General features: G+C 46.2%; 4 protein-coding genes across 19 annotated transcripts; 3 read left to right on the top strand and 1 right to left on the bottom strand.

Moving 5' to 3' along the window:
- Positions 1–30,184: 30,184 nt before the first annotated feature.
- IER3 (immediate early response 3) lies at positions 30,185–31,517 on the top strand. The gene is made up of 2 exons (XM_003422450.4): positions 30,185–30,435; positions 30,548–31,517. Exons 1-2 carry the CDS (start codon positions 30,226–30,228, stop codon positions 30,806–30,808), a joined length of 471 nt encoding a protein of 156 aa, XP_003422498.1. The 5' UTR covers positions 30,185–30,225; the 3' UTR covers positions 30,809–31,517.
- A 510-nt stretch (positions 31,518–32,027) lies between these two features.
- FLOT1 (flotillin 1) lies at positions 32,028–48,699 on the top strand. Of its 7 annotated transcripts, none has more exons than XM_064283177.1 (13): positions 32,035–32,167; positions 32,479–32,579; positions 32,893–32,968; positions 33,058–33,148; positions 33,419–33,562; positions 33,718–33,837; positions 33,927–34,022; positions 34,789–34,941; positions 42,697–42,878; positions 43,089–43,134; positions 43,262–43,399; positions 43,853–44,017; positions 44,940–48,699. In XM_064283177.1, the coding sequence occupies exons 2-13, from the start codon at positions 32,537–32,539 to the stop codon at positions 44,970–44,972; spliced, it is 1,287 nt and encodes a 428-aa protein (XP_064139247.1). In that variant the 5' UTR covers positions 32,035–32,167; positions 32,479–32,536; the 3' UTR covers positions 44,973–48,699. The 7 variants fall into 7 exon arrangements, with proteins under 7 accessions (XP_023397421.1, XP_023397422.1, XP_064139240.1 ...); XM_003422451.4 differs by having other exon boundaries at positions 32,036–32,167; positions 32,498–32,579; XM_064283170.1 differs by having other exon boundaries at positions 32,030–32,579.
- Positions 47,465–51,143, bottom strand: TUBB (tubulin beta class I). The gene is made up of 4 exons (XM_064283180.1): positions 50,905–51,143; positions 49,384–49,492; positions 48,986–49,096; positions 47,465–48,698 (listed from the first exon to the last, which is right to left on the bottom strand). Exons 1-4 carry the CDS (start codon positions 50,959–50,961, stop codon positions 47,641–47,643), a joined length of 1,335 nt encoding a protein of 444 aa, XP_064139250.1. The 5' UTR covers positions 50,962–51,143; the 3' UTR covers positions 47,465–47,640.
- A 99-nt stretch (positions 51,144–51,242) lies between these two features.
- On the top strand, positions 51,243–69,188 carry MDC1 (mediator of DNA damage checkpoint 1). 10 transcript variants are annotated; one of them, XM_064283148.1, is made up of 17 exons: positions 51,243–51,388; positions 52,842–53,500; positions 53,653–55,276; positions 55,372–55,510; positions 56,128–56,511; positions 56,598–56,673; positions 56,953–58,421; positions 58,564–58,629; positions 58,772–58,867; positions 59,261–60,073; positions 60,185–60,228; positions 60,932–63,025; positions 63,109–63,228; positions 63,398–63,580; positions 63,819–63,944; positions 64,059–64,169; positions 66,278–69,188. In XM_064283148.1, the coding sequence occupies exons 4-17, from the start codon at positions 55,375–55,377 to the stop codon at positions 66,443–66,445; spliced, it is 5,886 nt and encodes a 1,961-aa protein (XP_064139218.1). In that variant the 5' UTR covers positions 51,243–51,388; positions 52,842–53,500; positions 53,653–55,276; positions 55,372–55,374; the 3' UTR covers positions 66,446–69,188. The 10 variants fall into 10 exon arrangements, 9 of the variants coding, with proteins under 9 accessions (XP_064139218.1, XP_064139222.1, XP_064139219.1 ...); XM_064283152.1 differs by having other exon boundaries at positions 51,243–53,500; positions 55,182–55,276; XM_064283149.1 differs by having other exon boundaries at positions 51,243–53,500; positions 53,658–55,276.
- Positions 69,189–69,874: the final 686 nt, after the last annotated feature.

Here is a 69,874-nt window from a genome sequence, read left to right as displayed (position 1 = left end):
CACAGCAAAAGCAATGCTCAGAGGTCATTTTATAGCAATAAATGCACACATCCAAAAAGAAGAAAAGGTCAAAATCAAAACATTAACCCTACAACTCAAACAAATAGAGAAGCAAAGGAAGCCCTCGGTCACCAGAAGAAAGGAAATAATAAAAATTACAGCAGAAATAAATGGCTAAACTGACAAAAGAAAAACAGGAGAGGAAACAAATAACCCAAATAAGAAATGAGATGGGTAACATCACAACAGACCCAACTGAAATTAAAATAATCATAACAGAATTCTATGAAAAAATTATACTCTAACAAATTTGAAAACCTAGAGGAAATGGAAATTTCTGGAAACATACTACCTACCTAAACTAACACAAACCAAGGTAGAAAAACTAAATAAACCTATAACAAAAGAAGAGATCGAAGAGTTAATAAAAAACCTCCCAACAACAACAACAAAAAAGCCCTGGCGCTGACAGCTTCACTGGAGAATTCTACCAAACTTTCAGAGAAGAGTTAACACCACTACCACTAAAGGTATTTCAGAGCATAGAAAAGGATGAAATACTCGGACTCATTCTATGAAGCCAGCATAACCTTGATACCAAAGCCAGGTAAAGACACCACAAAAAAAAGAAAATTACAGACCAATATCCCTCATGAACATAGACGCAAAAATCCTCAACTAAACTCTAGCCAATAGAATTCAACAACATATAAAAAAAAATTCACCATGACCAGGTGGGATTCATACCAGGTTCAGAGGGATGGTTCAACATTAGAAAAACAATCAGTGTAATCCATCACATTAATAAAACAAAAAAGAACCACACCATCTTATCAACTGATGCAGAAAAGGAATTTGAAAAATTTCAACACCCATTCATGATAAAAACTCTCAGCAAAATAGAAAGGAAATTCCTCAACATAATGTAGGGCATTTATGCAAAGCCAACAGCCAACATCATCCTAAATGGAGAGAATCTGAAAACATTCCCCTTGAGAACAGAAACCAGACAAGGATGTCCTTTATCACCACTCTTATTCAATATTGAGCTGGAGGCCTTAGCCAGAGCATTAAGGCAAGAAAAAGAAATAAAGTGCATCCAAATCGGTAAAGAAGAAGTAAAAGTATCCCTATTTGCAGATGATATGATCTTACGCACAGAAAACCCCAAAGAATCCACAAGAAAACTACTGGAACTAACAGAAGAGCTCAGCAAAGTATCAGGATATAAGATAAACATACAAAAATCAGTTGGATTCCTCCACACCAACAAAGAGAACTTCAAAGAAGAAATTATCAAATCAATACCATTTACAATAGCTTCCAAGAAGATAACATACTTAGGAATAAATCTAACCAGAGACCTAAAAGACCTATACAAAGAAAACTACAAGACACTACTGCAAGAAACCAAAAGAGACCTGCATAAGTGGAAGAACATACCTTGCTCATGGATAGGAAGACTCAACATTGTGAAAATGTCACTTCTACCCAAAGTAATCTACAGATACAATGCAATCCCAATCCAAATTCCAACTCCATTTTTTAATGAGATGGAGAAACAAATCCCCAACTTCATACGGAAAAGGCCCCAGATAAGTAAAGCATTACTGAAGAAGAAGAACAAAGTGGGATGCTTCACACTACCTGATTTTAGAAACTGTCATACCACCGTGGTAGTCAAAACAGCCAGGTACTGGTACAACAACAGATACATAGACCAAAGGAACAGAACTGAGAATCCAGACATAAATTAATCCACCTATGAGCAGCTGATATTTGGCAAAGACCCAAAACCTATTAATTGGGGAAAAGACAGTCTCTTTAACAAATGGTGCTGGCATAACTGAATATCCATCTGCAAAAAATGAATCAAGACCCATAGCTCACACCATGTACAAAAACTAGCTTTAAATGGATCAAAGACCTAAATAAAAAATCTAAAACAATAAAGATCATGGAAGAAAAAAATAGGGATAATGCTCGGAGCCCTAAAATATGGCATAAACAGAATACAAAACATTACTAACAATGCACAAACTCCAGAAGAGAAACTAGATAACTGGGAGCTCCTAAAAATCAAACACTTAGGCTCATCAAAAGACTTCACCAAAAGAGTAAAAAGACAACCTACAGACTGGGAAAAAAAATTTGGCTACAACATATTCGATCAGGGTCTAATCTCTAAAATCTACAAGATACTGCAAAACCTCAAAAACAAAAAGACAACCCAATTAAAAAATGGGCACAGCAAAGCCAACTCTTCAGACAGGGATTGGACTGGACTATGGGATAGAAAATGATACTGGTGAAGAATGAGCTTCTTGGATCAAGCAGACACATGAGACTATGTTCGCATCTCCTGTCTAGAGTGGAAATGAGAGAGCAGAGGGGGTCAGAAGCTGGCCGAATGGACACAAAAATAGAGAGTGGCGGGAAGGAGTGTGCTGTCTCATTAGGGGGAAAGCAATTAGGAGTATATAGTAAGGTGTATATAAGTTTTTGTATGAGAGACTGACTTGATTTCTAAACTTTCACTTAAAGCAGAATAAAAAATTTTTTTAAAAAAAGGAAAAAAATGGGCAAAGGATATGAACAGACAGTTCACCGAAGAAGACATTCAGGAGGCTAACAGATACATGAAGAAACGCTCATGATCATTAGCCATTAAAGAAATGCAAATCAAAACTACAATGAGATACCATCTCACCCCAACAAGGCTAGCACTAATCCAAAAAACACAAAATAATAAATGTTGGAGAGTTTGTGGAGAGACAGGAACACTTATACACTGCTGGTGGGCAGGTAAAATGGTACAACCACTTTAGAAGTTGATCTGGCGCTTCCTTAAAAAGTTAGAAATAGAACTACCATACAATCCAGCAATCCCACTCCTTAGAATATATCCTAGAGAAATAACAGCCATCACACAAGTAGATATATCCACATCCATGTTCATTTCAGCACTGTTCACTATAGTAAAAAGGTAGATACAACCTAGGTGTCCATCAGCAGATGAATGGGTACACACAATGGAATACTATGAAATGATAAATAACTATGATGACTCCAAGAAACATCTCACGACATAGATGAATCTGGAAGGCATTGCGCTGAGTGAAATTAGTCAGTCAAAAAAGGACAAGTTATTGTATGAGACCACTATAATAAGAACTCAAGAAAAGGTTTAAACACAGAGGAAAACATTCTTTGATGGTTACCAGGGAGGGGAGGGAGAGAGAGGTGAATTCACTAACTAGAGAGCAGACAAGAATTATCTTAGGTGAAGGGAAGGACAACGCGCAAAACAGGGGAAGTCAGAGCAACTTGTCTAAAACAAAAGCTAAGAAGCTTCCTGAACACAACCAAACACTTGAGGGACAGAGTACCAGGGGCTGGGGTCTGGGGACCATGGTTTCAAGGGACGTCTAGGCTAATTTGCATAACAAAGTTTATTAAGAAAATGTTCTACATCCCTCTTTGGTGTGTGGTGTCAGGGGTCTTAAAGGCTTGCAAGCAGCCATCTAAGATGCATCAATTGGTCCCAACCACCTGGAGCAAAGGAGAATGAAGAATACCACAGACACAAGAAAAATATTAGCCCAAGAGACAAAAGGTCCACATAAACCAGAGACTCTGTCAGCCTGAGACCGAAAGAACTAGATGGTGCCTGGCTACCACCAATGACCACCTGACAAAGAACAAAACAGAGAGTCCATGATGGAGCAGGAGGAGAAAAGACCTCAAATTCTAGTAAAAAGACGACACTTAATGGTCTGACTGAGACTAGAGGAACCCTTGAAAACACAGCCCCCAGACTCTATTAATCCAGAACTGAAACCATTCCCAAAGTCAACTCTTCAGACAAAGATTAGACTGTACTATAAAACATAAAATAATACCCATGAAGAGTATGCTTCTTAGTTCAAGCATATAAGCGAGACTAAAGGGGTGGCTCCTGTCAGGAGGCAGAATGAGAAGACAGAAAGGGACAGAAGCTGGTTGGATGGACACGGGAAACCCGAGTGAAAAGGGGGAGTGTGCTGTCACATTATAGGGATTGCAAGTAGTGTCACACAACAATATGTGTGTAAATTTTTGTATGAGAAATTAACTTGAGATGTAAATTTTCACCTAAAGCACAATTAAGAAAAAGTTGAGGTTCTAATCTCAGGCCTGCCACCAATACGTTTCCCAATGGCTTTAGTCAAGTCACTTTAAAGCCCTTCACTGCTTCAGTTTCCTTATCCTTACAGGAAGAGATGGGACCTGTTGATGTCATGGTCCCATCCAATTCGATTATCCTATGATTTTACGATGTAAATGCACTAACCGAGACAAAATGAAACAATGAAGTCACCTCCCCCCGGCTAGTTTAGGGACTTTCCTGTATGCTGTACTTAGCACTATTGATCATTGTTTCCTTCTGATGCATCAGAATGACCTATTTACTGGTCTGTCTCCCTCAAACTACTGAGGGCTCCTGAAGGAGGGCTAGAACTAGGTCTTCTAGCTCTGTATTCTACACCTGGAGCCACATCAGGCATATGGTGGTTGGTTAATTGTATTTGTTCAATTGATTGTTTTAAAGTGCTGAGAGGACAGACACGTGGTAGTTGCAGAAGGGCGTCTTAGTGCGATATGTTATGTGTATACAGGGCACTGTGGTGGATGCTAGGGTCATCAGAGTACACAAGAAAGCCAGTCATTGCTCTTATGGGCAGACCTGACATCAGTCAGGTAGGCAGGGTAACAAACAGGTGATACTGTTCACTACAGATGAGTAGGTAAGCACAAGTAAGCCCATGCTTACCTTGCTGACTGGTTCATCCCTCCCTGTCAGGTATTGTGAATTTGCAAAGAGGCTTTGATTCTGTTGGAAAGTGCTGTGGGTTTGGAAGAGAGACAGATGTTAGCCACACCTAGAAGCAGAATCTTTGAGGTGGTGAAAAAATGTGAAATTGTTCACTACAGATGATTTGGTAAGCAAGGTAAGCACGGTGCTTACTTTGCCTATTGGACAATCTGCCCTGCATAAGGTAGATATTAAAGACACAAGTACAAAAATGGTGATTTCTTTCTAGTTGTGGTAAGTGCTACTTGGAAAAATAGCGAGTACTGTGAGTGTGTGATAGGGAGACTTAGCCCTGGGGTAGGGGAAAGTTTTCTGAGAACATGGCCTTTACCATGATAAGAATATGTAAATTTATTCACGGAATGAGGGGGAGGAGAGAGAGATAAAATGAGAGAGAGGCTGGGTTTTAGGTGGAAGGAATAATAAGCATGTATGAATGCCCGAAGCAGGAAAGAGTTTAGGTGAGGGGCTTACTAGAAGAAAACCCACCAGAATGGCAACGGTGTCTATATGCAAATGGTGGAATGATGAAGACTTTTTCTTTTCCTCTGTGTACATCTTGCATTTTACAGGTTTTCTGCAACAAACAAGTATTATTTTAATCATCAGAGGAAAAAAATACCAATGTTTTAAACAAAATAATAAAGGATGTGGGAGCCTGGGTGTCATGGGGGGCACATTCCAGAGGGATGGGTGACATCAGCAGTGAGTAATTGCTATGTGGGGGAGAGCAACGAGCACATTGGTGGGGCTACACCAAAACAACACTCATGACTCACGAATGAGAAAGGTTTTTGAAGGTGAGGCTGAGGAGTTAGGAGGTGACAGGAGAAGTCACAGTGACCTACGTTCAGAAGACCTGAACTGGGAGAAGTGTACATGATTTTGGTAGAGGGGAACAGAGTGAAGAGGCTAGAGACAAAAAAAGACCCTTTAAGAGGTCCCTGCATGGCTGAAGGAGTCCCTGGGTGGTGCAAACAGTTAACGCACTGGGCTGCTGACTAAAAGCTTGGCCACCCAGAGGTGCCTCGGAAGAAAGGCCTAGTGATCTACTTCCAAAAAATTAGCCATTAAAAACCCTATGGAGCATAGCTCTCCTCTGATGCATGTGGGGTCACCATGAGTCAGAGTTAACTTGAAAGCAGCTGGTAGGAGTGGTACGTGGCTGGTGTGGGAGAGCAGGGGCCTGATAAGAGCAGTGGTACGGAGCTCATCTGGGTCCTCCTTGTTACTTTCCCAGCATCATGGGGTTGGGCTGCCCAGTGTTTCTGCCTCTGCAGTGAAAGTAGAAGCTGTGGTTTCCAAAGGCCCTTCCTGATCTGTAATCTCTGACAGAGAAACTGCTAGTTTGTGGACTTTTCTGAACAGATAAAGTCAAAGATTGGTTTGGGGTGGGGGCGGGGCAGAGGCAGGACTCGGAAAGTTGAGGCCTGATGCAAATTCTAAGATCTGCTGCCATACTCACTGCTGATCTTGATAAGCGCAGCTGCTACCCACATGAGACTGCTAGGATTTCCGCCACTGAGGCTGCAAAGCATTTTTAGGGGTGGGATATGAGTTGGGAAGAGAAACTGGCTCCACTTTCCTCTCTGAGCTGGACCTACAGAAAGTGCCCTCACCCTCTAGGCTTCCCACCCTTCTCCCTAAGCAGGTACCTCAGATCACCAACCAATTGTTCCACCTGCACTCTCCTTGGCAGCTCTCACTCACCCCATATTCCCGGCCTGGGGACCACCTGCCCATTGCCAGGACAGACAAATGAGGAGCAACTTCATCCTGGCCTTCTATCCAGCCTAGAAGTTGAACTCAGCAAGAGGGTCCTCCATGCCCTTCTCAGCCATAAAGAGAAAAGAAGTCCTGATACGTGCCACAACATGAATGAACCTCAAAAATAGGCTGAGTGAAATAAGTCAGTCACAAAAGGACAAATATTGCATGATCCCACTTATAGGAAACATCTAGAATAGGCAAATGTATAAAGACCAAAGTTTAGTAGTGTTTACCAGGGGTGGGGAGGGGGACTGAGGGGGAAAGGAGCCACCATTTGGGAGACAGTGAATTTCTGTTTATGGTGACGGGAAGTTTGGTAACAATTATGGGTGATGGCTGCACAACACGATTAATGTAATTGATAGCACAATTGTACACCTAAAAAATGTTGAACTGGAAAATGTTGTGTTATATATATTTTTACAACAACTTAAAAAAGAGAGATTTCATAAAAAAACAAACAAAAAAACATAGTCTCTGCCATAACCCTGCCTGGTCCCATGGAAAAGGGACATAGAATCACACTAAGTCATCAGTGTGTCAGATGCTGGACTGAGCCCTCCTGATAAAATGTCCATGGTATGTGAGACATAGTCTCGCCATCCTTGTTTCTAAGGAGTATTCTGGTCTCTTTATAGCTGTGTAATATTCCATTGTATATGTACCATTTTTTTTAATCCATTCATCTGTTGATGGACATTTAAACTGTTTCCACCTTTTGGCTATGGTGAATAGTGCTGCAATGAACATTGGTATACCAGCATCTGTTTGCATTCCTGCTTTCAATTCTCTTGAGTATATACCTAGGAGTGGAATTGCTAGATCATATAATAGTTCTATGTTTAACTTTTTGAGAAACTCTCCAACTGTTTTCCATAGCAGTTGTACCATTTTATAGACCGGCCAGCAATGGATGAGATTTCCAGTCTCTACATCCTTGTCAACACCTATTGTTTCCATTTCTTAAATCATAGCCATCTTACAAAAAAAGCCAAACCCACTGCCATTAAGTCTGACTCATAGCAACCCTACACGACGGGGTAAAACTGCCCCATAGGGTTTCCAAGGAGTGCCTGGTGGATCTGAACTGCCGATCCTTTGGTTAGCAGCAGCAGCTCTTAACCACTACCCCGCCGGGGTTTCCATAGCCTTCTTAGTGGATGTGAAATGATAGCTTGTTGTGATTTTGATTTGCATTTCCTTAATGAACCATGTGGAGATCGTGTGATAAAATTGTGCAAGACCAACCACTTCTTCTTTGCAAATATCTTTTTTCACTGATATAAACGGTGACTATACACCTCACCAGATGGAATACACAAGAATCAAATCAACTACATCTGTGGAAAGAGATGATGGAAAAGTTCAATATCCTCAGTCAGAATAAGGCCTGACTGGGGAACAGGCCATCAATTGATCATATGCAAGTTCAAGTTGAAACTGAAGAAAATTAGAACAAATACAGGAGAGCCAAAGTACGACCTTGAGTATATCTCACCTGAATTTAGAGACCATCTCAAGAATAGATTTAAAGTGTTGAACACTAATGACCAAAGACCAGATGAGTTGTGGAATGACATCAAGCACATCATACATGAAGAAAACAAGAGGTCATTAAAAAGACAGGAGAGAAAGAAAAGACCTAAATGCATGTCAGAACAGACTCTGAAACTTGCTCTCAAATGTCGAGCAGCTAAAGCAAAAGGAAGAAATGATGACATAAAAGAGCTGAACTATGGACATGTTATCAGGAGGGCTCATTCCTGCACCTGATACACTGATGACTTAACGTGATTTTGTGTCCTTTGTTCCATGGGACCAGGCAGGGCTATGGCACAGACCCTGTTTTTTTTTTGTTTGTTTGCTTTTAATATGAAATCTCTTTTTTTAAATTGTTACGAAGATTTCAAAGGATGGCTTGAGAAGACAAAGTATTATGAGGATGTGTGCAAAGAGCTGGAAATAGAAAGCCAAAAAGGAAGAACACACTCAGTATTTCTCAAGCTGAAAGAACTGAAGAAAAAATTCAAGCCTTGAGTTGCAATACTGAAGGATTCCACAGGGAAAATATTAAACGAGGCAAGAAGCATCAAAAGAAGATGGAAGGAATACACAGAGTCACTATACCAAAAAGAATTGGTCAATGTTCAACTATTTCAGAAGGTAACATATGATGAGGAACCGATAGTACAGAAGGAAGAAGTCCAAGCTGCACTGAAGGCACTGGCAAAAAACAAGGTTCTGGGAATTGACAGAATACCAACTGGGATGTTTCAACAAACGGATGCAGTGCTGAAAATCCTTGCTTGTCTATGCCAAAAAAATTGGAAGACAGCTACCTGGCCAACCGATGGAAAGAGGTTCATATTTATGCCTATTCCCAAGAAAGGTGATCCAACTGAATGCAGAAATTATCGAACAATATCATTAATACCACATGCAAGTAAAATTTTGCTGAAGATCATTCAAAAGTGGCTGCAGCAGTTTATCGACAGGCAACTGTCAGAAATTCAAACCGGATTTAGAAGAGGACATGGAACCAGGGGTTTCGTTGCTGATGTCAGATGGATCCTGGCTGAAAGCAGAGAATACCAGAAAGATGTTTACCTGTGTTTTATTGACTATGCTAAGGCATTTGACTATGTGGATCATAACAAATTATGGGTAACATTGCAGAGAATGGGAATTCCGGAACACTTAATTGTGCTCATGACAAATCTGTACATGGATCAACAGGCAGTTGTTTGGACAGAACAAGGGGATACTGACTGGTTTAAAGTCAGGAAAGGTGTGCGTCAGGGTTGTATTCTTTCACCACGCCGATTCAATCTGTACGCTGAGCAAATAATTCGAGAAACTGAACTATATGAAGAAGAACGGGGCATCAGAATTGGAGGAAGACATTAACAACCTGCATTATGCAGATGACACAACCTTGCTTACTGAGAGTGAAGAGGACTTGAAGCACTTACTGATGAAGACCGAAGACCACAGCCTTCAGTATGGACTATGCCTCAACATAAAGAGAATAAAAATCCTCACAACTGGACCAATAAGCAACATCACGATAAATGGAGAAAACACTGAGGTTGTCAAGGATTTCATTTTACTTGGATCCACAATCAACACCAACAGAAGCAGTAGTCAAGAAATCAAAAGACGTGTTGCATTGGGAAAATCTGCTGCAAAAGACCTCTTTAAGGTGTTGAAAAGCAAAGATGTCACCTTAAGGACTAAGGTGCAGCTGACCCAAGCCATTGTGTTTTCAATTGCCTCATATGCATGCGAAAGCTGGACAATTAATAAGGAAGACAGAAGAGGAATAGATGCCTTTGAATTGTGGTGTTGGCTAAAAATGGTGAATATACCATGGACTGCCGAAAGAACGAACAAATCCGCCTTGGAAGAAGTACAACCAGAATGCTCCTTAGAAGCAAGAATGGCAAGACTACGTCTCACATACTTTGGACATGTTATCAGGAGGGATCAGTCCCTGGAGAAAGACATCATGCTTGGTAGAGGGTCCGTGGAAAAGAGGAAGACCCTCAACGAGATGGATTGACACAGTGGCTGCAACAATGGGCTCAGGCATAGCAACAATTATGAAGATGCCACAGGACTGAGCAGTGTTTCCTTCTGTTGGGCACAGGGTCACTAAGAGTCGGAACCAACTGGACGGCACCTAACAACAACAGCAACAATGACTGATGGCACTGAGCATCTTTTCATGTGTTTGTTGGCCGTTCGTATTTCCTCTTTGGATAAATGTCTTTTCAAGTCCTTTGCCCATTTTTTGATCCATCTCTTCTTTGTCTTATTCATTGGTTCCTCTTCTTTCACCCACCTTCCCACTAGAGTGTATACTTCCTTTCTAAAGGGCTGCTCCCCTGTCTTTATCCATGATCTTCAAAGAATTTATTCCTTCTGATTTAAATCATCACCTATGTGCCAAAGGCCCATATCTACATATCTAGTGTTATTTTTTCACATGAATTCCTGCTTTATAGCTCCAGTTTCCCTCTAGACATGGGCTGATTCCTTATTTCTTTGCTACCTCAAATCCAACACACCCATAATGGAACTCATGGTCTTCTCTTGCCCAAATCCTTTTTACTGGCTGGCACACTCATGCCCTAGCTGCCAGGTATGTTGACTGTTAAGCACACACAGTTGCCCTTTTCATAAAAATTTCCCTGGGCCACATAGGAGCCAAGCTACACACACACACACACACCACACATTTATGTTTTGGACATACCTCAGCCAACAATTGCTTGACACAGCAGTACAAAAGACCAATCCCCTTGCCTCAAAGTAGAATGGACTGTGTGCTGCAGTTGTGCACCCAGAACATCACGATGGGCTCAGAGTGAAGTTCCCACATCCTTGCTTCACTTCTTCCCCTTTGCTTCCTCACCTTTTTGATTCAGCCACATGTCAGTGGAAGCTTGAGTGTTGCCATGATGCTGAACAGGTTTCAGCAGAGCTTCCAGACTAAGACAGACTGGGGAGAAAGGCCTTGTGATCTACTTCTGAAAATCATCCAGTGAAAACCCTATGGATCATGATAGTCTGATCCACAGCCAATCATTCAGATGGCACAGGACCGGGCAGTGTTTTGCACCACCAGGGTTCCTAGTACCAAATTAAAGTTCCTTAAATGCCTCTGATCATGTACCTCCCCTATTAAAAAGTTCAATAGCAGTTGTTTCTAATGACATTAGGTAAAAATTTGTTTGTCTGAAAACGATACCGGTGAGGAGTGACCTTCTCAAGTAGACACAGGAAACTATGTGGGCAGCTCCTGCCTGGAGGCAAAATGAGAAGGCAGAGGGAGACAGGAGCTGATTGAATGGACACAGGGATACAGGGTAGAGAGGAGGAGTGTGCTGTCACATTAAGGGGAGAGCAGCTGGGGTTACATAGCAAGGTGTGTGTAAGTTTTTGTGTGACAGACTGACTGAATTATAAAATTTCACTTAAAACACACACAAAATTTTTTTTTTTTATTATCTGTTTTCCTGGACCCTCACTGAGATCTGGCTTCCGGCTTGCTTATTTAACCTCAGTTTTCAATATTTCTAGTTTTCTCTTCCAGCCAGCAACTCTAGTGTTCCACAGACCACAGTCTTTCCCATCACATCAGCACCATTTCCCCCTCTCAGTTCCCTAAATTCTGCCCGTTTGTGGCAGGGAGAGCCAGCTATCTCCCAGCCTCCACCCCACCCCCCTCCTCTTCCCATTTCCAGCTGGGCATATGACTGCCTGGAGTAAATAACATATTTGCAAGCCTTCCTTGCACCTGGATATGGCTCTATGCCTTCACTTCAACCTACTGGATATAAGCAGAAATATAGTGGGTTACTGCTGTCAACAGACTTAATAGAAAGGTGTTATGGATTGAATTGTGCCCCCCAAAAATATGTGTTAGAGTCCTGACCTCTATACCTATGGATGTAACCCTATTTGGAAATAAGATTTTCTTTGCTACATTGATGAGACCATATCAAGTAAGGTGTGTTCTAAACCTAATCACTTCTGAGTTATAAGGAGCAGCACAGACAGAGACAAGCAAGCGCAAACAGGGTAAAATAGGTGCCTGTGTGCAGCCCTGGTGAGTATCACCAAGGAACCGAGGAAAGCCAGGGCTACAGAAGCTGAAAGACATGGATTCTCCCCCAGAGCTGACAGACAAAACCGTCCCCTAGAGAAGGTGCCCTGAATTTGGACTTCTAGACTCCTAAACTGTGGAAAATAAATTTCTGTTCTTTAAAGCCACCCACTTGTGGTATTTCTGTTACAGCAACAGGAGAAAACTAAGACAGAGGGATGTGTATTTCTGTGCCCATTATCTTTCCTACCGGCTGAAATGCGAAACTCAAACAGTCATCTTAGATCATAAAGTAAAAACCGCAGGTTGAGGATGGTGAGGCCACAAATAAGAGCTAATACCCAAGCCCTGGAGTCCCTGGGTGGTGAAAACAGTTAACATGCTCAGATACTAACCGAAAGGTTGGAGGTTCAAGTCCATCCACAGGCACCTCGGAAGACTGGCCTGGTGATCTACTTCTGAAAAATCACAGCCATTGAAAACCCTATGGTACACAGTTCTAGTCTAGCACACATGGGGTCACCATGAGTCAGCATCTACTTACTGGCAGCTGGATTTAACTGGCTCGAAGCCCTGGACTGCCTGTCTTGGTCTGGACTTTGTTTCTTTCAGAGAGAAATGAGATTTTATCTTGTAAGTCACTGTTACAGTTATATTTTGTCACTGAATCCTAAATGACACAATATCCTTTATGGTTCCGCTCACATTTCCTGAAGGAAAAGAGTGGATGCAGTGGTGAGCTGGTAAATGTTTAACAACTGCCTGTGGTGGGGGGTGGAGGGGGTGGGGGCCCTGATTTGTGACATTTCCAATTTGGATGGTGTAAACACTCCCAGCAAGGCCAATTTCATGCTACCAAAGTTACATCAATTGGTTTACAAAATTCCTAAAAATATAACAATCAGCTCTTATGAGCTGGTATGAGCTCATCTCTGGGTAAATACGAAAGGCTGGAATGGGACTAACATTTAATGAACCTGTCTTAGTCATCTAGTGCTGCTATAACAGAAATACCACAAGTGGATGACTTTAACAAAGAGATGTTTATTCTTTCACAGTCCAGTAGGCTAGAAGTCTGAATTCAGAGTGCCGGCTCCAGGGGAAGCCTTTCTCTCTCTGTTAGCTCTGGAGGAAGGTCCTTATCATCAGTCTTCTCTTGGTCTGGGAGCATCTCAGCACAGGAACCTCAGGTCCAAAGGACTTGCTCTGCTCCCGGCACTGCTTTTTTAATGGTATGAGGTCCCCCTGTTTCCCTACACACTTCTCTCTTTTACATCTCAAAGGGGCTGGCTTAAGACACTATCTAATCTTGTACATCTCCTCAATATAGCTGCCACTAATCTATCTCATTTCATCATAGTGATAGGATCTACAACACATAGGGAAATCACATAAATGGTGGACAATCACATAATACTGGGACTCATGGCCCAGCTAAGTTGACAGATTTTGGGGGGGTCACAATTCAATCCATGATACAGTCTTACTACATGCCAGGCACTGTACTAGGTACTTTGCATACATCTTCTTGTTTATTGTTTAATCCATATATTCAACACTGAGGGGCAAGCAAACCAAACTTCCCCAACCATTAAACCCCCCTGGGAAAAATTTCCATACAGGTGGATTTATTTTTATATATCTTTTTTCCCAAGCTTGGAAGATACTTTGGTGACCCCTACTATGGATAATTAGAAAAAGTAAGAACTGGAGGTTAGGAAGAGAAAATGGAGGTGTAGTGGATATATTCTGGGGTTCAGCTACTCTGCATCCATTCCCTCCTCCTCAAATAACAGCCAGATTCTTTAGGGAACTACCATGTGCAGCCATAGTGGGCTGTCAGTTAAGGTATGCTTTCTTCCCTGGCCAAGAATGTACACTCTTCTACCTAAACTAGGCTAATCAGTCACTGTCTGCTGGGGCTTTGAATGATGAACATGAAAGGGAGGGAGGGAGAAAGCTAGTTGTAACTCCTTCATTTCAGCAGGTAGCCAGGGCAAGACTGCTGATTCCTGTCTTCCAGGCCCCTGGTTCCTCTGCGTCCCAAGCCTGATCTTCTGGCCTTCCTTTGATTCTGTGCATTACCCAATATCTTTCCTAATGATCTCCTTTTCCATTTAAGTGAGCCACTATTACGTAGTTTCTGTGGTTTGAAACCAAAGAAACCCATATACCCTATGAATAAAAGCAGAAGCTTTAGAAAAATTAAAGGAAGCTGAGAAGTACAAAGAGCTTTAAAGAAGAACATTTCTAAATCACTACTGGCAAAAAAGTGGCTACGATTGTGTAAGGAGAACAGAGGCAAGCCTGGTCAAAGGGCAGGGCTGAATTTTCATGTGTTTTGCACTGTAGGTATTATGGGCAGACCTGAAGTTACATAACCTTGAGTGTCAGGTAGGGTGATTGAGACATACCATTGGATGCTCATCAAAGGATTATTATAATAGAGGCAACAAGAACCGTGTTACATCTAGAGTATCCAAGTTACTCTGTTTCTAGAATCACTGTGGAACACACAGCAGTTTTTTTCTTTTTTTTTTGAATGTTGATCATCTGGGTGGAGACCAGAGAGAAAACAACTTCTAAGTACTTACTCAGCATTTTATCTTCCAGAAAGTAAAATTAATTTACGATTATTTCATTACAAACTAAAGTGATAAAGAATCTGACAAGTTTCTAGTAGAGAAAAGCCAGGAGTTGTATTCAGGTTCCTGTCGCTGTTCGGATTCCTGCTGATTCTGGGCCTCAACCAAATCCTGGATCGCCCCAGCCCAGGGTGAGCTCACCCTGCCCTGAATTCCTAGAATGCTTGTTTTCTGTATCAACATTCCATTCATTTGACATTCATCTCGGCGATCTTCACTGTCTTCATATGAGGAAAACCTTCATATTAAGCTCTAATGTGCCAAATAAATGTTAGTGTTAATATTATGTGTCTCCTATTTTTCTTAACTAGGTTATGAACTTCTTGAGACTTCTTGCTGTTGTTGTATGCTGTTGAGTTGATTCTGACTCATGGTGAGCCCATGTGGCAGAGTAGAACTGCCCCATATGGTTTTCTTGGCTGTAGACTTTATGAAAGCAGATCACCAGGTCTTTCTCCTATGGACTCACTGGGTGGGTTCGAACTGCCAACCTTTAGGTTAGCAGCCAAGCTCTTAGCCATTTGCACCATCAGAGCTCCTTTCCTGAGGCTGGGAGCCCATATTTTATTCACCTTTCTCCCTTGTACTGCTCTTAGTTGAAGTATATTGGACAGTCAATCTACTGATGTTTTGAGTTTGAGGACTAGCCTCCACCTTAACTAAGTCAACTTATCTTCTCGGCCCTTCTGTGTCCCCCAGGGTTGCTGGGAGGACTGGCTGAGATAATGGGTGCAAAACACCCTGGCGGATTGGTTAGTTCTGTGAGGCCCATGACAGAAGGAACTCAGCAGCATTAGTTCCCCTTTCAACCTTTTTACAGAAGTTTGGATCATGGATGTGATCAAAATTATGTTTCTCTTTTGTTAAAAGATTTCTGAAGAAGTGGTTTCTAGACCTCAAAAAGGGCAGTATGCAACATAATCTGATGAGAGAAGACTGGTCTTGACCACTTTAAGAACTGAAAGTGAATTAAAGCCATCAACCTACAATAAACTTTTGTGCAAGTGATTTTCTTCTTCTCTCATCCCATCCATAATCTAGCTCAATATTGTCTAATAGAACTTCCAGTGATGATAAAAAAAAAAAAGTGATGATAGAAGTGTTCTATATCTAAGCTTTCCAATAAGGTAACCACTAGCCCCATGTGGTTGTTGTGCACATGAAATGTGGCTAATGAAACTGAGAAATTGAATTGTTAATTACATTTAATTTTAATTTATTTAAATCTAAACAGCCCCATGCTACCGCACTGGACAGCACAGAACTAAATTAAAAGAATCCAGATCTCTTTATTCACTCAACCAAAAGCTGTTGAGCACCTAACATGTGTCAGGCACTGAACTAGCACTGATGGTGCCACCAATGGCTACTCTCTCATCTCGACAGCTCAAAATCTGTTTGGGTAAACAAATGATCTATTGGTTACACCATGTCCTCTCCAGAAAAGTGGCTGGGGGGGATTCCTTAGGCATGGGTCAACCTGCGGGTGACCTAACTGCCCTGACCTCACCTGCTAGATTAGGACTCTTGCCAAAGCTAATGGCACTTCCCAAGGGCTGGCAAGAGACCAGGGGTGAGAATGCCCAGCAAACATCAGAGCAGTACAAAACCCCAAAGACGTGAAGAGCTAGGGCAGTGAGCTGAACAATAAATAATGAGGATCATTGAGAGGCAGGAAAAAGTAGAGGTTGATAGCACTGTCCCTGGAGGCAAACATCCTGGTTGCCAATCCCAACTCAGTCATTCACCTGCTGCATAAAGCCTGTGGGCTGTTTCCTTGTCTGCAAAATGAGGGTTGTAACAGCCCTCCTTTCAGAGCCTTGCCATGGGAATTAAATGAATTGAAACAGGGAATTGAACACGGGCAGGAGTTCAATGGTGCCAGCATCCATGCTCTGACCAATATGCTGCACTGCTGGACTCTGGAATGACTTGGACCTGGGTTCAAATCTAACTCCCGCTACTTCTTGGTTATGTAATCTTGAGAAAGTGACTGTTTCACTGGAGCTCATTTTCCTTGTTTGTAAAAAGGGATAATAGATAATAATAGTGATGTGATTGGGAAGGTTTAATGAATTAATTCATGCACAGCACTTAGAAGAGTGCCTATGAGACATTACAAATGCTCAGGAAGTGTGACCTAGAATTACCTTACACTACATCATGAGACCTGTGCAGAACCAGTCAGCAGAAACGGAGAGAGTGGCAGACAAAGAGACGCTGAGCCATGAGGGTAGTCTAAGTAGTGAGGTGAGGTGTGCTCCTGCAGCTGCCATTGGGCCCTGAAGCTGCTGTAACATCCTGAGAACGCACCACTTCTCCTGGGGGCAGTCTGCTAGCCACTGAGGTAATCATTCTAGCCACTCCATCCCCTGAGGCAACCTACGTGGGAACCTGTTCCTAGACAAAGAAGACATTTGGATGTTTTGCAGATTCGATTCAGGAATTTACAAGAGAGATATATTGAGGTAGCCTCTTTAAAACAGCCCTGTCACTGTCATTAAGGTGTGCCAGGGGAGTGGGGCCCCTGCCCAAAGCTGAGGGGGAGGGGTTGACACGCTCGAGGGGCCAAAGAAAGGGGCCTGCTGGGGCTTAGGGGGTGGGGCTGCCACTCATTTGGACTAGGAGAATGATGGGGCTGCCTAAAGCTGAGGGAGCAAAGGTGCCATCCCACAGGGCCCAGGAGACAGATCTTAAGCCCAGGGCCTAGTGGCCTCCACCCAGAATCTAGAGGGCGGGGCCAAAATCCATAGCTTGGACAGCAGGGCCATTGCCCAGATGGTCTCAGGGACAAGAGGATTATTATTCCAGCCTTGAGAGCAAATGTAATTAGTTCTTTGGGGTTCAGGTCTTGCTTGGTGACAGTTATCCCTTTTTTCCCTGATATTTCTCCCATTTGTAATGGAAATGTCTACCTTGTGCCTGTTCTACCATTGTACTTTGGAAACAGATAACTTGTAGTCTAGATTTGACAAATTCACAGGTGAAGAGGAATTTTGCCCCAGGATGGAATACACCTAAAGTCTCACCCATATTTGATTTAGATGATTCAGAAGATGAGATTTTCAACTCATCCAGAATCATCCAAACTTGGAGTTGATTTAAGACTTTTGGGATGATGTGATGGGGTGAATGTGTTTTGCATACGGCAAGGACATAAATTTGGGGAGGGACAGAGGGTGGAATGTTACTGATTGGATTGTGACTCCCCAAAATATGTGTTGTAAATCCTAACCTCTCTGCCTGTGCTTATTATCCCATCTGGAAATGGGTTGTCTTTGTTATGCTAATGAGACTGGATTGGTGTAGGCTGTGTTTTTAAATCAGTCTCTTTTGAGATATAAAAGAAATTAAACAAGTGAGTGAGCAAGCAGAGATGGGGGAAGAGAGATGCCAAGCCACATGAAGATTGCCCAGGAGCAGAAGTTTGAAAAAGACAAGGACTTTCCTCCAGAGCTGACAGAAGGGGAAAGCCTTTCCCTAGAGCAGGCACCTTGAATTCGAACTTCTAGCCTCCTAAACTGTCAGAAAATTAATTTCTGTTTGCTAAAAGCCAAAAAATAAGCCCTGTCAGAGTATTAAAATGGCAAACCACCTTGGAAAAGAATATGGCAATTTCTTATGAAGCTAAATATACGCCCAGCTGTACTACTAAAGAGCTTGGGTAGCCCAAGCGGTTTGTGATTGGATACTAACCAAAAGGTTGGCGGTTCAAACCCACCTAGTGGCTCTATGGAAGAAAGGCCTGGAGATATGCTTCTGTAAAGATTACAACCAAGAAGACTCTATGGAGCAGTTCTATTCTGCAACACATGAGGTTGCCATACTACATACAACAATATACTACTGCTAGGTACGTATTCAAGAGAAATAAGAACATATATTCACAGAAGGAGTTGTATATGAATGTTCATAGCTTCTTTTTTTTCACACAGCCAAAACTAGAAAAAAAACCCACAAATGTCCAACAATGGGTAAATGAATAAACCGACTGTAGTGTATTTATAAGGAGTCCTGGTGATGCGATGGTTAAGCACTTGGCTACTAACCATAAAGTCAGTGGTCTGAACCCATCAGCTGCTCCGCAGGAGAAAAGACCTGACAATCTGCTCCTATAAAGATTGTTGTTCTCGTCGTTAGGTGCTGTCAAGTCAGTTCCGACTCATTGCGACCGTATGTACTACAGAACGAAACACTGCTCCATCCTCACAATCGTTGCTGTGCTTAAGCCAATTGTTGCAGCCACTGTGTCAATCCACCTCATTGAAGGGCTCCTTCTCTTTGGCTGACCCTCTACTTTACCAAGCGTGATGTCCTTCCCAGGACCGGTCCCTTCTGATAACACGCCCAAAGTACATAAGGCAAAGCCTTACTATCCTAGCTTCTAAGAAGCATTCTGGCTGCACCTCTTCTAAGACAGATTTGTTTGGTCCTCTGGCAGGCCATGGTATAAGATTACAGTCTAGGAAACCCTATGGAGTAATTCTGCTCTGTACTATAAGGTGGCTATGAGTTGACTCAACAGCACCAAAGAACAACCAAAACAAAAAACCCATTGCCTTCAAGTTGATTTTGACTCATGGCGAACCTATAGGATAGAATAGAGTTGCCCCATAGGCTTTCCAAGGCTACAACCTTTACAGAAGCAGACTGCTACAACTTTCTGCTGTGGAGCGGATGACAGATTTGAACCCCCGACCTTCCCATTAGCAGCAAAGGTTAGCAGCCAAGTACTTAACCACTATTCCACCAGAGCTCCTTAAAACAACAGCATATGTATACAATGGAATGCTATTCAGAAATCAAAAGGAAAGAAAATCTGATTCATGCAAGAACATGGCTGAATCTCAAAAATATACTGAGCAAAAGAAGCCAGATACAAAAGAGTGCCTACTACGATTCCATTGCAGGACATTCTAGAATAGGCAAAACTGTAGGGACAGAAATCAGACCAGTGGTTGCTAAGGGCCGAGGGTGACTACAAAGCGTTATGAGGAACTTTTTTGGAGCGGTAGAAGTATTCCGTATCCTGATTATGGGGACATTTACACACTATATGCATTTGTCAAAGCTCATTAAATGATACTCCTAAAAAGGATGGATTTTACTATATGTCAATTACACTTCAATAAAACTGACTTTAAAAAAATGTAATATCACCAAGGACTACCAAATTCTAAGTGAAAAGGTAGGGGTCAGAGACAGGATAAGCAAAATTCCTAGGGATGGGTTAAGAATATCTGACTGATACATTTTTTTTACTGATTTCTTTAAAAATACTGACAGTGTAATAATTTTCTTAGGCCTCATCAAAAACTCCCTGGCATTAAAAAGACTACATCACAAGGTCATGGACACTTACAGGCAATCAGAATGGTAAGTGACAAATGACTATCATATAGCGTATTTGATGCTTCAAGAGGTTTACGTAAAAAGCAGATGGACTAATTCTGCATGCTGGAGCCAAGAGGTGAGGTTTTTACCAGGAGGAGGGAGAGGAAAGACTGCATGGGAAAGGTCCAGCAGGTAAGAGTTTGGCACGTGTGAGAAAAAGTACAAAATCAGACATTGCGGCCTATCTCGGCGCCAGGGAAGTAATAGGGGTTTGAGAGAAAAAGTCTGTGAGGCTGGCTGCATCCAGATTGCGGGGCCACTGCAGGCCACACTAGGGAGTCTGGAGCCACTGTTGTTATTAAAGCAAGAATTGAGCCTTGGGCAAGTCACAGGAGATGGACTGGAAAGAGAAGGTTAGGAAAGTTCTTTGTGACCCAGCATTGTCATTATCTCTGCTGAAATAAAATGTGCTTTGTGGTAGTGGGTAGTTCTGCATACCAGAAGTGCTAGGTTAGTAGGTCGCAACTGGGATACAGCAGCCCTCAGGGTAGCTCAGCTGCCCAGTAATTTAGGACTCTCTGTTTCTTTCCTGAACTGGGGAATCCTAGCTATTTAAAAACCAACAAACAAATATACTCGTTGCCATAGAGTTGATTCCGCAACCCCCTTGATTTAGAGTCCAAGAGTTAGTATCACTTGTCTGTTTGAGAGATGCAGCAGTTACAGGAGCAAAACCAATGGTCATTGCCTGTGGTGGCAGAGATCAAAGGGGCCATGGGACACAGGAATATTTCCAGGCTCTCCCTGTGAGCAATTCCTCTTCTGTACTGGGTGGGATTTCCAGGCTGGGGAAACAACTGACCAATCGTCTGGGAAGGGAGAGAGTGTCAGAGCTGGCCAGCACCATCCAGGAGCCAGGATGACAGTGGTGTGAGGCCCAGACCCTCCTGGGAATCTGTGAGGCGATGGAGAGAAAGCGTGAGAGAAAGCAGGGCTACTGTCTGCCCAGCCCAGCTTCCTCTTTCATGAGCTCATGGTCAAACCCAGGCCAGCGGGAAGGTGCTAACAACTGAGTGAGCTTGTTTTTTCCCTAACTTGGTTCTGAGTCACACATGGCATCTACCCTTCCCAGAAAACCGCCTCGGGGCCCACCCCCTGGCGAAGGATCAAGCCCCATTGCTCACACGCGATTCCAAGGGCCAGTGGAGCTGTAGGCTGGCAGCCAGGAGCCCCGGCTCTGCCCAGGGGGAGCCTCTGGGAGGGGCCTGTGGCAGCTGCTTTGGAAGTGGGAAGGAAGCACGTCTAGCTTTTGAGTACACATGAGACACTCCGCTGAATCATAGGGCTTCAGAGCAGGAGCAACATTAGAGAGCCTTTGATCTATGCCTTTCACTTTACAGATCAATTCATCCAGTAAATACAGGGTGTCTGAAAAGGCTGGACACAAAAAGAAATCATTTACTTGTTGTACATTTTTTCTCTTTTGATGATGCTTTGACTCAAATCTCGATCATATTCTTCAATGACTGACATTGAAGCAACAGTCAAGAAATCAAATGACATATTGCATTGGGAAAATCTGCTGTAAAAGACCTTTTTAAAGTGTTAAAAAGCAAAGATGTCACTCTGAGGACTAAGGTGCACCTGACCCAAGCCATGGTATTTTCAATGGCCTCATATGCATGTGAAAGCTGGACAATGAATAAGGAAGACTGAAGAATGATACCTTTAGATTATGGTGTTGGCAAAGAATATTGATATAGCATGGACTGCTAGAAGAACAGAAACCCTGGTGGTGTAGTGGTTAAGTGCAATGGCTGCTAGCCAAAAGGTCAGCAGTTCAAATCCACAAGGTGCTCCTTGGAAACTCTATGGGGCAGTTCTACCCTGTCCTATAGGGTCGCTATGAGTTGGACCCAACTCGATGGCAATGGGTTTGATTTTTTGGTTTTGGCTAGAAGAACAAACCAATCTGTCTTGGAAGAAATACGGCTAGAGTGCTCCTTAGAAGCAGGTATGACGAGACTTCATCTCACCTACTTTGGACATGTTATCAAGAGAGATCAGTCCCTGGAGAAGGACATCATGCTTGGTAAAGTAGAGGATCAGCGAAGAAGAGGAAGACTGTCAATGAGATGGACTGACACAGTGGCTACAAATATGGGCTCAAGCATAGCAATGATTGTGAGCATGGCGTAGAACCAGGCATGTTTCATTCTGTTGTACATAGGGTCACTACAAGTCAGAAGGGACTCAATAGCACCTAACAACAACAAAGCAAGGTGCAGTGGTTAAGTGCTCTGCTGCTAACCAAAAGGTTGGCAATTCGAAACCACCAGCCAATTCGAGAGAAAAAGATGTGGCAGTCAGCTTCCATAAAGATTAACCCCCCCCCAAAAAAACCCATTGCCATCAAGTCAATTCCGACTCATAGCGACCCTATAGGACAGAGTAGAACTGCCCTATAGGGTTTCCAAGGCTGCCACATCTTCCTCCTGTGGAACAATTGGTGGGTTCGAGCCACTGACCTTTGGGTTAGCAGCGAAACGCTTAACCACTGCACCACCAGGGCTCCTTCCCTAATGGTTATAGCCTTGGAAACCCTACGGGGCAGTTCTACTCTGTCCTATAGTGTCGCTATAAGTCGGAACCAACTCAACGGCAAACTGGTTTGGTCTTTTGGTAATTGTGAGGTGCAGGCTGCTTTCCACATGAACAACTCTGTAATGTTAATGAAATTAGGAGCACTATATTTCCAGCCCTTTCAGGCACCCTGTATTTTCTAGCCCTTTCAGGCACCATATTTACTGAGGAGTCCCTGAGTGGTACAAACAATTAATGTGCTCAGCTGCTAACCAAAATTCTGGAAGTTTGATTCCACCCAGGGGCACCTCGGAAGAAAGGTCTGGTGATCTACTTTTGAAAAGCCAGCCATCGAAACCCTATGGAGCACAGTTCTACTTTGACATACATGGGGTCACCATGAGTTGGAGTCAACTCAATTGCAACTGGCAAACTGGTATTTATTGAGAGGTACAGTCCTAAGCACTGAAAATAGAGCAGCGAACAAGATGGATAAAGTCTTACTCTCCTGGCGTTATAATCTGATGGGAAGGAGACCAAGACAAGAGGGAGGCACTATAACACTGGGACCTTAGGAAGCCAGTGATGCAGTGTTGGCGCCGAACAGGACGCTGGGTCCCTGGGTCCTCCTCAGCAGCCTCCAGTGGAGTTGGGCTGAGTTGGGCTTGGCTGGACCAAGCTGCATCCCAGGATAAGGGATTCTGTGTTACTTTTGTGACCTTGCCTTGGGGCTCCAGGCACTCTGGCCATCCTTTTGCGTCAGGGAAACTGCTAAGGACCAACCTTGGCCCTCCAAAGGCCCAAATGAACATCTTTGGGGGTCATTCATTAACTTGCTTACAAGAACTCACCACCCCCACCCTCCACTCTATGCCTCTGGCAAAAAGTGTTCCTGCTAAAATGTGTGTGTAGGGGGCCAGGCTGGGGGAAGAGTGTACTCTTAACCACTGCACCACCAGGGCTCTGAACAAAAACTAGGAGTGCAGAAGTCTCCGCTTCTCTGTGGAAAAGAAAGAGCCACAAAACCTGCCTGAAATGAAGGGGGCATGAAGAGAGAAAAAAAACTGTGTCTCCTGATGATGTTAGTACTTAGAGAGTATTTTCTCATCCTGGTCTCCTACTCCTGGGTTAGCTCCCTGTCGCTCATCTCTGCTTCAAAGCAGCCTCTTCACATTACAACAACAATGACCAAGAGCAATGTCTTCATATTCTTAATCCTCACAACAACCTTAAGACAATTTGCCTATTTTTTCAATTGAGGAAACAGATTTTCAGAGAAGTCAAGTCACTGGCCCAATGTCACACACTTAATAAGTAGCACAGCTGGAGTTTAAACCCAGTTTTCTCTCACACCATTAGATTGTAATAGGCTGTTTGTGCTATTCTATGTTTCCTTCCCATCTCAAACCCATCTCAAGTCCACAAACATGTATTGAGCATCTACTGAATGCCACGTACAGCTAGGAGCTTCCAGTGTTCATTCCCTGACTCCAAAACCTGACAGACACCCCCAGTAAGCACCCTGGCTCCATCCCTCCATTTCTGCTTTCATTTCTCAGAAGCTTCTACTTTCAAATACCCATCTCCCTTTCCCCTGCCCATCCCGCCTCTGCCACCTCCCACTTACTTTTGTCTCCATTCTAGGCCTGTGGCCAGCACTGCAGCAGTACTCAGGTGGGGCAGCCCCAGTGATTCATCCTATGTCAGGACTTAAAAAGGGTGAGGGCCATGGGTTGCCCCATCAGTCACCTGCAGTTAGTTATTCCTGACTCAACGGCAGATCACCCTGAGCCACAGTTGAGCATCCCCCAACCTCCTCTTTCAGGTAGAAATGCTAAGGGACACAGTTGTATATATAGACATCCCTGGGGGTGAGCTTTGTTTCCCCGGAGAGGATGAATTCAAAGCTGTTTATTTATTTAAGGGTATTTTTTTTTTTTTTATTAAGCCCCTACTGTGTGTGCAAAAAATTTGTACTCCACTACTAACCTAAGGAAACCCTGGTGGTGTAGTGGTTAAGCAGCTGCTAACCATAAGGTCGGCAGTTCGAATCCACCAGGCACTCCTTGGAAACACTACGGGGCAGTTCTACTCTGTCCTAAAGTGTCACTGTAAGTTGAAATCGACTTGATGGCAACGGGTTTGGTTTTTTTTTTTTTCGTTACTAACCTAAAGGTTGGTGGTTCGAACCCACCCTGTGGCACCATGGAAAAGAGGCCTGGAGATCTGCTTCAGTTACAATTATAGCCAAGTGGAATCTCGAGATTATTGCCCTAAAATACTCTTTAAACCCTGAACAGAAACTATCCCCGGAAGTCACTTTTAACTAAATAAATACCAGGTTAGCTGAAAAAGTAAAGCATGTCACCCTTGAGTACTGCACTCTTTAAAAAATATTATCTATATGAAACCAAATGGACAACAATTACTCTAAAGCATAGATGAGAATATTGGGGAGCAATGAGGCTAAGTTAATGCGAGCGGCACAACTGGAACAGAAATAATGAGAATGTTGACACTATGTGAAGCGTGTAACCAATGTCAGTAAACATTATGTGTAGAAATTGTTGAATGGGAGCCTGTTTTGCTGTGTGTACTTTCACCAAACATGCAATATTTAAAAAAAAAAAAAATTAAAGCCACCGCAGAGGTCATGGTCCCCAGACCTTCTGTTAGCCCAAGACAGGAGCCACTCCCAAAGCCAACTCTTCAGACAGTGATTGGACTGGACTATAGGGTAGAAAATGGTAATGATGAGGAGTGAGCTTCTTGGATCAAGTAGACACATGAGACTATGTTGGCATCTCCTGTCTGGAGAGAAGATGAGAAGGCAGAGGGGGTCAGAAGCTAGCTGAATGGACACGAAAATAGAGGGTGGAGAGAAGGAGTGTGCTGTCTCATTAGGGAGACAGCAACTACGAGGATATAAATTTTTGTATGAGAGACTGACTTGATTTATAAACTTGCACTTAAAGCACAATAACTTACAGCCAAGAAAACCCTATGGAGCGCTCTACTCTGTAACACATGGGGTCGCTGTGAGTTGGAATCAACTCTGACAGCCATGGGTTTGGTTTTGGTTTTTTATGCACCAGGCAAAGCAAAGGAAATCAGACAGAGAGGTACAATAAGGGAGAACACGGTGAATGTGGCCCTGTATACTCAAGCAGATTATATCCCAGGGAGGGAGACAGACAATAACAACAAAAAGTAAACAAATATATTGTATTTGTATCGTGGTAAGTGCTATGAAGAAAACAAATGAGGGGTTTGGAAAGAAGTTAGTAGATAACAGATCAAAAAAGGTAATAGATCAAAACAGGGAATGAAGAAATACAGGGCAGGTGGGAAGGACATGAGGAAAAAGAGGAGAAGTGGAAAGGGAAGGGGCTTAGACCTGTTTCTCTAGGACTGGGCCAGTGGGAACCGGTCTAACCACTGGTCTCAGCCTCTGGCACTTTCCGGACTTAACTCATCCTCCAGCCCTCACCCCCGCATCTCCTCGGAGCTTAATGATTCACTCTAAATCCTCCCCTTGCTTCCTGTGTGGCAGGGAGGGGGTGGAGGCAGATCCTTAGGTCTCTGAAGGTAGCAGAAATGGGGATCAGGCTGGTTGAGAGGGAATGGTGAGGAAATCGGGTTCTCTGAGCCTTCTCTTTGTCCCATCTGGTCTGGCCACAAAGAAAGGTCTCTCTATGCCAGGAGGACAGCGAGGATAACTAGGCCCAGCTGGACACCCAGATTCCAGATGTGGGAGATAGTGTTGAAACAAGGTCCTGACATCCCCTTCTTCGTTTCCCCTTCCCCTCCCCTGCCTAATGCCCTGGAGAAATTTTCCATAATAAACAAGTTATGCATTCCTGTCCTTACGTGCCTCCTGCTCTTTCCCACCAAGCAATTTTCCTCCATCATCACTACCTCCCCTCCTGCAATTGCTGTTAGTGTGAGCATGTGGGTCTGGTCACATGTGTGAGTAGCTAGGTATTGATGCTGCCAGTTGTATAGTGTGTGAGTTGCCTTGGAATAAGGGTGTAAGCAGGAGTTCTCTTGGTGTAAATGTAAGGATGATGGCAGGTGTGGGAAAGGGGTGTCTTTGTTTGTAGAGGTGCGTTTTATACCTGTCAGGAAGAGTTATGTAAAAGGAAGGGGTTTAGACAAGAGTCATCGGTGTAAATTAAAGTGCCATACAGGTCCAAGAAGCAATTATATATACAGCGATAATGTAACTATTTACAGCCCAGTTGTGGGGCTATGCCCTTAGTTTCCTCCCCACACATCCTGATTGAAAAATGCCCCTATACGTTTCAGGTTTGGCATCTATATAGGAATTGTCCCAGGTTTCCTCATCCCGTTGCTGTTGAATTGATTTCGACCGATGGCGACCCCATGTGTTACAGTGCAGCACTGCTCCATAGGGTTTTCTTAGCTATAATCTTTATGGAAGCAGATTGCCAGGCCTTTCTTGCACAGAGTCACTGGGTGGGTTCGAACTACCAACCTTTAGGTTAACAATGATTACCCTTGTGCCGCCCAGGCTCCTTCGGCTTTCGTTAATATGTTGTAAATTTGTACGTGGGGATGGAGAAGTGTGCTCATGTCTCAAAACCTGGAGTCACTTAGTCATTGTGTGAATACTGTACGTGCGTTTATAATTCTGCAGTTTCATCTTTCATTTAACCAGATTAGTGAGCAACTAATCCCTACAAGACATTGTGCGGGCTCTGTAGAGGACACAAAGACTGCACCACACAGTCTCTAACCGAAGAGATCATACGTGTATGAATCTGGGGACCAGGCATACTATGTGGAGCATTTCAAATCCTTGGAATCATCTTTGGTCCCTTCTACCTCTTGCTGGAAACCCTGGTGGATAGTGGGTAAGAGCTATGGCTGCAAACCTAAAGGTTGGCACTTCAAATCCACCAGGCGCTCCTTGGAAACTCTATGGGGCAGTTCTACTCTGACCTATAGGGTCGCTATGAGTTGAAATCGACTCGATGGCACTAGGTTTGGTTTTGGTTTTTGGGTCAGTGTTCTGCGTTCCCACCCTTGCTCCCTGCCCATAATAATATCTGTCCCATGGCCAAATTCTGGGGCGCAAACGCTTAAGCGTTCAGTTACTAACTGAAAGGTTGGCAGTTTGAATTCACCCAGAGGTGCATCAGAAAAAAAGCCTAGGTCATAGCCATTAAAAACCTGTGGAGCACAGTTCTACTCTGACACACATGGGGTCAAACTGACTTGACAGCAACTGGTTTGGTTTTGGGGTTTATGCCAGAAATGTCTCTTCTAGTCACCCCTGCTCTTAATTCCCTCTGCCATGGCCCACCTCAGGCCTTGTGACCTTCTACCTGAACCCCTCCAACAGCCTCCTGTCTCCTGCATCAATCTCTTCCCCTCCAGGATATGCTCCTCATCCCAGCCAGTACCCAGCTTGAATTGCCCTTCTTTGCAGTAGCCTGTGGCCCATAAACCCAGACTCCTGGTCTGGCAGCTAAGCTTGCCTCACTTTGCCCGACTTCTTTACAGCCATTATTATCAGCTGTGGTAGCTCAGTGGTTAAGAATTTGGGTACTAACCAAAAGGTTGGCAGTTCAAATCTACCAGCTGCTCCATGGGGCAGTTCTACTCTGTCCTATAGGGTCACTATGAGTCAAAATCGACTCAACAGCAGTAAGTTTGGTTTGGTTTTTACTCCTTTACAGGAAACTTATACTGAGGTTGTTTTTCTTGAGATTCCCCAAACACATCCTGTACTTTTCCAGCTCAAGGCCTTTGCTGATTCCATTCTTTTTCTCACATAGTCATCCTCCACATCTGAATCTGTCATAACCCACCCACTGTTCAAGGTCATCTCAAATGCCACTCTTCCATGAAGCATTCCCTGACTGATTATATGGGGCACGAACAGTCTTTTGGGTCCCCCTTATCACTTAATTTTAAGTTTTCCTAGACCCTTGAGAGCCTTCTCCTGGTCATGGTTCCCTCCCCACACCAGAAGACCCTCAAGGCTGAGGTGTCAACTTTACCTGGCTTTCTTTATTCAGCAGCAAATACACTAAAATTAGCTTCAGTACTCTTAACAGTGGAAACCCTGGTGGTGTAGTAGTTAAGTGCTACAACTGCTAACCAAGAGGTCAGCAGTTCGAATCCCCCAGGCGCTCCTAGGAAACTCTACGGGGCAGTTCTACTCCGTCCTATAGGGTCGCTATGAGTCGGAATTGACTTGACAGCAGTGGGTTTTGGTACTCTTAACAGTACCTTCAACAGGGGGCCTGGCACAGGTGAATGCTCAAAAGATGTTAAAACTCTCTGTGGATAAACAGCTGTCGGTAAGGCAGTTTCAAAAACGTGTCATTTCAGTCTTAAGTTACTACCATTTTGCTACAACATTTGTATAATGCCTCACAGTTTAAAAAAAGTTTTTCACATAAATTTTACTGGATCCATATAACAAGGGGCTTTTGTATTTTGAGGTCCTCTGCACCAGACTTGGAAACCCTGGTGGTGTAGTTGTTAAGTGCTACAGCTGCTAACCAGAAGGTCAGCAGTTCAAATCCACCAGGCACTCCTCGGAAACTCTATGGGGCAGTTCTGCTCTGACCTATAGGGTCTCTATGAGTCAGAATCAACTCTACGGCAACGGGTTTTTTTAGGGGTTTTGCACCGGATTTTGTGTAAGTATTTCTGCACACACTTAAGCTGGCAGCTTTGCTGGGTTGTCTCTGGTGAAGGGAAATCTCTGAACCTTTGCTATGTGTGTGTGTGTGTTGTGTGTGTGGTGTAGGCATGTGGTGTGTGTGTGGGTGGTGTGCGAATGCTCTGTGTGCGTGTCTCCGTGAGTGTTTTCATGTGTGCCAAGGCCAGCAGGGCTGTGACTGTGTGTGCTAGTGTGTTCACTTCTACCAGTCTTCTTGTTTCTGTAATAACTTCCCTCCTGGGGTGTTTTTTCTGCATGCACCTACAAGTGTGTGAGCGTGCTTGCGTAACTGTGACTCCTTGACTTTACTGGGTCAGTGCTGTAACAAAATACCAGGACTTAACTTCTGTAAGCCCTTTTGCCTCCCCCAGTGATGGTGCCTGTGATGGGTCCTGTAGCTGAGCCATCTCCTAAGCGTGTCTGTGGGCCCCTCTCCAGCTGTCACATGTCCCGACACATGCCCACAGCACGGGATCTCTCCACCCCCACTCACAACTCACACACTTACAACACGCACGCACACAACACACTCCGGCGCCTAGGGTTGCACAGGCCAAGTCTCCACCCCTCTCTTTGCTTAATCTTTGGAATTTCCAGTCGCCTCCTGCCAACGGCTCCCCACCCCGAGAGGAGGAGTTGAGAAGGGCCCGCCCAATCTCTCCGCGGACATATTTACCCCCGCCGGGCTGGCCAGCAGCACTCTGCCTTCTGCTCCGCTCAGCTCGACATGTGTCACACCCGCAGCTCCCTGCCCGCAATGACCGTCCTGCAAGCCCCCAAGTCCGCCTCCTCCACTAGCCCAGGACCCCGGCGGGGGTCCGGTCCCGAGATCTTCACCTTCGACCCTCTCCCGGAGCCCGGAGTGGCCCCAGCCAAGCGCTTCAGCGCCTCTCGCGGGCACCGCAAGCGCAGCCGCAGGGTCCTCTACCCCCGAGTGGTGAGTGTCGCCGAAGTGGGCAGCCGCGGGGCGCGCCACCCTGACGCTATGACGGAACGACCAGACGTCGGGGGCTCTGACCTGACCTGTCCGCTTTCTTTTCTCCCCTCAGGTCCGGCGCCAGCTGCCAGCGGAGGAACCAAACCCTGCCAAAAGGCTTCTCTTTCTGCTACTCACCATCATCTTCTGCCAGATCCTGATGGCCGAAGAAGGAGTGCAGGTGCCCCTGGACCTGGAGGACGCCCCCAGCAACGCTTCCCCCGCCCCCATTCCTGCGCCTCCAGTTTTCGAGCCTCTTAACCTGACCTCAGAGTCCTCGGACTACGCTCTGGACCTCAGTACTTTTCTCCAGCAACACCCGGCCGCCTTCTGACAGTGACTTGATAACCTCACCATCAAAAATATGAATCTGAAAAACCGTTGAAACACCAGGCGTACCTGGGGCACAAGGCCGTATCCCAAAATGGGACTCCCGAGGCAACTTGAACTCAGAACACTACAGTGGAGAAGCCAGCCGGTGCCTGGGGGAGAGGGAGACTGAGCATAGACTCCCCCGGATCTAAGCCCGGTGGGGAAAGAGCGTCGTTAATTTATTTTTAATTGCTCCTAATTAATATTTATATGTATTTATATATGTTCCCCTAGGTGATGGAGGGGTGTATGTGATATTTATTTTAACTTATGCAGGGTACGAGATGTGACCCCCTGCTGGAAATGCAGGTCTTTTGGTATTTATTGAGCTTTGTGGGACTGGTGGAGGCAGGGCGCCTAGGACTGAGGGAGACTAGAAGAAGGAATGGAGAAGACTTGCGTTGGGTTTGGCGCCCAGGCTGGGAGTCAAGCATGGTGGTGGGTTGTAGGTTTAGGGGGTGACACTCCGTCCTCCAACATCTCAGCTCCGCGGGGCCTACTGTGTGAGGCCCTAGTGGACTGTTGGCGATGAGTTCCGTGGTCTTCGATCTCCCCGGAGTTGCCCCTAAGGGGTGGCTGTGGGGTCGGGGGTCAATGGGCTGTCAGAGGGCGGCTGTTGGGGTCGCCCAGTATGTTCTGTGAACACAAATAAACTTGATCTACTCTCAGCAGTCATTTGCGTGTGTCTTTGCGAGCGGCGATTCTCCACTCCTTCCTCGCTTTCAGGCGCTAAAGACCGATGCGAGGGGCCTGGGCCACTTCCTCAGCCAGCGCTTCTCCTCGGGCTGGGGAGTCCCGGACCCTGGCATCCGGCCGCCGGATGAAGCCGCGGTTGGCCGGGTCTGCAGTTTCCTCAGTCAGTTACCGCAGGCAAATCCCAGATGAGGCAAGCTCGCCACCCTGGGCGCGGGACACCCTGCCCACGAAGGTCACGTCGCGCTCCCCGGGGCGGAGCCTAGAGGAGCCCAGGCGGGACTCCACCCCGGAAGGACAGCGGTGGGGGCGTGGGGCAGCGGGCTCCACCCCTCGGCCCTCTCCTCCTGCTCCATCCTCCCCATGCGGGGCCTGGGCGGGCTGTGGATCCGAGCGAGGTCTGCCGGGAAGGGGCGGAGCGAGAGCCGGGCCCAGGGCTGGGGGTTGGTCCACCGCTGGGGGCGGGTCGTGTCTGCTGCAGCAACGGGGTGCGGCCGGGGCGGGGGGCGCGGCTGCGGCTGCTGGCCCAGCTTCCAAGAGTCCTTCACGCTAGGTTACTCTGTTCAGCTCCCGAGACCCCTGCTGGCCGCGGGCCGCTGGCCTCTGGCCGCTGCCCGCGCCCGGGGAGGTGAGTGGGGAAGGGGAGACGGAGTCTGGGCCAGCGGGGAATATCCGAGGGAAGGAAACGATCCCGGAGGGTCTCTATGCGCGGAAGAACCTTATGCGATTAACAGGAACCGTCCGCACCCGAGGCTGGGACGCGGCGAGGGGAAGGGAGTGGCTTTCAGCAGGCGGGACAGTGGGTCATTGGGGGTCCGTAGGATTGCACAGCTGGATGCCTTAGCGGGCCAATGGGTACGGAAGGGACTGGGCGGTGGTGGATGCCGACTGTGCGGGAGCGACAGGAAGGAAAAAGACTGATTCTAGCGGACGCCACAGGGCCCTTTTCCATCTGCAGGTGCTCTCTCTCCCTTTCCTCTAAGCGCCGCCCTGAACCATGTTTTTCACCTGTGGTCCAAATGAGGCCATGGTGGTCTCCGGTAAGTGTTGCTCTCCCCTAGCCAGTAACCCCAAAACCCCAGTACATCTGGCCTCTGTCCCTTCCCCCATTTCCCTTACAGCTCCCTAGACCAATTCTGCCTCCTGATGGCAGCATGCCACACTCACTTGTCATTCCCAGCCACTACCTTTTTTTTTTTTTTTTACCCTTGCAGACCTGGGCTGCCCCCCCGCCCCCCCCCCACTTCCCAGGTTCCCGCCAATGTATTGTTCCCACCTCTCAGTTCTTTAGAATCTTCCACATCCCAGCTTTCCCACGGCCAGGATGACCCCTCACTGCTCCTCACCTTGTAGGTTTCTGCCGAAGCCCCCCTGTCATGGTGGCAGGAGGACGCGTCTTTGTCCTGCCCTGCATTCAGCAAATCCAGAGGTAGGTAGGAAGAGAACCAGGGAAGGGGAACCTCCATTTTTCTCTCTCTCTTCCTTTTCTCACTGTCTGTACCTTCTTTTTTCCCCTAGGATCTCTCTCAACACACTGACCCTCAATGTCAAGAGTGAAAAGGTTTACACTCGCCATGGGGTTCCCATCTCAGTCACTGGCATTGCCCAGGTGAGGCTTTCAGAGCTTTTCCCCCAAAGCGCACTCCCCCATTACCTTTTCTTTCCCAGACATTGAGAGTCTTCTGACTGTGACCTTGTCAACCCTTGACTGAAAAATTTCTCTGCTAGTCTCACCTTTTCCAGGCACCCCCAAGGCACTGGACTCCTCCTCCCTTCTATCTTTGGGATGGAAGATGCTTTCCTTAGAGGGCTTGTTTCCTTCCTTCCTCCCTGGCTTCATAAGACCTCCACAACCTCCCTACACCCACTTTGGTTACAGGTGAAAATCCAGGGGCAGAACAAAGAGATGTTGGCGGCTGCCTGCCAGATGTTCCTGGGGAAGACTGAGGCAGAGATTGCCCATATTGCACTGGAGACATTGGAGGGCCACCAGAGGGCCATCATGGCCCACATGACAGTGGAGGTGGGCCTGGGGGCTGGGGCCTGGGGCTAGGAAAAGATGTGGAAGGGATGCCAGAATGATGGGGTCCCAAGGACCAAATGAGTCTGTCTGTAGGAAACTGCGGCCAGAGGATCTAAGAGCTTAAGTTCCTCCTTCCCACCATCCTGTTATCCTAGGAGATCTATAAGGACAGGCAGAAATTCTCAGAGCAAGTTTTCAAAGTGGCCTCTTCAGACCTGGTGAACATGGGCATCAGTGTGGTTAGCTACACTCTGAAGGACATTCACGATGACCAGGTAAACCAAGGAAGTTGATCCTCCCTGCTTCCCTACTTCCCATCTCTGAAACCCTCCTGGGGACTCAGATTTCTGCATCTCTCCTACAGGACTATTTGCACTCGTTAGGGAAGGCTCGAACTGCTCAGGTCCAAAAAGATGCTCGAATTGGGGAAGCTGAGGCCAAGAGAGATGCCGGGATCCGGGTGAGAGAGATGGGGTCATTCCATCACCACATCTTTCTCTTATGGAGCGACTGGTGGGTTCAAACTGCCAACCTTTCAGTTAGCAGCCAAGTGCTTAACCACTGTACCACCAGGGCTTCTTAAAAGATCAATAGGGCTGATCATATGTTTGGGGCAAGTGGTGCTCTATGCAAGGCCACCCGGATAAGGGGGTGATCCAGAGCTGAAATCAAGCCAGTGCTCCCCTTTCCAAGCTGTGCACTCTGACATGGTCTGCATCCACCCAGAAGAAAGGGCGGCTTTTTCTAATTCGTACAAAGACACCTGTAGTTTAGCACCAGCTATGAAGAAGGAGGAAACCCTGGTGGCGTAGCGGTTAAGTGCTATGGCTGTTAACCAAACGGTCAGCAGTTCTAATCCACCAGGTGCTCCTTGGAAACTCTGTGAGGCAGTTCTACTCTGTCCTGTAGGGTCGCTATGAGTCGGAATCGACTCGACCACGCTGGTTTTTTTTTTTTTTTTTTTTTTTTATGAAAAAGGAAAACATAGACGTGGGCATTGAATCCTGCAAAGGTCATTCCATCACCATGGGCTTATTTGGCACCAGCGGGAGAGGGGTATAGAAGCGGCACAACTGAGTAGGAGCTGGTGGAGCAGAGTTCCCAGGGGAAATAGATGAGGCCAGAGTTGGAGTGAGCAGGGTAGCCTGGTGGGGAGCAGGCTTTCATGTCTATGGCCTTCCTTTCCCTTCCCTGACTTTTCCTACTTGATCTCCCTGCCTGGACAGGAGGCCAAAGCCAAGCAGGAAAAGGTGTCTGCCCAGTACCTGAGTGAGATTGAGATGGCCAAGGCCCAGAGAGACTACGAGCTGAAGAAGGCTGCTTATGACATCGAGGTCAACACCCGCCGAGCACAAGCTGACCTGGCCTATCAGCTTCAGGTCAGACCCACCACACTAGCTAGACCTGCCCCTTTGCCATTTCTCTCCACCCACCCAGTGCCCTCAAATCGATCAGGCTGCTGCTATTGCTTATATTATATCTCTGATCTCCTTGTCCTGGCATTCCATTTCCGACCCAATCCCCTCTTACAAGAAGTGATCTAAAAGATCCAAACATTTCAGCTGAAGGAAAAAAAAAAAGGCTGAAAAGGGATATGATTAATAACCAAAAAAAACCCCAAACCCATTGCCATTGATTCAGTTCCAACTCATAGCAACCCAATAGGACAGAGTAGAACTGCCCCATAGGGTTTCCAAAGCTGTAATTTTCAGAGCAGCAGGCTGCCACATCTTTCTCTTATGGAGCAACTGGGGGGTTCAAACTGCCAACCTTTCAGTTAGCAGCCAAGTGCTTAACCACTGTACCACCAGGGCTTCTTAAAAGATCAATAGGGCTGATCATATGTTTGGGGCCAGTTGTGCTCTGTGCAAGGCCACCCGGATAAGGGGGTGAACCAAAGCTGAAATCAAGCCGGTGCTCCCCTCACCAAGCTGTGCACTCTGACATGGTCTGCATCCACCCAGAAGAAAGGGCGGCTTTTTCTAATTCGTACAAAGACACCCGTGGTTTAGCACCAGCTATGAAGAAGGAAAACATAGACGTGGGCATTGAATCCTGCAAAGTGAGATAGGGGCAGCCCCTGATGTTGCAAAGAGGGACTTGGAGACTTTTACCCAAAACCAAACCAGTTGGTGTGAGTCTGTTCTGACTCATGGGACCTCATGTGTGCAAAGTAGAATTGCTCCATAGGGTTTTCAAGACTATGACCACTGGGCAGCAGATCACCAGGCCTTTCTTCCAAGGTGCCTCTGTGGGTTTGAACCACCAACTTTTCAGTTAGGAGTCACAAGCACTTAACTATTTGCACCACCCGGGAACTCCTTACCCAAAGCATAGCAATATTATGAAATTTGTTTTTGCCAAGAGTTAGTACAGGCTGAAAGCATAATGCGGTGCAGAACAGCTTTAGCTATGATGCAGAATTCCTGCATGGCCTGACAGGTAATTGAGTGTGGCATAATGCCTTGCTATTCAAGTGTGGTCTGCCTGACAGCAACATTGTCACCACTGGGGAGCTTGTTAGAAATACCAAGACTCAGGCCCCAGCCCAGAGCTACTGGATCAGAACCTGCAAAATCCCTAGCCGATTCATGTCCACGTTGGAGTTTGAAAAGCGTTAGCGTAGTGGACACCACTAGCATGCAGTGAGACAAAATCCAGGGATTGGGCTGCTTTGGGCTCTGTTCAGCTTTTATCAGTTTTCACATGTGGCAGGCCCATGTGCTAGGTGCTCAGGAAATAAGAATTCAGCAAATATCTTGTAAGTGCCAGACATTGTTTTGGAGGTGAGCAAATAGGTGTATGAATAAGAAACGGCTCCTGCCTTCATGGAGCTAACATTATAACATGGAAAATAGTTAATATGCAAGTAAAATAGCCATCACAGGCTATAATTATCCAAAGTATTTAAGTTCTACAAAGGAAATAAACAGGGTGATGTGAAAAACAAGGGGGGTGCTGTATTAGATTTGGGGAGGAAGGCCAGAGATAACTTCTGAGAGGAACTGATATTTGAAATGAAACATGAAGACGAGAAAGAGCCAGCGATATAAAGAGTTGTGAGCCAGGAGCATTCTAGGCCAGTGCTGTCCAAATAGAATTTTCTGTGATGATGCAGATATTCCCTATCTGTGCTGTGAAGTTGGGCACTTGAAATGTAATTATTGTATCTGAGAAACTGCAATTTGAATTTTATTTCATTTTAATTGCTTTAAATAGGTATACGTAGCTAGTAAGGAGCCTGGTGGCACAGTGGTTAGGTGCTCAGTGGCTAACCAAAGGTCAGTGGTTTGAACCCACCAGCTGCTCTGTGGGAGAAAGATGTGACAGTCTGCTTCCCTAAAGATTTACAGCCTTCAAAACCCTATGGGGCAGTTCTACCCTCTCCTATAGGGTCGCTATGAGTTGGAATCAACAGCAGCGGGTTTGATTTTGGTTGGTATGTGGCTAGTGACTAGGCAGAGGGACCAGCAAGTGGAAAGGCCCTGGGGTAGAAAAGAGCTTGGCATATCCCAGGAACAGAAAGGAGGTTTCTCATTTAGTGTGGCTGCTGTGCTGTGAGTGTGAAGGAGAGGCAGGCAGGGCCAAATCATGCAGGGTGTAGGTGGCCATGGTGGAGACTTAGAGGAGAATTTTAAGCAGGGTGTGTTGTGGTCTAATTTACGATTTTATAAAAATCATCTGGTTGCTGTGGGAAAAATGGATTGTAAAAGGGAAGAGAGGAAGTAGGGAGATAAGTTGGTAGCATTTTCAAAGATGACGTATTAAATACATGCAGCTAATTGCACTTTTTAAAACCTCACTAAAACCACATAGAGCAAGTTGTTGTCATTGTAAGGTGCTGCCAAGTCTATTCAGACTCATAGCGACCCTATATACAACAGAACAAAATATTGCCCAGTCCTGCACCATCCTCGTAATCGTTACTATGCTTGAGCCCATTGTTGCAGCCACTGTGTCAGTCCCTCTTGTTGAGGGCCTTTCTCATTTTCGCTGACCCTCTACCTTACCAAGCATAATGTCCTTCTCTAGGGACTGGTCCCTCCTGATAACATGTCTAAAGTACACGATATGAACTGTCACCATCCTCACTTTCAAAGAGCATTCTGGCTATACTTCTTCCAAGACAGACTTGTTCATTATTCTGGCAGTCCATGGTATATTTGATATTTTTCACCAACACCATAATGCAAAGGCATCAGTTCTTCTTCAGCCTTCCTTGTTTATTGTCCAGCTTTCACATGCATATGAGGTGACTGGAAAGAAAAAAAAAAGACAAACATAAAGATGGGGAGAATGGGAACAAAACCACAGCATCATTTGGAAACTGGAAAGCAGTAGTAATTGACTAAGCAAGTCTGAGATAGCTGAGCTCTAAGCCTGTGGGAGCAAACAATGAAATGACCTGAGATTAGGGACTGGCAGCACCAGGTGCCTCTGGATCTGTGGTGAACACTCTGGTGAAATACGGAGGAACTGGTGAAAAGTTAGATCTCTTCTCTAGGTATTGGTCATTCCCCTGGCTCAGCAGACATCTGAAGGCTTATTATCTGAAGAAAGTAAACCAGAGGCTATGACCTAAGGCTAGCCAGGCGCAAGTGAAAGCCTCGGACTTTACCAATAACAGAGGCATGAACTGACTATATGCCCATTGAATGCTAAATGCTGACAGCTTCCCCAGCCCCCTCATCCCACTCAGCTCCCAGAACCTCTATCCTCCAAACAAAAGATCACCCTAGAGTGAAGCTCAAAATCAACAAGCCCCACTTACATACCCAGAGCTTCATCTCAGTGCTTGGGTCCTTCTAACTGTGAGCAGAGAAGCCTGGGTGGCACGAGCTGTTTGCAGTCAGCTGCTAATCTAAAGGTTGGTTGTTCAAACCCACCCAGATCCTTCATAGAAGAAAGGCCTGGAGAACTGCTTCCACAAAGATTACAACCAAGAAAACCCTATGGAGCAGTTTTACTCTGTAACACATAGGGTCACCATGAGTCAGAATCAATTCAATAGCAACGGGTTAACTGTGACCAGACACGCAAGGATTACCTGATAGATGAATCTTTCAAAATGGAAGACTGAGCCAAAACCACAGAGCAAAGCAATTTGAAGGATACATATTATACAGTAAGAAGAAAGCTTAAAAATACATATATATCTTCAGTGAAACAAGAGAAGAATTCACATCCAGGAAATCAGGACATAGAACAGCACACAAAAAAAAGAGCTCTTAGAAATTATCAAGATGGGAGAAATGAAAAAAAAAAAGCACATTGGAAGAAAAATTCTAAAAAGTCTCCCAGAGTATACAGCAAAAAGACAGATGGAAAAATTAGAGAGGAGAGATAAGAATATTAGAGACCAGTACAGGGTATCTCCTCCTATGTGTCTGTCAGTTTGTCGTACTGTGGAGGCTGACATGGTGCTGTGATGCTAGAAGCTATGCTACTGGTATTTAGTTACCACCAGGGTCACCTACGGAGGACAGGTGTCAGCTGAGCTTCCAGACTAAGATGGACTAGGAAGAGGGACCTGGCAGCCTACTTCTGAAAAGAATTAGCCAGTGAAAACTTTATGAATACCAGCGGAACACTGTCTGATGCAGTGCCAGAAGATGAGCCCCCAGGTTGGAAGGCACTCAAAAGACGACTGGGGAAGAGCTGGCTCCTCAAAGTAGAGTCGAGCTTAATGACGTAGATGGAGTAAAGCTTTCGGGACCTTCATTTGCTGATGTGGCACCACTCAAAATGAGAAGAAACAGCTGCAAACACCCATTAGTAATCAGAACCTGGAGTGTACCAAGTATGAATCTAGAAAATTGGAAATCATCAAAAATGAAATGGAATGCATTAACCGATATCATAGGAATTAGTGAGCTGAAATGGACTGGTCTTGGCCATTTTGAATCGGACAATCATATAGTCTACTATGCTGGGAATGACAAAGAAGAATGGTGTTGCATTCATTGTCAAAAAGAACATTTCAAGATCTATCCTGAAGTTCAGCACTGTCAGTGATACACCTATAAGGAAGACCAGTTAATACGACTATTATTCAAATTTATACACCAACCGCTAAGACCAAAGATGAAGACACTGAAGATTTTTATCAGCTTCTGCAGTCTGAAATTGATTGAACATGCAATCAGGATACATTGATAATTACTGGTGACTGGAATGCAAAAGTTGGAAACAGGAGAAGGATCAGTAGTTGGAAAATACGGCCTTGGTGATAGAAAAAATGCTGGAGATCAAATGATAGAATTTTGCAAGACCAATGACTACTTCTACCTTTTTTAACCAACATAAACGGAGACTATACACATGGACCTCACCAGATGGAATACACAGGAATCAAATTGACTACATATGTGGAAAGAGATGATGGAAAAGCTCAATATCATCAGTCAGAACAAGGCCAGAGGCTGGAGGAAGACTCACTAACAACCTGCGTTATACAGATGACACAGCCGTGCTGGTTGAAAGTGAAGAGGACTTGAAGCACTTACTGATGAAGATCAAAGACCACAGCCTTCAGTATGGATTGCACCTCAACATAAATAAAGCAAAAATCCTCACTACTGGACCAATAAGCATCATCATGGTAGATGGAGGAAAGATTGCAGTTGTCAAGGATTTCATTTTACTTGGATCCACAATCAACAGCCATGGAAGCAACAGTCAAAAAATCAAAAGATGCATTGCATTGGGCAAATCTGCTACAAAGGACCTCTTTAAAGTATTGAAAAGCAAAGACGTCACCTTGAAGACTAAGGTGCATTTGACCAAAGGCACGGTATTTTCGACTGCATCATTGAGTGGTATTTTCGACCGCATCATATGCATGTGAAAGGTGGACAATGAATAAGGAAGATGGAAGAATTGATGCCTTTAAATTGTGGTGTTGGCAAAGAATATTGAATATACCATGGACTGCCAAAAGAACAAACGAATCTATCTTGAAAGAAGTACAACCAGAATGCTCCTTAGAAGCAAGGATGGTAAAACTGCGTCTTACATACTTTGGACGTGTTGTCAGGAGGCATCAGTCCCTGGAGAAGGACATCATGCTTGGTAAAGTACAAGGTCAGCAAAAAAGAGGAATACCCTTAATAAGGAAGATTGACATAGTGGCTGCAACAATGGACTCAAGCATAACAAAGATTATAAGGATGGTGCAGGACCGGGCAGTGTTTCGTTCTGTTGTGCATAGGGTCTCTCTGAGTCGGAACTGACTCAATGGCACCTAACAACAACAGGGTATCTCATGGAAGAAAAAGGGAGGAAATTACCAATAATATAAATCAAAAAAGCACATCTGTTTGGAAAGACATCAGTTTTTACATTGAAACAATCCCAACCAAGTGCCCAACACAATAAATAAAAAGATCTACATTGAAACACATCATTGTGAAATTCCAAGACACAGAAGACGAAGAGAAAGATCTAAAAGCTTCTAGAGAGAAAGAACAGATCTCGACCAAAGGACTTGGTATCCAAATGATTTCATATGTGTCAAGAAGCTAGAAGATGATAGAGTAGTGGCTTCAAAATTCTCATGGAAAAATTAATCTGTACATAGCAGCCTATTCCCAGCCTCACTGACACTTGAAATCGAAGGATGGAATCAAGATCTCAGAGAAGCAGGATCTCCAAAAATGTATTGCCCACAAAGTCTTTCTGAGGAAGCTACTGGGAGTTGAGCTTCACCAAAAGGTGACCCAAACAAGAAAAGAAAAAAAAAAGTGGGTCACAAGAAACAAGAGACCTAACCAAAGAGAGAGGTGAAGGGTACCCCCAGGGTAATGGTGAGGGAGATCACAGGATGACAGCTGTATACCCAGTGTTGAGGGTAACTAGTAGTCTAATTTGGAAAAGGTTTGAAAATTTACAGTTAAAGACAGTGCAAGGTGCCATATCCAGAGCCACCCTTCCCTCCAGAGTGAACAGATGGGCCCAGTGAAAGTTAGGGAACCATCACTGTATTGATGAACCCCACAGAGATGATGGCATATGGCTGAACCTGAGTAATGAGACAGTAAGTGGGTTCCTCGCCCGGTGCCTCTCGTCACCCACATCTTGGCAACAGTCTTCTGATCCCTGTGCACTACAAAGAATAAGGAAAGGAAATATAGCTAGATAAGAAGAATTCTATATATATGCACATCCTTAGAGTATCCCTGGAAGAATACACTGGAAGCTAGTCACAGTGATTACTTCTAGGGAAGGGAACCAGGTGGTTTACAGAAAGAGATGGGAGAAAGCCTTACTTCTCACTGTTTTACCTTTGGGATTTGTATCATATAAACCTGTCGCCATTGGTTCCTACTCATGGTGACCCCATATGTTGCATAGTAGAACTGTTCCATAGGATTTTCTTGGCCGTAATGGAAACAGATTGTCAGGGCTTTCTTGCGCAGTACCTCTGGATGGGTTCAAACCACTAACCTTTAGGTTAGTAGTAGAGCGCAAATGGTTTGCACCACCTAGGAACCTCTTGTACTGTATACAAAAGATAAAAATTAAATAGATAGCCACCCAACTCCCCCCAGAAAAGTCAGTGGGAGGCTGCTGTTGCGGTCAGAGCTAGAGCTGTGGTGGCTTGGACTAAGCCTATGGTGGCGGAGATGGAGAGAAGTGGATGAATTTGAGAGACTGTGAAGGTAGAGAGGAGCCCTAGTGGTGCAGTGGTTAAGCACTCAGCTGCTAACTGAAAGGTTGGCCGTTCGAACTCACCAGCCACTCTGTGGGAGAAAGATGTGGCAGTCTGCTTCCATAAAGATTTACAGCCTTGGAAAGCCTGTGGGGCAGTTCTATGGCAACAGGTTTTGTGAAGGTAAAAGATGGCCACAGTGCAGTCAGTGTCCTCAAGGTGCTTATACTCTAGAGGGAGACAGGTGGAGAAACATTAATATGGGAGCTCCGCAGAGGGACACTTGACCTGTCCTGAGGGAGACCAGGGACCAGGTCCCAACTTTTCCAGCTCTGATGCGGAGGCTGCCTGGGGAACAGTCCTCACTCTAATGTTGGTTCTGAAAGGAGGGTCATCAGGCCATCCCCAGCCACACCACTGTTCTGTACTGGCTTCCTGGGCACTTGCTCTTCACTTCTGACTCTTGAGTGCTTATCCCCCACAGGTGGCCAAGACTAAGCAGCAGATCGAGGAGCAGCGGGTCCAGGTGCAGGTGGTGGAGCGGGCCCAGCAGGTGGCAGTGCAGGAGCAGGAGATCGCCCGCCGAGAGAAGGAGCTGGAAGCCAGAGTGCGGAAGCCTGCAGAAGCTGAGCGCTACCGGCTGGAGCGCCTAGCGGAGGCAGAGAAGTAAATACCCCTTTTCCGTTCCCCTCCTCACTCTTTCACCACCTGGCTGTCCCTAGAAAAGAGCTGAAGACTTCACCACCTGGACTTCTATGAAACTCAGGTTGCAAGAGCTCCTGTCTTCCCCCAGTCTCCCCTATCCTGGCTCTGTCTGTCTCCCTGGGCACAAGGGCCCCTCCTCAGCTCCTCCCTCCACTTCCCTTCTTTCCCTAGGTCCCAGCTGATCATGCAGGCAGAGGCTGAGGCCGAGTCTGTGCGGGTGAGTTAGGAAGTGACTTGCTGGCAGGCAGAAGGAGTGGGGGTTGCTGCTTGAGCAACAGTTTCCTGTCCTTAACTATATTTCCATTAATACTGATACCATGACAAGTGTCCTGTGCCCTCCACAGATGCGTGGGGAAGCTGAGGCCTTTGCCGTGGAGGCCCGAGCACGGGCAGAGGCTGAGCAGATGGCCAAGAAAGCAGAAGCATTCCAGCTGTACCAGGAGGCGGCTCAGCTGGACATGCTGCTAGAGAAGCTGCCCCAGGTGCTGGGCTGTGTGGGCCCCAGGAGAGGAGGCACCAGAATCAGGAGCTGAGGGGTGGGGTGAAGCGAGGGGCTGGTGGAGAGCCAGGCTAGAGGACCGTAACTTGTGGATGGGAGTTATAAGCCACTGACCAGAGTGAGGAAGGATGATCAGTAGGACCAAACCCATTGCCATCGAGGCAGTTACAACTCATGGTGGCCCCATGTGTTACAGAGTAGAACTGCTCCATGGGATTTTCCTGTAATATTTATGGAAGCAGATTGCCAGGCTTTTCTTCCGTGGCACTGCTGGGTATGTTCGAACTACCAACCTTTAGGTTAGTAGTCAAGCCCAAGCTGTTTGTGCCACCTGAGGACCTTATCAGTAAGACAAGGGTCTTAAAACCAAGGGTAAAGAGTGTTAGAAAAGGTGTGGTCAGCTCCTGGGCACTGAGAGGCTTCTTTCACCAACCAGGTGGCGGAGGAGATCAGTGGCCCCTTGACTTCAGCCAATAAGATCACACTGGTGTCCAGTGGAAGTGGGACTATGGGAGCAGCTAAAGTGACTGGGGAAGTACTGGACATCTTGAGCCGCCTGCCAGAGAGTGTGGAGAGACTCACAGGTGTCAGCATCTCCCAGGTAAGGGGACCCAGATCCAGGATTGGGGCCAGGAAGCAGAATTGCTGGGTTCCTGTGTCATGTGACACAGTGGGCCTACCACTGGGGCAGCACCTGGGAGGTACAGGGGTTGCTGACATTCATTAAGTGCTTTCTGTATGCCAGACACAACGCTAAGCTTCTACGGAGTTTTTTGTTTTTTTTTTTTTTTTTAATCAAAACTACCCTTGGGGTATGTAGTATTTTGCAAAGTAAAGAAACTGAACGTCCAAATGTTGAGTAACTTACCCCATGCCATATAGCTGGTGAAGCTGTGCTTCTGACCCACGATGACTATCTCTGGAGCCTTTGCTCATAGTCACCCCATTCGTACAGGGATCCAGTTGTAGCGCTGTTAACAGTTAATTACTCCCAGAATATATCACTGCCTCTTGGTGCCTCAGTGTCTTCACCTGGAGATCATGGTAGCGGTCACAGAACAGGCTCTGAACTAGACTGTTTTGATTTGAATCTTGGCTCCAATGCATGCTAGCTGTATGACCTTGGACAAGTTATTTAACCCATCTGTGCCTCAGTTTCCTCACACCAAGATCTGGTTAATAATAGTAACTACTCTGTTGAATGGTGGGGGGAGATTAAATGAGTAAACATGTGCAAAGAACAGTACCTGGCGTATAGTAAGGGTGAGATGTGTGTGTCAATAAAACATACATGCACATATAAAAACACTGGAGTGTATCAGTGACCTTCAAGGTACATTCCTTGGAGCCTGCATCGGAAGACTGGAAGCCAAGGGAAGTCTGAACAGAGCTCTGGCCCCACTTCAGTGATTTGCTGTTATACATGGACCCCAGTGACTTTGGGCAAAGAATGAGGTAGGGTGGGGGCCTGGGAGAGAAAGGTACCTGGTTCCAAGCGTCATCCACTGTTGTCTTCTTGCCAGGTGAACCACAACAAGCCTTTGCGAACAGCCTGAGCCTCCAGCCCTCTCTGATGCCAAGCCTCATTGTTCCACGTTGCCTGAAGCGTCCCCATATTGCATGCAGCCCAACTAGCCTCCCCAAGCATGCCCTTTGAAAGGAGGGCACTACCCCTCATACCTCCTTGCCAAATCACCCGTGCCTTGCCTTGGAGTGGGGAGGGCTTCTCCCTTTGTCAACCCCACACTGCCAGGACTGCCCTCTCCAGGGGCCGCATGCCAACCTGCTCATCATTATCCTGCGCCTCCCCCCTCAGTTTAATTGACTTGAGCCGGTGGTCTACAATTCTCCTGATCAAGACTGAGGGATGGTCTGGAGGCTCTCAACTTTACAGGCCAAAAACATTGTTAATAAGTACTGATACTTATGAACAATTAATAAAGCAAAACGGATTCAAAATGAATTGTTACAATGTAGCTTACTCCCTTGTGTTTCACTAGGCTTTCTAAAATGGGAGAAAAGTTACTTAGATGCTGTTACAAGTTGTAGAGTCAATGTGGTTTTTTTTTCCCCAAAAGCTTAGTCAAGAAAGCTGTTGAAGTAGAAGGAATGTTGAGAAAACTGCATTACTCCCTAGAATTACTACCAATATGGCCAACAGAAATAATTATGGACTGTTCAGGTTCCAGGATAGCTTCAGGACGGTTATTTTGTGTAATGAGAAGCATGAGGAATTACGAAGACCATAAAAATAAACAGTTGCCCTTGAGTCGACTCCAACTCCTGGAGACCCCATGTATGTCGCAGAACTATGCACCATAGTTTCAATGGCTGATTTTTCAGAAGATTGCCAGGCTTTTCATCAGAGGCACATCTGGGTAGATTCAACCCTCCAACCTTTTGGTTAGCACCACCCAGGAACTCCAGGTAGACTATCCAAAAATAAACTAAACCCACTGTCATCAAGTAGATTCCAACTCAGAGCAACCTTATAGGACAGAGCAGAACTGTCCCATAGGGTTTCCAAGGAGCAGCTGGGGGATTTGAATTGCCAAACTTTTGGTTAGCAGCCAAGCTCTTAACCACCATGCCACCAGGCAAGGTGTTATTTTAAATTAGGACCATCAAGACATCCCCTACTAATCATCTTTGTCTGAGTGACTAGAGAAAACAAGTCTAAATACCCATAACCAAGATCCTGGGTAGTCTCCAAGTTGGGAAAATGCAATACAGTGCTTATTCAACCTGAGCAATCGTGATCTCCTGGGACTTGTTAAAAACAGCTTGCTGGACTCCAACTCCACTGATCAGTATATCTGGGTGGGGCTGAGAATCTGTACTTCCCTCAAGTTCCTAGGGGTTGCCAATAATGCTGGTCTGGGAACCACCTTGAAAGCCAATGACAGACATTTGACATTTACCTCAGTTCCCATTTTCCTTCCCTAGGCCTGACATTCTGAGCCTATCCCTTAGTAAGATTGGCACTGGCAGGTTTGGCAGGGGCGGGGTGATGCCTTGGGTACCAGGAATAAGATATGATGAGGGTCAGTTAAGTATTATGATACTCTCATCGGCCTAAGAGCAGAAGGTGCAAAGTTAAAACTTGGGCCCCATGCTTTGCCCACCATCTTTCCCTAAATGAGCACACATTTTGCAAAGTTTTCTTGTTTTCATTTCCCATTTATTTTTGGCTCTTGGGGCAATGTCATCTTTTCAATATGAAAAAAAGCAAGGTCAACACAAATAGAAATTTGAAGTGTCGAAAGAGGAAAAAAAGGATAGAAATTTTAAAAAAGCAATAGCAAATTGAAGAGATGAGATATTGCAAGATGACGGAGTGTGTCCCGTTCCTTCTCCTCTGGGGAATCAACTCAAACCTGTATATTGCAGTATGCACCTTGCCATGTCAGGACTGTTATACTCCCCGCCTCTTTTTTTTGGATAAGAAAAGGCTGGGGTAGGGAAGACCTTTCTGGATGCTTCAGGACCAAGGCTGGTCTATCTTCCCCTTTCCTGAGCCAAGGGAGGAAGAAGTCCAATGTGGGAGGGAGGTGAAGTGGGGGAGGTAAGGATCCCACTTGACCAAGCGTGGCAGACCCCTCCAAAGGAAAACTGGAGGTCAGGACAGCCTGGAGGAAAACTGAAAATGGAGATAATACTGTTAACACCTCCCCTGAAGCTGAGAAAGGAACAGGGAAATACCTGGTGATGGCTAAAAGAGCCTGGATTCCCCTCTTTAAATCTGTTCTAGAATGGAAAATCCCACCCCTTTCCTTCTGGTGACTTCTACCTGCTATGAATTAGCTTGGTTTCCTTTCCCTTGGCTACCATGGGCTCATCCCTTGCACTGAGGATGGTGGCCATCTGGGTTTACAGCACACAGTTCTAGATGGGATCTGAATGAAAGCCAGCTTCCTGGAGAATTACCTTAAAAACACAGATGGAAATATTAACTGGACAGATGGGAGCAATAGGCACCAGAAGGAAATACAGGGTTACCCAGATGGCAGAAATCTAGGTTTCTCAGAGTGGAAAAAGAGAGGAGACATTCAACAAACAACAAATATTTATTGAGCGCCTACTATGTGCCAGGCACTGTTCTAGAACCCCCTCAAAGGGGAAAAAAAAAAAAAGAGGCAGAAAATGCAAATTCTGAGGGAAAGGAAAGGGGCAGTTGAGGAAGAAGGCTGAGGGAGCTGAGAAGCCTGAGGTGATGGGACTGCCTTAGGCCTCCTCTTCAGCCTCCTCACCGAAATCCTCTTCCTCTTCTGCAGTGGCATCCTGGTACTGCTGGTACTCAGAGACGAGGTCATTCATGTTGCTCTCAGCCTCAGTGAACTCCATCTCGTCCATACCCTCACCTGTGTACCAGTGGAGGAAGGCCTTCCGACGGAACATGGCAGTGAACTGCTCTGAGATGCGCTTGAAGAGCTCCTGGATGGCCGTGCTGTTACCAATGAAGGTGACTGCCATCTTGAGGCCACGGGGCGGGATGTCACAGACAGCCGTCTTGACGTTGTTGGGGATCCATTCCACAAAATAGCTGCTATTCTTATTCTGTACGTTGAGCATCTGCTCATCCACCTCCTTCATGGACATCCGCCCACGGAAGACAGCAGCCACAGTGAGGTACCGGCCATGGCGGGGGTCACAGGCAGCCATCATGTTCTTGGCATCGAAGACCTGCTGGGTGAGCTCAGGCACAGTGAGGGCCCGGTACTGCTGGCTGCCACGGCTGGTTAGTGGGGCAAAGCCAGGCATGAAGAAGTGGAGACGTGGGAAAGGCACCATGTTGACTGCCAGCTTGCGGAGGTCAGCATTGAGCTGGCCAGGGAAGCGGAGGCAGGTGGTGACACCGCTCATGGTGGCTGAGACAAGATGGTTCAGGTCTCCATAGGTTGGCGTGGTCAGCTTGAGAGTGCGGAAGCAGATATCGTAAAGGGCCTCATTATCAATGCAATAGGTCTCGTCAGTGTTCTCTACCAACTGGTGGACAGAGAGGGTGGCATTGTAGGGCTCAACCACAGTGTCGGATACTTTGGGTGAGGGCACCACACTGAAAGTATTCATGATGCGGTCAGGATACTCTTCACGGATCTTACTGATGAGCAAGGTGCCCATCCCAGAGCCTGTGCCTCCGCCAAGTGAGTGGGTCAGTTGGAAGCCCTGCAGGCAGTCACAACTCTCAGCCTCCTTCCGCACCACATCCAAGACAGAGTCGACCAGCTCGGCCCCCTCTGTATAGTGGCCTTTGGCCCAGTTGTTGCCTGCCCCAGACTGACCTGGAATGGGGTCAAGGAATCAAGCTTGATTAGGAAGGTGTGAAGGTACATGAGCACACTTCTACCTTTCAACTTTTGGAATAACCCCCTTGGAGATATCTTTACTCCACCCTCGCCTGTGATATATCCTCCTCTAGAACCTACCAGCTAAGACAATTGTTACCTACACTTTCTATCAGAGCCTTCTGTAAGTTCTCCAGTAAAACCATCATCTTCTAACTCTCGTTTATCCCCTTATACTCAAACTAAATAAGACTACATCTACTGATCTCTTCTGTATAACTTACCAAAAACAAAGTTGTCTGGTCTGAAGATCTGACCAAAAGGACCTGAGCGAACAGAGTCCATGGTCCCAGGTTCTAAATCCACCAAGATAGCACGAGGAACATATTTGCCACCTACAGGAAAAAGAGTAAGAGCGACTGACTGGAAGGGAAAACAAATGCATTGGGTTGAGGGAGCCTGGGACCCAGACTTGTGATTCCAGGCGCTGCAAGCAGGTGGCAGCAGAGCTGGGCTTTGGCCCCAGAAGTTGGAAGAAACCAAATTGAGGAACATTTCCAAAGGGAAAGGATGATGGACTCATGCAAAAGGAATAAGGTATTCCCCAGAGATTGAAAGAAACCCCCCCCCCGAGAAGTGGGCGAGGAGATGGGACCCGATCCTCGCGGGCACACGCCCTCACCTGTGGCTTCATTGTAGTACACGGAGATCCGGTCCAGCTGCAGGTCGCTGTCCCCATGGTAGGTGCCGGTGGGGTCGATGCCATGTTCATCGCTGATAACCTCCCAAAACTGCCGAAGGAGAGCAATGAGCCCCTGGCTGGCTCGGGTTCCAGCCAACTATGCATCCCCTTCCATTTTATTCCAGGCGCACCATGTAAGCTCTGTTTCAAAGCCTGGCACCCCTTCTCTCCGCCTGCCACGCCCTTTCCCTAAACACCCGCATCCTCAGGAACCTCAATTTATATACTTTACTCAACTCCACTCCTTGGGACTTGAGACGATATGCTGCTGAGAGGGCCTGGCGTTCATGGGCACTGAGGCGAGTGGGTGGGGAGGCAGAGCTGACCGGATAAGCTCCCCTCCCGCCCCCCCGGGCACCGCCCCTCCATGCACAAAGGACCGGGGACCAAGAGGCGCGCCGCTGCCGCAGTCGCTCCCCCTACTCCACGTGACTGCGGCGCGCGCGCGCGCGCGTGGAGCTGACAAAGGGCGGTGTCGCGCGTGGGAGGGGCGGAGCCGAGGGCGCGAATTCCGCGCGGGGGGCGGGGCCGGGCTCGAGCGCCCCCGCCGGCGGGCATAGCCGCATTGTCCCCGCGCGCCAGGGCCCCGCCCCCGCCGGGCCCCGCCCTGCTGCTACAACGTAGCAAGCGCACTTCCTCCCCGTCCCCTCCCCCGCTACACTGTAACCCGCGCAAAAAAAAAAAGTAAAATCCCCCTCCCCCCCGGCTTTGGAATTTTATTCCTTCGATAGTTTTTTTTCCTTCCTGCCTTAAAGGATTCTTTTTCTTTTCCTCCAACTATCCCGAGAGGACCTTTTAGCGAGCCTATTCCCCCTTTTCTCGCGCCTTCTCTCTCCTATCTGTTCACGCCCTAAAAGGGTCTCATAAAGAGGAAATAAAAGGAAGTAAAATTGACCCTATACATTTTATCGTTCCATCCACGCAAAACTACGGAGCCGCCCCTCGGGGACCGCGGGCGCGCCGGGGTCCCTGATCTTTCGTGCAGGACGGGCAGCAGCCCACTCTGGCGCACCGCGCCCCCCACCTTTGGCTTGCCCTCTGCAGCTGCCCGCCCAGCCTCGCCCCTTCCCCCTCCAGTCTCGTCCTAACCCGAGTCACGGGGGGGTTGGGCGGGAGGCACATGGGGCCGACCTCGCCTCGCTTTGTCTCGAGCCCTTTGCTAGTCTCTTCCCTCCCCCGTCCTCGGACCGTTATAAGACCCCTCCTAAGTAAAATCTTACAGATCCTCCGTCTTCCCGCCCCCCAAACCGTCAACAGCTTACCCAAAATGAGAAAACTTACCAAATTCCCCATTTTCCAAAAGGCAATTCTAGCTACAAATGTGTCTGCGTATATACACACACTTTTTATTTTTGCAAAGCTCGATTACGGATGGAGAGCGCGAATATCCACAACCATCCTTCATAACTGATCTGAATTTTTCTTCTTGAAAGAAATATTAAGAGGTTTTAGAATCCTTACCTTGGCACCGATCTGGTTGCCACACTGACCAGCCTGGATGTGCACGATTTCCCTCATGATGAAAATTTATTTTAGTTTTTTTTTTTCTTTCTGCTCGCCTCGGTTGTGTGCGGGGCAAGAGAACGATATATAATTTTTGGCTCTGCAGATCGCAGGCTGCGGGGATGGAACGTGCCCCGGAGTCTGGAGCAGCGAGGTCCGAACGCGGCGGCAGGAAGGTTCTGAGAGGGAGAAAGAAGGAAGGGGGAGGGTGAGGGAGGGAAGGCGGCAGGGCGGGGCGCGCGTGCGCGGGGGCTGGGGGGCGGGAGATTGGGTCCCGCGCCGCGGTCGGGAGACAAAGCCTCATCAAGTCTGTCCCTGATTAGTCGATGCCTGTCATGTACCAGACACCCATTGGTCTTCGCGAGAGTGGGACGCGCGCGGTCCTCTCTGGGAGTTGTAGTCCTCTATTGTTGTCCACGCTGCAAAATGAGGTGACGAAAGGGTGGGTACTGGTTTTTTTTGGTGTTTTGTTTTTTAATGAAAAACTATGACCTTGCACAAGATCCCTTTCCTCTGTTCCTCTTTTTTTGTGTGTACAGAGGGGAGTAGTTTTGGGAGATGCAAGAATTGGGAAGTCTGGGGTGCCAGGCATTGGGAGGTGGGCTGGGCACGCCCTGAAAAGCTCCCCGCTGCCGTAGCTCTTAGGAAGATTGGGCTGCTTACCTCAGCGAAAACGGGGGAGAAGTGCGGCACCCTGCTTTGCTACTATCTTCTGGTCCCTTGATGACCTAGGCTTGAACTCCAGTAAGCCACGGTTCCTCTACATACCTCTGGAAACAGGAGGGGATTGCCCTCTTGCTATTTATTTGGGAGTTTCCGAATGATATTTCAAAAGAGAAACAAAATTGCAGCAAGGACTTTTCAGAATAGAGATGTAGTTGTCTGGAGTGTGTGTTCAAAGAATAAGTTCATTGATTAGGGAAGCTGATATCTGGGACCTGTGAAGTCAGAAGTCTTGGTCCATGTAGAGGATCTGGGCCCTGAAGCACTGTTGAAGACACCTTGGTCTTTTTGTTTAACAGGGAACTGTGGGGTTAGGTGCCTAATGCAGTTCACATTGATCTAGAGTCCCAAAATTGAAAAATAAAAAGGGAGGTAGGTGAATAGCGGTGTGAGAAAATTGGGTGGGTCAGAGTGGCATGCTCCTTCTGGAGATTCATTCATTTGATGGATACTAAGTGTCCACCAAACAAAGGAACTAGGGATACAAAAATGATTAGGAACTGGCTCCCTGACCCCAAGGACCTTGCAGTTAGATGAAACAAATAAACAAGTAATAACAATAGAGTGTGGTAAGCAGCATAATATAAGAGATGATAGCAAGGTCATCATTGTTAATTCACGTTCAATTTAACACACATTTCTCAGACGCTTTCTAAATAAAGGAGCATCAAGTTGTGTAAGACCCTTTCATGTCCATCTACTCACTTGAGGTGGAATTTTTTTTTTTAAAGGATATTCTATGTTTTAGGGCATGATCACAATGAAAACAAGTTTGTGGCAGTAGAGAGAGCTCAGAATATGGAATTAAGAGAACTTGTTTCAATTTGACTCCGTCTAACATTTTTTTTTTTTACATTAGCTGTAGGAACTTTCGCAAGACATTTAACTACAGAGCTTTAGTTCCCTCGTCTGTAAAATTGACTTCTGCCTATTTGATTGTTGTAGTCAAAATTAACTGAGGTAACAAATGAGAGAGGACTGCCTAAATAATAATAAAAAATAATAATAATACATAGGTCAAATTGTTACTGTTCTTTTCATGTCTTAGTTTGAGGTAATGAAATAAAATGATTTTATTATCTTCCCCCCACCCTTTGAAAGCTGCGGACAGACCTCGGTCATCCTTTAAAATACATTTAACATATACATAACAGTCCTCTCTGTTTGCCTAGGGATATTTAGGAAAATGACCTCAAAATGTCCGTCAGGAATGTATTCCCAGGAAAAGACAGCACTTCTATAAAACAAGCCAAATAAAAAGGAAATGAAATTCCATTGTTATGAGGAGTCCTCAAGCGCCACGCCTTCGAACGGTTCTCCAAACTGCAGCCTGCAGCCACGACTGCAACCCGCGACCCATTTCTCATGAGTCAGCAGACACCATGCCTAGGAGGACGGAGGAACGGCGCTCTGGCCGCACCAGACTCATCGGGCGACGTCTATGGTACAGCCCCTCTATCCGCCGCCAGAAGATGGTGTCGCACTCTGTGGTCGCGGTTTGGAAATCTGCGCGGGAAGTGGGAGGTGGGAGGTGAAACGGTAGTAGGTTGTCCCTTCCAGCTACCCAATCGAGGTGCTCTATTCTGCGGGCGCACGGAAGCCTCCCATTACAGTCTCAACAGATCTCAGCCTCCTTGCAGCCTTTTTGAACTGCGGGGGTGGGGCGGGGGAGGGCTGAGCCTCCGCGCGGAGACTTTACCAATCAGCGTGCAGCAGAGCTGTAAAGGACAGCAACAAGAGCCAACCAGCGGACCTGTCCTCTTCCTGCACACGCACTCCCGCCTCCCGGGTCGCGGCCGTTACTGGTGGCGCGCGCGGGGACTCAAAGTAGGTGAGTTCTGGGGGCCTCCCCCCACGGCTTCCCGGGGTGCCATTTTCTCCTTTCCCCGGAGGTCGGGAGGGGCGTGCCTTGGGAGCGACTGGGCGGAGACCATTCGGCATTTGCTTCGGGGATTACAGTGTTCATCCGTTCCTGACGTCCAGCTCAGACTTCTAGGTATGAAGACGCAGGGAGACGTTGGATCATAACGGAACCTACTTGGGCTGTGGATCGAAGATGTTGGTGTACTGGAGTCAAGACTCGTAGGCCAGGCCGGTCATGAGGATGGAGTTGACACTATCCAGGGGTCGTCTTACTTTCCCTACCTGACCAGTTTCCCTCTAGGGTGGCATCCTTCTAAGTGAATCCCACTCCTGCTATTTTGAGTTGCTTCTTCTTTCATTTGTTCTTTTACCAGTAGGCTCAGTGATGTAACCTCCATGAAGACAGGGCTCATTTTATGTTTGGTTCACGGATATGTCCCACATACCTTGACGGCAAACTTTGCTCCATAACTACTGTTGAATATGATGGACTTTAGGGGAAAAGACAGTTCTGCTGGTCCAGCCCTGGAGGGGGCGTGTGAAGGCAGAAATGGAAAGTAATGGTTACACTATAATGAGAAGTGTTTGGATAGGCTGCGGAACATACAGGAGGAACACTGGAAAGCTGTGACATTGGAACTGAATCTTGAGGGATGATTAGGAGTTGGAGCAGGAAACTCAGAGTGAAAGGCCAGAGGCAAGCTGGGCTAAGGCATGCAGGTGTGCAGGACAAGGAGGACAGTGTTTTCAGAGATTAATTAGAAGGCCCATGTGACTGAATTATAGGCTCGTGAAATTGGGGGAGCGAGGCATTGCAGGACATGAAGTTCAGATCGTGGAGGGTCTTGCTAAGGAGTTAGATTTTATTTTATCCTGTGAACATGGGAAGCCAGCAAAGGGTACTAAATAGGAGAGACATCAGGGTGATCTTGGGCAAGTTCTTTTGTGTCACAGTTTCTTTATGTGAAAAAATGGGAGATAACAATAATACCTACCTTACAGGGCTCTTCTGTTAAATGAGTCAGCTAGTGTAATTAGAATAGTAACTGGCATAAAGCAAGCATCTTTATATGATGGTTGGTTTTATGATTCTTTGCAGTTCAGTGTGATCACATTGAGGTGGTAGGATAAAGTGTAAAAAGCATGGGCGTTACAGCCAGAATTACATATATTCCTATCCTTTCTACTTACTGCTGTGTTATATTGAGCAACTTTTAAAAATATTTTTAGCATTACTTTCATAAATGCGTACCTCATATGGCTATGATGCCTGACACATAACACAATGCCCAACACATAGTTGATGTTTGGCAAAGGTTAGTTCCCTTTGAAATTCTCTTTTTCAAACTATAGGTTGTGACCCAATAATGGATAGTGAAATCAACTTAGTAGGTTGCAAGTCAACGTTTAAGAGATATATGTGGTATAGAAAAAATAGATGAAAGATAATCAGCGTATTGTGCATACTAAGGTTAAGTATTGTTTCTCAAAACTTTTGTTTATGTAAGGAAGTACATATGTTCACATGTATCTGTGTTGTTAGGTGCCGTTGAGTCAGTTCCAACTCATAGCGACCCTGTGTCCAACAGAACAAAACACTACCCTGGTCCTGCGCCACGCTCACAATCGTTGTTATGTTTGTGTACTAGAGACTGTATATTTCTCTCTCTGTCATCAAAGATATTTGAAAAACGCTTCAGGAGGATAATAACAACGATTGACGGAAAGAAAATCATCAACCTCCGTAACTATCCAGTTTCACCCCCAGTTATCAGTCTCCTCTCTAATACTGTGTGTATGAGCTAATGATGGGGATGATGATAATGTGTTCCCTTCCAGATTATGGAGGATACCCAGGTTATCGACTGGGAGGCTGAAGAAGAGGAGGAAACAGAGAGATCCAGTGAATCTGTGGGGAGCAACTTGGAACCCCTAGGGCGACTGCATATCTTCAGCAGTGCCCATGGACCAGAAAAAGGTCAGAGGGTATTGGGTGCTGAAGCAGCAGTATTGTCGTTGTGTGCCATTGAGTTGATTCTTACTCATAGTGTTCCCATATGACAGAGTAGAACTGCCCCATAGGGCTTCCTAGGCTGTAATCTTATCTGAGCAGATCACCAGGTCTTTTCTCCTTCAGAGCTGCTAATAGGTTGAACCACCAACATTTTGGTTAGCAGCCAGGTGCTTAATGCTTTGCTCCACCAGGGCTCCTTAGTATCAGTATAGGCCTTTTATTTTTGTGGGGAGGTTTTGGAGGGTTATAAGAGGAGACACAAAAAAATCCTTTTTACTGGGAATAGAGAAGAGGAGACTAATTGAGTTGATTGTTTCAGTCTAGAGTCCTGGACTCTGGGGGTGGTTTTATTTTGGTGGGAGAAGATGAAGAGATTCAAATAATCCAGTGTGGCTGGTTGGGTGTTAAGTATGAATAATGCATTGCATGTACCCTTCATTGCCTAGGTGTCCTAGGGCTGTTTGTTTTTCTAATGCATGTGTGGATCAAGTGAGTAGTGGATCACCTAACAAGAACATTTTCCTAAGAACAGATAGGCCAGGACTTGGGTCTTGGAACCTATCTACCTCTCTAATTCTTAGATTTCCCGCTATACCTTGGGGAGAATGTGGTAGGCCGAATGCCTGACTGCTCTGTGGCCCTGCCCTTTCCGTCCATCTCCAAACAACATGCAGTGATTGAGATCCTGGCCTGGGACAAGGCACCTATCCTCCGGGATTGTGGGAGCCTCAATGGTACTCAAATCCTGAGGCCTCCTAAAGTCCTGAGTCCTGGGGTGAGTCATCGCCTCAGGGACCAGGAGTTGATTCTCTTTGCTGACTTACCCTGCCAGTACCACCGTCGCCTGGATGTCCCCCTGCCTTTTGCCTCCCGGGGCCCTCTAGCCATAGAGGGGACACCCAGGGCACAGGGAGGAACTCGAACCCAGGGGCTTCTGTTGGCTGAGGACTCAGATGATGAAATAGGTAAGTTTGTGGTGTTGGGAGGGTGGGTGAGGAGATGGGGCCGAGAAGTATAAAATTTTCCACTTATTCCTTTCTCCTCTTGACAGATCCTCTTTCTGAAAGCTGTGTGGTGAAAGGATCAAGGACCACATCCTCCCCTTTGGCAACAGTAGTCCCGGAGAGGTGAGTGCTGAGGGAGTCTTAAAAGAAAGAGGAACCAGGAGCTGGAGGGTTGAATCACTTACCAGAGATAGTTATTATGAAAGTTGGTACTGGGGAACTGTTCATTCACTTTGTGGAATTTTTATTGAGCACCTCTGATGTGCCAAGTGGAGCAGCAATAAAAATATTGCTAGAGATGGAAAAACAAATACTACTTTGTGTCTGCCCTCAAGGAATTTACAGTGGGGTATCCCATCCAGGAAAACAGACTAGAATTTTCCTCTTTTCTTCCCTTTACAGTGATGAAGAAGGGGCTTCCTCTGCCCGGGATGGCCCTGGGGCACCCTTTGGCTTCAACTTGAACAGTGACACAGATGAGGAAGAAGGTCAGCAGCCAGCATCAAGGGAGGCCTCCTCAGCTGCCAGAAAAGGTGCCCCTGCAGAGTCAAAGCAGCCTGATGTTGATGGAGTTGCAGCTGAACTCCAGCTTGAAAAGGATCAGCCTTCAGCAAAGGAGAGGGACAGTGACACAAAAGTTGAGAGGGGTGCAGGCAATGTTGTGGTTCCAGTCAGAGTGATTCTGGAGAGAAGCCACCCTGCTGGGGAGGACAGTGACACAGATGTGGATGAGGACAGCAGGCCTCCAGGAAGACCACCTGAGGGCCATTTGGAAAGGGGCCAGCCTTCTAGCTTCATCGACAGTGATACCGATGTGGAAGAAGAGGGGATCCCTGCAACCCCACCTGTAGTTCCAATGAAGAAGAAGCAGGTTTTCCGTGGAGTTGGTATGCATGGTCCTGGAGTGCCTGCCTTGGCACATCTGCAGAAGAGCCAGGCTGGTGGTGACACAGGTGTGGAGCAGGGCGAGGCAAGCCAAGGCTCCATGGTGATCAACAGTGATACAGATGACGAGGAAGAAGTCTTAGCAGCACTGACCTTGGCACGTCTGAAAGAGAGCCGAGCTGTGACCAACCACAGAGATACAGATGTGGAAGAGGACAGGGCCCCACCTGTGGTCCTTCTGGAGCGAAGCCTAACCTCTGCTGAGAGAGACAGTGACACAGACATGGAGGAGGAGAGATGTCCAGTGGAAAGCAGACAAACTGTCCCCAGGGGTCACATAGACAAGGATGGAGCCCTTGTTATGGCACATTCAGGAAAGAGTCATCCTCTTCTTAGAGATGGCGATAAAGATGTTGGGGAAGAGAAGGGCTCTCCTGGGGCCCACCTGGAGAGAAGCCAAGCCTCTGCCACAATGGACATCAATACAGAAAGTGAGGAGAAAGTCCCATTAGAGCCAGCTGTTACACATCTGGAGAAGCACCAGGTACAGGGCACAAATCAAACAGATATGAAAGCAGAAAGGAGCTCAGCAAAGCTGCCTGTGGTGCACCTAGAGGAAGCCCCGCCTCCTCCAGATGAGGACTGTGAAACAGATGAGGAGGAGGACATGTCCTTCGTGACCTCAGCATTGGCAGATGTAAGAAAGAGCCAGCTTCCGGCTGAAGGGGATGCTGGGACGGAGAGGGCTACAGCTGTTCTTAAGCGGGAGAGAGTTCTTGAGGCAGGAACCCAGGGTAGGTCACCTGTGGCACAAGTGAAGCAGGGCCTTCTCCCTGTCTCAAGGGAGAACCTAACAGATCTGGTGGTGGACACAGGCACTCCAGGGGACCCCATCCAGCCACATAGAAAGGGAGCCCAGACCCTCACAGAAAGGGAGAGGGAACCGCTTACAGACAGTACCAAGGACTCTAAAGACAGCCATGATGGTAAGTGCTGGCCTTTCTTCCTCTCTCACTTGACCCCTAAAATAAAGAATGGTTGTTGGGGCTGGGGAGAGAATAGTAGAGATAAAGTAAAGAGTTAAGGATCAAATATGATTTTCTCTTATCCTACATTTCTCCCCACCAGACTCTGAAGATCTGGATCTACAAGCTACCCAGTGCTTTGTGGAGAGAGAGAATCCAAGCCTAGAGGGTGAGACTATCTGTTGTTGGTGCTGTGGTGCCAGTGGGGACTGGGAAACTAGACTGGTGGCTCTTGAAGAGTGTGAAGGCTAAGTGGGTAGGACAGGAGACTGGGACTGGGAGCTGCGCTTAGGCCATCTTTTCTTGTGCAGCAATCAAGAGGATGGAGGAGGAAGCAACTCAGGCCTTCCTGTTTACTCTGCCCCAAGAAGAGCCTGGCCCTTTCCATTGCAGCTTCCAGACCCCAGGTACAAGGAACTCTGCTCTCCTCTGTGCCCCCAACTTTGCATCCATTCTTGTTTTCTGCCTCTGTATGTTTCTTTCGCATTATTTGACTATTTTGCCAATGTTTCTCCACTTCATCAGAAAAAAATGCCGTATTGAGTCAGACCCGTAGACCAACTAACCTAGCATCATTTTTTAAGGTGCTACTAAGGGCGCTTTTATATGAGGGCATGGTCGTAACTTTGAGACCAACATTGAATGTTAGAGTTTTCACCCTTATTCCCAGCCTTCTTTTAATAACCCATTTAGATTTATCATCCATGAATTTATCTTAATTCTTTCTCAATGTGTTACCTTTTCAGTCTACATTTCTACCTCATTTTCTCTCTTTGCCTCTTGTGTGTGACTATTTCCAGGTACCCTGGATGAGCCATGGGAGGTCTTGGCTACACAGCCATTCTATTCAAGAGAGTCAGAGGCCTCTGAGACCCAGCACATTGCTGCCCACCTTGAGGCCCATGGAACTTGTCCCTGTCGTCCCTCTCCACCCAGGGCAACTCCACAAGACCAACATCCAGAAAGCACAGTTCACACAGAGTCACTGGGAATTCAAGGCAGGGGGATTCAGACTGAGGAGAAAGGCCTGGATACACCAAGAGAAACTGCAGAAAGTGTGACCCCTGAGAGAGAGCCCTTGGAGAGGGAAGCCAAGGAACTGCCACCAGAAGGAGAAAGAGAAGATGGGATAGGAAAGGAAGAATTAACCAGGGGGCTACAGGACAGGGAACAAGAACAGGTGTTAGCTAGAGACCTTCAGAGACAAGAGTCTGATATAAAGATGAAAAGTGCAAATGCTGAATGGGATGTGAAGAGTTTGAAAGTAGAAATGGAGACATCCAAGGAAATACAAGAGAAAGAAATAGAGAAGCAGGCCCTTGCAAGAGAAATATTTGAGAGAGAAGCACAGAGACCAGTACCAGAGAAAGAGAGTGAGCCAGCAGAGTTAGAAGTAAAGGTACCCAAAGAGGTACTGGAGGAGACAGGCACACAGAGAGGGGAGACCAAGGGCAGTGGGAGCCAGAACCAGAAAGGGGAGGCCTCCCTTCCAACGCCAGAGCCTGGAGTGGGGGCGGGGGCCCTTCAAGGACTGGCTTCAGCCCCAATAGCTCCTGGCAGCCAGTCAGGTAGAGGAAGGGTAGCCCCAGTGAGCCCCACGAGGCAGCGGAGAGGTAAGTAAGGGCAGAGGGATCCCAGAGTGGTACATGGCCCCCTTTGATAATCAGACCCTGAGGAACTGACTGCTTAGAACTCAGCCACACTTGTCTTTACTTTCTGTCTAGGTCGTTTGAATTGGAAGATGCCACCTGCTGAGAAGACTTCAAGAGTGAGAACTGCTTTCTATATCTCCCCCTACCTCACAAATTAACCTTTACATCTCCTCCATTGTCCTTTCGCCTGACCTTGATTTTATCTACTTCTTGTCCCATATTCCTCATATTCTTGATTTCTTCCATTTTCACCAGTCCTTAGTTGGTTTCTGGTGTCCCTGGGTGCCACAAACAGTTTAGTGCCCAACTATTAACCTTAAGGGCAGTTCAAACCCACCTAGAGATATCTCAGTAGACAGGCCTGGTGATCTGCTTCTGAAAGGTCACAGCCTTCAAAACCCTGTGGAGCAGTTCTGCTCTACACACATGGGGTCACCATGAGTCAGAATCAACTTGATGGCAGGTGGTTTGGTTTTTTGTTTTAATTGGTTCCTATCCCTTTAGTGGCATCTATTGTTTTCCATGATATCTCCCTCTACCTGAGAATGAAAGTCCTTTTCTTCTTGTTCCTTCCCTCTTTCCCCCAACCCTCCTTGTCATCACTATCATCCATGTGTGGAGAACATTACACTGGCATTATGGAGAGAGCTCCATGAGAAAGAGGACTGTTTCCCCCCCTCAGGAAGTGCCCAGTCTAATGGAAGAGAGGTCACGAAGAGAAAAATGTCAGCAAGCACACGTTAACCATAGCGTTGTATTGAAGTTGTATCTCTTTTCTCTCTACCTCTTCCTCTCTCACTTGCTTCCATTTCTCCCCAGGGTGGTCAAGAATCCCCAGATGCTTTTCTGCCTCCATCAGTGCCTGAAGCCTCAGCCACATTCCAGAACCTGCCTATCTCTCAGAGCCAAAAACATCCTATACTTCAGCCCCTGCTTTCCCCCTCTCTGCCTTCTTCAGCAACACCCATTCCCAGGACCAGGCAGAAAGAGAGTCCAGAAGCTGTAGAGACTCCTTTGTCCTCAGAGCTGGAGCCTCTCTACCCAAAGCCTAAAGTCAGGCCCCGAGGATCCTCTAGGGTCACACCCTCTCCAGTTTCCTCTACTGCCCTTGAGCCCCACCCTCCCACCCCCACAGACCAGCCTGTTAGCACTGAGCCCACACCTTGGGTTACTCAGGGCAAGACACGCAGGTCCTCTGTCAAGATCCCTGAACCAGTTGAACCCACAGCCCCTGAGCTCCAGCCTTCCACTTCCACAGACCAGCCTGTCACCCTCAACCCCCTGTCTCGGGCCACTCGGGGCAGGACACATAGGTCCTCTGTCAGGACCCCTGAACCAGTTGAACCCACAGCCCCTAAGCTCCAGCCTTCCACTTCCACAGACCAGCCTGTCACCCTCAACCCCGTGTCTCGGGCCACTCGGGGCAGGACACATAGGTCCTCTGTCAAGACTTCTGAACCAGTTGAACCCACAGCCTCTGAGGTCCAACCTTCGACATCCACAGACCAGCCTGTCACTGCCCAGCCCATATCACAGGCCACTCGGGGCAGGACACGTAGGTCCTCTGTCAGGACTCCTGGGCGAGTTGAACACACAGCCTCTGAGCTCCAGTCTTCCACCTTCACAGACCAGCCTGTCACCTCTAAGCCCACTCGGGGCAGAACACCTAGGTCTTCTGTCAAGACCCCCAAGCCAATTGTCGCCACAGCCCCTAAGCTTCAGTCTTCCACCTCTACACACCAGCCTGTGACCCCCAAGCCCATATCTCGTGCTACTCGAGGCAGGACAAATAGGTCCTCTGTCAAGACCCCTGAACCAATTGAACCCATAGCCCCTGATCTCAAGCTTCCCACCCCCACAGACCAATCTGTCACCTCCGAGCCCATATTATGGGCCACTCAGGGTAGGACACATAGGTTCTCTGTCAAGACTCCTGAACCATTTGAACTCACAGCCCTTGAACTCCAGCCTTCCACCTCCAAAGACCAGTTTGTCACCCCTAAGTCCACGTCTCGGTCCAATCAGGACAAGACACATAGGTTTTCTCTCAAGACCCCTGAACCATTTGTCCCCATATCCCCTGATCTCAAGCCTCTCAATCCCACAGATCAGCCTGTCACCCCTGAGCCCATATTACGAACCACTCGGAGCAGGACACATAGGTCCTCTGTTAAGACCCCTGAACTAGGTGAACCCACAGCCCTTGAGTGCCAACCTTCCACCTCCAAAGACCACCCTGTCACCCCTGAGCCTGTATTACAGCCCACTCGAGGCAGGACACCTAGGTCTTCTGTCAAGACTCCTGAACCAGTTGAACTCAGAGTCCCTGGTCTCAAGCCTCCCACCCCCAGAGAGCAGGATGTCACCCCTGACCCCCTAGTTCAGGGTAGTCAGAGCAAGACACTAAAGTCTTCCACAGTAAGTGCCGTGCCAGTTCCTGTAACTTCTGAATTCCAGCCTCCTGTCCCCACAGACCAGCCTATTCCCGCCGAACCCATCCCTCAACCCAGCTGCAACAGGAGACAGAGGGCCACTAGGAAGCATGAGTCCCTCACAGCTCCCATTGTCCATGAACCCTGCTGTACACCCCATGAACCTAAATCCCAGTCCTCAAGGACCCAAAGACGAGGAGCACTGAGAGCAGCTGAGTCCCTTAGGGCCACTCCTGAGCCTTCCTGTCCCCAACTTGAGGCACCCACTCATGCTCCCCAGTTCCAAAAGGTAGAGGCAGCAGGTAGATCTGGGTTCACCCCAGAGCCCCAGCCTAAGGCCTCTCAAAGCCGCAAAAGGACTTTAGCTACTATGGATTCACCCCCACCTCAAAAACAACCCCAAAGACGGGAAGTCCCCCAGAAGACAGAGCTCCCCAAGGAAGAACAAGAAGGCACTGCCGAGAGGCCAGGGAAGAAAAAGGTGAGGAGAGGGCTGGGGCTATGAAGCTAGGAAAAAGGGATTAGAGGCTCAAAAACTACCACCGACATCTTTCTTGATCCCAGAACATAGTGATTCCAGGACCAGTCAAGAGAAAGAGAGACCAAAAAGAGGAGGAGCCCAGGGGAACACAGAGCCGCAACCTCCGGCGAACCAAATCTAACCAAGAATCAGTGGCCCCCAAAGTAAGAGAGAAGGGGCATGGAGGGGCATGGAGGGGCATGGGGCTTGGTGGGAGATGGAGATGTGCCAAGGAGTTGGGGGAGGTAGGGCAGGCACGGGCCTAGAGGATTTTAGAGGCAGGCAGTGCTGGCACATATTGCTGTGACCAGCTCAGGCTAACCCCCTGCAAAGGTGCTCTTCACAGGAGTGGTGGATGCTCGAGGAGAACGTGCTGTGCTGGCCCTGGGTGGAAGTCTTGCCAACTCAGTGACAGAGGCTTCACACTTGGTCACTGATCGAATTCGCCGGACAGTCAAGTTCCTGTGTGCCCTGGGACGGGGGATCCCCATCCTCTCCTTGGACTGGCTACACCAGGTGAGAGGCCAGGAGACAATGACAGACCAATAGGGATGGTAGCAGGAGAAGACCGCTCACACAGTAGCTCTAGAAAGCAATGGTGGAGGAAAGAGGGGGTACCGGAAGACAAGAAGGTTTAGTGAAGCAGAAATCTTAATTCACTCAAAAGATATTTCATAAGTTTCCTACAAATGCTAGGCAGAAGAGCTGAGTGAGGGTCGGTTTGTGCTTTGATGCTGACTGCCACCTTCCTTAGTCCCGCAAGGCTGGTTGCTTCTTGCCCCCGGATGAATATGTGGTGACTGATCCTGAGCAGGAGAAGAACTTTGGCTTCAGCCTTCGGGATGCCCTGAGCCGGGCTCAGAAGCGAAGGCTGCTGGAGGTGAGAGGCTTTCTTCTGCCCCGTGCTCCAGCAGCCCTCCCTCCAGAGCTTTCCCTAAGGTCCATGCCCTGTCAGTGAATGCATCTACTGTCTCCAGCATTTTCTTCCTCTCAGGGCTATGAGATTCATGTGACCCCTGGAGTCCAGCCGCCACCGCCTCAGATGGGAGAGATCATCAGCTGCTGTGGAGGCACTGTCCTGCCCAATATGCCCCGGTCCTATAAGGTATGGGTGGTATGTTTTGGGTCTGGTGAGGTGGCAGTTAAGGCGATGGCTGGAATGGGGAGAGGTTGAAGGAAGAAATGGAGGGACACATGGGAGCACAGAGTAATGAGAGGGTTGAGGGAAGACCTGTGGTATAGACAGGGAAGGGGATGAGAGAAAATGTCTGATGATATCACATGAACTTATTTTTATTTAAAAAAAATGTAAATATAGAAGGGAAAGACAACACACAATACAGGAGAGGTCAGCACAACTGGACTAAACCAAAAGCAAAGCAGTTTCCTGAATATAGTCAAACACTTCAAAGACCAGAGAAGCAGGGGCAGGGGTCTGGGAAACATGGTTTCACGGAACATCTAGATCAATTGGCATAACAAAATGTATCAAGAAAACATTCTGCATCCCACTTTGGTGAGTGGCGTCTGAGGTTAAACGCTAGCAAGTGGCCATGTAAGATGCATCAATTGGTCTCAACCCACCTGGAGCAAAGGAGAATGAAGAATACCAAAGACACCAGGTAATTATGAGCCCAAGAGACAGAAAGGGTCACATAAATCAGAGATTACATCAGCCTGAGACCAGAAGAACTAGATGGTGCCCGGCTACAACCGATGACTGCCATGACAGGGAACACAACAGAGAATCCCTGATGGAGCAGGAGAACAGTGGGATGCAGACCTCAAATTCTCATAAAAAGACCAGACTTAATGATCTGACTGAGACTGCAAGGACCCCGGAGGTCATCGTCCCCAGACCTTCTGTTAGCCCAAGACAGGAACCATTCCCAAAGCCAACTCTTCAGACAGAGATTAGACTGGACTATAAGACAGAAAATGATACTGGTGAGGAGTGAGATTCTTGGCTCAAGTAGACCACATGAGACTACGTGGGCAGCTCCTGTCTGGAGGCAAGATGAGAAGGCAGAGGGGGACAGGAGCTGGCTGAATGGACATGGGGTATACACAGTTGAGAGGAGGAGTGTGCTGTCTCATTGGGGGAGAGCAACTGGGAGTACATAGCAAGGTATATATAAATTTTTATAAGAGAGACTGACTTGATTTGTAAACTTTCACTTAAAAAGTACAATAAAAAATATACACAAAAGTAAAGAGAACCTCCGTATACCAATCACTCAGATTCAATTTAGATTTTGCTACATTTGCTTCATCTACCCTTTTTCCCTTTGCATTTTCTTTGCTGAGGTATTTTAAAGCAGACACCATATTATTTTCTCCTACATACTTAAGGAGCCCTGGCAGAACAATGGGTAAGCGCTCAGCTGCTAAATGAAAAGTTGGTAGTTCGGACCCACCCAGCAGCTCTGCAGGAGAAAGACCTGGTGATCTGCTCCCATAAAGATTACAGCCTAGAAAACCCAACGGGGCGGTTCTACTCTGTCACATGGGGTCACTATGAGTTGGAATTAAATTGATAGTACCTAACAACAACATACAGGGCCCCATAGGGTCGCTATGAGTCGGAATCGACTTGACGGCAGTGGGTGCTTTAACAACAACATACTTAAGTAAAAATCTCTTTAAAATATGTACTGTTTCTTACATACTCAAAATACCATTATTGATCCTTAACAAAATTACCAGTAGTTTCTTGGTCATCATCTCATATTCATTCCATTAATCAAATCTCTCTACTTGTCTGTGAAACATTTTTTTTACAGTTGTTCAAAACAGGATCCACAATTGTGCATTGCCACAATTGCTAATCTCTTAATTCTCATTTACCCTATTGCAGGCCCCCAACCCACTCAGCCTTTTTATGCCATTGACTTCCTGTAGAAGCTAGGTCAGTTGTCCTTTAGAATATTCCACAGTCTGGATTCTGTTTACTCCCTTGTTGTACCATTTACCTTGTTCCTTTATCTTCTGTATTTCCTGTAAATTGTACTTAACTTTAAAAGCTTGAATAAATTCAGCTTCAACTTTTCAGGCAAGAGTACTCCATAAACAGTGCAGTATGTTTCATGTGGCTTCCTCTGAGGAGACACTGTTTTAATGATGCCAAGACTGGTTAATGGGTCCTGAACATATATATCTCTAGGATTCCCTTTCACATCTGACTTCCTGTCTGCTCTTTCTCTCTGTCCTCAGCCTCAGAGAGTTGTGATCACGTGCTCCCAGGATTTCGCACGATGCTCCATTCCCTGCCGGATTGGGCTTCCCCTCCTCTCACCCGAGTTCCTGCTGACAGGAGTGCTGAAGCAGGAAGCCAATCCAGAGGCCTTCACCCTCTCCACTTCGGAAATGTCATCCACCTGAAAACCCCAGTGTCCTTTTCCCTGCAAGACCTATAAATAAAATGTTAGAAAATATTGTGAAGAAAGAACCTGGGGCTTTAGAAATAATTGGGGTGTACTGATATAACACTTGTCCTGGAGCATGGGTGGCGTCAGAAAGGCTCAGGGGTAGACAGAAAGATAGCAAGATTGGGAACCACAAATTTCCTAAAACGGCCATTTAATCCTTAGAATTTTAAGTGGATGCGCATTTTTGGCCAGACTAATCTAGTTATTTCTCCTTGACACACACGGAAACCCATATTGCTTCCTCTTTTCTTACTGGGATTCTTAGTCATCTTCCCAAAGATGAGTAGATTTGAGGGTAGAGTTTTGGAATGCTACGAAAATGTTTTCCTCTCTCCTGGCTCTATCTGGTTAGAAATATCCGTTAGCTGTGACTTTGAGCAACTCTTCGCACTGTTCTGGCTGCATTTTCAGTGTTTATAAAATAAATGCTTAAGCCTGACCTCTGTGATAAATAAATATTTGCTCTGTGCCTTATGGTGTGAGGTTTTTCTTTAATGTCTGGTTTTTAAGAGACTAAAACTTTTTTTTTTTTTATCCTTATGGACTTGTATTTAATTTACTATTATCTTCCATTTAGGGAAAGTTATATTTATTAAATTTTAAAAGTTGGTTGATTTTGAGGATGTGGAGGAACTGGGACCCTCGTACATTGCTAGTGGGTATGTAAAATGGCTCAGCTACTGTAGAAGACCATTTGGGGGCTCCTCAAAAAGTTAAACATGGAATTAACTACCATATGACCCAGGAATTCCACCCTTAGGTATATACCCAGAAGAACTGAAACCGTGCTCAAATACTTGTACGAGAATATTCATAGCAGCATGATTCAATTACCAGATGGTGGAAACAACTCAAATGTTCATCCGATGAATGGGTAAACAAATCGCGGTGTACAAATAGAATATCATCCAGCCACGAGGAGGGATGAAGGACTTGGTGTCTGCTACGACATGGACGAATCCCAAAAACATGCTAAGTGGAAGAAGCCAGACACAGTCATGTATTATGTGATTCTATTTATAGGGAATAACCAGAATAGGTAAGTCCATTGAGACAGAAGGCAGATGGTGATTGCCAGGGGGTGGACATGGAGGTCAGGGCATTCGGAGTGACTGTTTAATGGATACAGAGTTTTTTGGGGGAATGATGAAAATGTTTTGGAGCTAGACAGAGGTGGTCGTACAACATTGTGAAAGTGCTAAATGGCACTAAATTGTTCTTTAAAATGGTTTACCTTATGTGAATTTCACTCGAATGAAAAAATGTTGGTTGATTAGTTTTGTGCACTTTCTGCGTGTAAGTTGGAAAACTTTGGTATAGAAACAGCATGAGCTTTGCCAGGCACTGTGTTGGCTTTTAAACATACCTAATACCATATAGGAAACCCTGGCAGCGTAGTTGTTTAAGAGCTATATCTGCTAACCAAAAGGCCAGCAATTTGAATCCACAAGGCGCTCCTTGGAAACTTTATGGGGCAGTTCTACTGTGTCCTGTAGGGTCACTAGGAGCCAGAATAGACTTAGCAATGGGTTTGAGTTTTTGGTTTAATCTCATATAACACAACCATTGCAGGTATAGCACATGCCAGGACTCAAATAAATAATAGTCCCCTTGTGAAAACAATAAGACAAAGCTCTGATTACTCAGCAGAAACCATGCAGGCAAGAAGGCAGTGGAATGACATATATAAAACTTTGAAAGAAAAAAATTGCCAACCAAGAATAGTATATCCTACAAAACTCTCACTCAAATATGATGGTGAAGTTAGGAAATTTCCAGATAAACAGAAATTAAGGGAATATTTAAAAAAACAAAATTATTAAAGGGAGACCTTCAATTAGAGAAAAAACATCAGACAACAGCCCAAATCTAGGACGCAAGACTGCATTAGCCACATAGCAACCTAGGTAACGAACTCTCAAGGATTAATCAAAACCAAGAATTTACAACAGGGAGCCAGAGAGGTTAATCTGTAAATGACAATAATGTCAGAACAATAAAAGAGGGAACAAATGGTGTAGGTATAACTTTCAAATGGAAATGAAGGCAAAGCAATAGCAAGTTGAATTCCTATACACCAGTAACAATGAAAAGGAAATCAGGAAAAGGATACCATTTATATAGCCCCTAAAAGAATAAAATACTGAGTAATAAATCTAACCAGGGATGTAAAAGACCTATATAAAGAAAACTACAAAACACTACTGCAAGAAACCAAAAGAGATCTACATAAACGGAGAAACATACCATGCTCATGGATAGGTAGACTCAACATTGTGAAAATTCAATTCTACTCAATGCAATCTACAAATACAATGCAATCCTGATCCAAATACCAACAGCATTCTTTAAAGAGATGGAAAAACTAATCATTACTTTATACGGAAAGGAAAGAGGCCCTGGATAAGTAAAGCACTACTGAAGAAAAAGAATAAAGTAGGAGGACTCCCAATACCTGACCTCAGAACCTACTATACAGTTAAAAAAAAAAAAAAACCTGGTACTGGTACAATGACAGATACATTGACCAGTGGAACAGAACTGAGGACCTAGATGTAAATTCATCCACCTACAGTCACCTGATCTTCAACAAGGGCCCAAACAAAGTCCATCAACTGGGGAAAAGACAGTCTTTTTAATAAATGGTGCTGGCAAAACTGGATGTCCATCTGCAAAAAAAAAAAAAAAGAAAGAAACAGGACCCATACCTCACACCATACACAAAAACTAAGTCAGAATGGATCAAAGACCTAAATATAACACCAAAAGCTATAAAGATCATAGAAGAAAAAATAGGATCAACTCTAGAGGCCCTAATACACGGCATTGACAAGATACAAACCATAACTAACAAGATACAAACCACAACTAACAACATTTCAGAAGATAAGCTAGATAATTGGGATCTTCTAAAAATTAAACATGCTCATCAAAAGACTTCATCAAAAGAGAACCTACAGACTGGGGAAAAAACTTTTGGCTATGACAAAACCGACAAAGGCCTAATCTCTAAAATCTACAGGAAAATCCAACATTTCTACAACAAAAAGACAAATAATCCAATTAAAAAATGGGCAAAGGAAATGAACAGACACTTCGACAAAGAAGGCATTAAAGCAGATGACACGTGAGAAAATGCTTGAGATCACTAGCCATTAGAGAAATGGAAATCAAAACCACAACGAGGTACCAACTCACCCCAGCATTACTGGCATGAATCAAAAAAACTGAAAATAATAAATGATGGAGAGGCTGTGGGGAGATTGGAACTCTTATGCACTGCTGGTGGAAATGTAAAATAGTACAACCATTTTGGAAAATGATATGGGGCTTCCTTAGAAAGCTAGAAATTGAAATACCATAGGATTCAGCAATCCCACTC

This window comes from Loxodonta africana, chromosome 1, assembly GCF_030014295.1.
Source record: "Loxodonta africana isolate mLoxAfr1 chromosome 1, mLoxAfr1.hap2, whole genome shotgun sequence".
NCBI lineage: Eukaryota > Metazoa > Chordata > Mammalia > Proboscidea > Elephantidae > Loxodonta > Loxodonta africana.
The sequence above is the reverse complement of the archived record's forward strand: the minus strand, read 5'-3'. Positions and strand labels throughout refer to the sequence as shown.

What these genes read in the sequence shown, in the direction of transcription:
- IER3 (XM_003422450.4), top strand. Translation starts at nt 30,226, where the DNA reads ATGTGTCACACCCGCAGCTCCCTGCCCGCAATGACCGTCCTGCAAGCC. An exon ending in GGGTCCTCTACCCCCGAGTG is followed by an intron (nt 30,436 to 30,547) that starts GTGAGTGTCGCC and finishes TTCTCCCCTCAG; the next exon opens with GTCCGGCGCCAGCTGCCAGC.
- FLOT1 (XM_023541650.2), top strand. Translation starts at nt 32,864, where the DNA reads ATGACCCCTCACTGCTCCTCACCTTGTAGGTTTCTGCCGAAGCCCCCC. An exon ending in TGCTAGAGAAGCTGCCCCAG is followed by an intron (nt 43,400 to 43,852) that starts GTGCTGGGCTGT and finishes TTCACCAACCAG; the next exon opens with GTGGCGGAGGAGATCAGTGG. An exon ending in CAGGTGTCAGCATCTCCCAG is followed by an intron (nt 44,018 to 44,939) that starts GTAAGGGGACCC and finishes TCTTCTTGCCAG; the next exon opens with GTGAACCACAACAAGCCTTT.
- TUBB (XM_064283180.1), bottom strand. Translation starts at nt 50,961, where the DNA reads ATGAGGGAAATCGTGCACATCCAGGCTGGTCAGTGTGGCAACCAGATC. An exon ending in GTACTACAATGAAGCCACAG is followed by an intron (nt 49,097 to 49,383) that starts GTGAGGGCGTGT and finishes TTTTTCCTGTAG; the next exon opens with GTGGCAAATATGTTCCTCGT. An exon ending in ACCAGACAACTTTGTTTTTG is followed by an intron (nt 48,699 to 48,985) that starts GTAAGTTATACA and finishes ACCCCATTCCAG; the next exon opens with GTCAGTCTGGGGCAGGCAAC.
- MDC1 (XM_064283148.1), top strand. Translation starts at nt 55,375, where the DNA reads ATGGAGGATACCCAGGTTATCGACTGGGAGGCTGAAGAAGAGGAGGAA. An exon ending in GGACTCAGATGATGAAATAG is followed by an intron (nt 56,512 to 56,597) that starts GTAAGTTTGTGG and finishes TCCTCTTGACAG; the next exon opens with ATCCTCTTTCTGAAAGCTGT. An exon ending in GCAACAGTAGTCCCGGAGAG is followed by an intron (nt 56,674 to 56,952) that starts GTGAGTGCTGAG and finishes TTCCCTTTACAG; the next exon opens with TGATGAAGAAGGGGCTTCCT.